The sequence below is a fragment of the Staurois parvus genome, unplaced genomic scaffold (genome assembly GCF_062004578.1).
Source record: "Staurois parvus isolate SC_StPar_1 unplaced genomic scaffold, SC_StPar_1.0 ptg002416l, whole genome shotgun sequence".
NCBI lineage: Eukaryota > Metazoa > Chordata > Amphibia > Anura > Ranidae > Staurois > Staurois parvus.
The window spans coordinates 1-60,041 of record NW_028320212.1 but is presented as its reverse complement, the minus strand read 5'-3'; the positions used below and the strand labels follow the sequence as shown (position 1 = coordinate 60,041).

Genomic DNA, 60,041 nt, shown 5'->3' with positions numbered 1-60,041 from the left:
GGAGGAAAAAAAAAAAAAAAAAGAAGACGCATGGAAAAAAAAAAAAAAGCTTGGAATAAAAAAAAAAAAAAAAGAAAAATGTGATAAAAATCTGCTTGGGAAAAAAACAAAAACAAAAAGCTTGGAAAAAAATGTAATAAGCTGCTTGTGGAAGAAAAAAAAAAAAAAAAAAAAAAAAAAAAAAAAAAAACACAAAGACACTTGGAAAAGAAAAAAAATAAAAAATGTGCTTGGGAAAAAAATCAAGCAAACAAAAAAAAAAACAAAAACAGACACTTGGAGGAAAAAACAAAAACATGTTGTTAGGCTCAGTGTGAATGGAACCTAAAAGTGGTTCCCCCTCTGTAGTGTAAGTTGCCTCCATCCACCCCTCCTCCGCACACCACTCACTTTTTTACATTTTTTCCCTGTAAGATGTTGGATTTGTAGAGCGGGAACATGAAAGCGGTTTTCCTACCTATGGGGGGGGGTAAATTCTGGGCCTCACTGAACCGGCACACATGACTTTGGTTGTGATGAAACCCTTTACCTCTTTTTACTGGGGATGACGCCGATCTGCTCGCTCTCCCCGTGGGGAGTCACCAGCCTGGCCTGCCACCATTCGTCGTCGGAGGCGTTGATCACATGCAGGATGTCCCCGTAGAAGAAGCTCAGTCCTTGACTCGGGAGGCAGCTGTCCCGGGAACGATCGTAATCGAAGAGCGCCCTGAGGAGGAGGAGATCGGCACAGAGATTCAGGAACATTCGCACACACACACTGAGCTGCGTATTTCATGGTCAAATTTCTCCCTCACTAGTTAAAAGGATGCAAAAGCTTAAAAAACAAACAAAAAAAAAAAACACACCGGGAAAAAAAACCAGAACACAAAAACAAAAAAAACAGAACGCCAGAAAAAACAAACAAAACAAAAAAAACAGAAGAAAAAGAAAAACAAAGAACACCAGAAAGAAAAGAAAAAAAAAAAAACAAACCCCTCCCCAAAAAAATACCAGAAAAAAACCCCCCAGAAACAAAAAAAAAAAAAAAAAAAAAAACACTGGAAAAAAAACCAGAACAAAAAAGACAAAAAACAAAAAAAAACAGAACACAAAAAAAAACAGAACAAAGAACACCAGAAAAAAAAAACAAAACAAACCCAGAAAAAAAAGAAAAACAAAAGAACACAAGAAAAAAAAAAAACAAAACAAACCCAGAAAAAAAAAACCCAGAAAAATAAACCAGAAAAAAAAAAAAAAAACAAAACAAAAAAAAAACCCAGAAAAAAAAAAAAAAAAAACAAGAAAAAGAAAACAAAACACCAGAAAGAAAAAAAACAAAAACGAAAAACCCCCTCCCTAAAAAAATACCAGAAAAAACAACAGAAAACAAAAAAATAGACCCCAGAAAAAAAAAAAATTAAAAAATAGAAAAAGTAAAAAAAAAAAAAAAAAAAAAAAAACACTGGAAAAAAAAACCAGAACAAAAAAAAGACAAAAACAGAAAACAAAAAAAAAAAAAAAAACAGAACAAAGAACACCAGAAAAAACAAACAAAAAAAACTGAAAAAAAAGCCACAAAAATACCAGAAAGAAAAAAAACAAAAAACAAAAAAAAACCCCAGAAAAACAAACAAAAAAAACCAGAACACAAAAAAAAAAAAAAAAAACACAGAACAAAGAACATTAGAAAAAACTAACAACAAAAATAAAGAAAAAGAAAAAACACCAGAAAGGAAAAAAAAAAAAAAAAACAAAAAAAAAAAAAACAGAGCCCCCCCCCCCAAAGATACCAGAAAAAAAAACCCAAAAAAACAGTGTAACCAGTTAAAAGCAAAACAAAAAAAAAGTAATGATAAATGTAGAGAAGTCAGGTGTCGCCTACAGAACATGCTACACGCGTGCTCCGTACGGGTCACCGCCTCCAGCATTGGGCTCCTCCTATCCATGTAGTGCGGGGTAATGTCTTTTCCTCTCTTTATGGTCTGTTCCCCTCCCCCCCCCCTCACTTTATGACGGATTTTTACTTGGAAATGCATTAAAACACCAACTTCCTGCCTCACCCTACAGAGCTCTATGCTGGCAGAGCCACGTAGCAGCCGCCCCCCCATATCACAGACTTGTATTGCAGAGAAGGGGGGTGGGGCAGGTCCGCCCACACACCAGATTTGGTGATGTCACTGCCATGCTTCTCCTTGCTGGAGAGGAAGCCGTACCTGAAGAGCCGCAGTGCAAGAACCTCCCCGCTTCCCCCATTCTGAAGACCTGTGCTCCCCCGCCTCTCTCATTACCCCCTTCGGTTATTAGATCACTGAGGTGCAAGGTGACCCGAGGAAGCAAAGCCCTGCGCTCCTCTACCAAGCAGGCCACTGCCACACGGAGACACGGTGCAGGAGAAGGCGTGGCGGGTCAGTAACGGGAAAATGTGGGAGCCCCAGGGACTACTGGTGACTATCCGTGCGTCCTGTGCTGGACTACAGGGATCAGCTCTTCTCTGCACTCCTATGACCAGGAACCAGAGCCGGTCCAGGCAGGGATCTGGACAACAATGTCGGGATCCCGCTCAGATTCCTGACAGACCGTTTCTGCCGCCACAGCCCGTCTTTTCGTTTCCGCCGCCACAGCCCCTCGTTTGCGTTTCCCGCCGCCAGAGGCCGTTTTTGCGTTTCCGCCACCACAGCCCGTTTTTTGCGTTTCCGCCGCCACAGCCTGTTTTTTGCGTTTCTGCCGCCACAGCCCCTCGTTTGCGTTTCCGCCGCCAGAGGCCGTTTCTGCCGCCAGAGGCCGTTTCTGCGTTTCCGCCGCCAGAGGCCGTATTTGCGTTTTCGCCGCCACAGCCCGTCTTTGCGTTTCCGCCGCCACAGCCCCTCGTTTGCGTTTCCGCCGCCAGAGGGCCGTTTCTGCGTTTCCGCCGCCAGAGGCCGTTTCTGCGTTTCCGCCGCCAGAGGCCGTTTCTGCGTTTCCGCCGCCAGAGGCCGTCTTTGCGTTTCCGCCGCCACAGCCCCGTCTTTGCGTTTTCGCCGCCACAGCCCGTCTTTGCGTTTTCGCCGCCACAGCCCCTTTTTGTGCTCCCGCCGCCAGAGTCTTTTTTTGCGTTTCCACCGCCAAATGCAAAAATGCCTCTGGCAGCGAAAGGGATAAAGGATAAGCCGGACACGCCCCTTCCTGACGAGCAGCCAATCGGTGCTCATTACACGGCAAGGTCTCTCCCCTCCCTGCTAGTCCTCGGGGGGCGGGGCAGCTCACAGGGCATACCCGGAACTCCACCATAAAACCCGGAAAGGTAAGGAACGTACCTGACATAGAGCGACCTCTTCTCACTGGTGCGCAAGGATCCGGATCCGGAGCTCATACTGCTGTTCATCATCTGCTCCCGCAAGTCATGGATTTTCGACTCAAACCGGCTGTACTCTACCGGAGAAAGAGAAATATATATTAGACGGACTGGCGGATTTAGATACACTAACAAACCGAAGCCAAACTCCGGATCTACTTCATAATCCGCTCCGGTTTTTGTTCCTTTCGGAGATAAAAAGGTTTTACATCAGTAAATAAAAGCTGATCGCTGTAAGCGCCCCCTGCTGGTGGGAAATGGTTTGTCCCATCCCTGTAATCGCTACATCTACAGGGCAGCTTGTTCTTTAGGGGGGGGGGGAAAACAACAGACTTACTGGCTGGATCACCAAATTTTGAAGCGCGGGCACGGCAGCCCATTGAGATGAGTGGATAGCCACGCCCACACAAATGCGAGCCGCGGCCCCAGTGTGAGCCGAGCATCAAAATCAGGGGATATTACACGGCCATCCAATGGGATACTGAGAAGCCGAGGATCCCAATACCAGGCCCAGCGAGGTCACGCGAGTACCAGGCCCAGCGAGGTCACGCGAGTACCAGGCCCAGCGAGGTCACGCGAGTACCAGGCCCAGCGAGGTCACGCGAGTACCAGGCCCAGCGAGGTCACGCGAGTACCAGGCCCAGCGAGGTCACGCGAGTACCAGGCCCAGCGAGGTCACGCGAGTACCAGGCCCAGCGAGGTCACGCGAGTACCAGGCCCAGCGAGGTCACGCGAGTACCAGGCCCAGCGAGGTCACGCGAGTACCAGGCCCAGCGAGGTCACGCGAGTACCAGGCCCAGCGAGGTCACGCGAGTACCAGGCCCAGCGAGGTCACGCGAGTACCAGGCCCAGCGAGGTCACGCGAGTACCAGGCCCAGCGAGGTCACGCGAGTACCAGGCCCAGCGAGGTCACGCGAGTACCAGGCCCAGCGAGGTCACGCGAGTACCAGGCCCAGCGAGGTCACGCGAGTACCAGGCCCAGCGAGGTCACGCGAGTACCAGGCCCAGCGAGGTCACGCGAGTACCAGGCCCAGCGAGGTCACGCGAGTACCAGGCCCAGCGAGGTCACGCGAGTACCAGGCCCAGCGAGGTCACGCGAGTACCAGGCCCAGCGAGGTCACGCGAGTACCAGGCCCAGCGAGGTCACGCGAGTACCAGGCCCAGCGAGGTCACGCGAGTACCAGGCCCAGCGAGGTCACGCGAGTACCAGGCCCAGCGAGGTCACGCGAGTACCAGGCCCAGCGAGGTCACGCGAGTACCAGGCCCAGCGAGGTCACGCGAGTACCAGGCCCAGCGAGGTCACGCGAGTACCAGGCCCAGCGAGGTCACGCGAGTACCAGGCCCAGCGAGGTCACGCGAGTACCAGGCCCAGCGAGGTCACGCGAGTACCAGGCCCAGCGAGGTCACGCGAGTACCAGGCCCAGCGAGGTCACGCGAGTACCAGGCCCAGCGAGGTCACGCGAGTACCAGGCCCAGCGAGGTCACGCGAGTACCAGGCCCAGCGAGGTCACGCGAGTACCAGGCCCAGCGAGGTCACGCGAGTACCAGGCCCAGCGAGGTCACGCGAGTACCAGGCCCAGCGAGGTCACGCGAGTACCAGGCCCAGCGAGGTCACGCGAGTACCAGGCCCAGCGAGGTCACGCGAGTACCAGGCCCAGCGAGGTCACGCGAGTACCAGGCCCAGCGAGGTCACGCGAGTACCAGGCCCAGCGAGGTCACGCGAGTACCAGGCCCAGCGAGGTCACGCGAGTACCAGGCCCAGCGAGGTCACGCGAGTACCAGGCCCAGCGAGGTCACGCGAGTACCAGGCCCAGCGAGGTCACGCGAGTACCAGGCCCAGCGAGGTCACGCGAGTACCAGGCCCAGCGAGGTCACGCGAGTACCAGGCCCAGCGAGGTCACGCGAGTACCAGGCCCAGCGAGGTCACGCGAGTACCAGGCCCAGCGAGGTCACGCGAGTACCAGGCCCAGCGAGGTCACGCGAGTACCAGGCCCAGCGAGGTCACGCGAGTACCAGGCCCAGCGAGGTCACGCGAGTACCAGGCCCAGCGAGGTCACGCGAGTACCAGGCCCAGCGAGGTCACGCGAGTACCAGGCCCAGCGAGGTCACGCGAGTACCAGGCCCAGCGAGGTCACGCGAGTACCAGGCCCAGCGAGGTCACGCGAGTACCAGGCCCAGCGAGGTCACGCGAGTACCAGGCCCAGCGAGGTCACGCGAGTACCAGGCCCAGCGAGGTCACGCGAGTACCAGGCCCAGCGAGGTCACGCGAGTACCAGGCCCAGCGAGGTCACGCGAGTACCAGGCCCAGCGAGGTCACGCGAGTACCAGGCCCAGCGAGGTCACGCGAGTACCAGGCCCAGCGAGGTCACGCGAGTACCAGGCCCAGCGAGGTCACGCGAGTACCAGGCCCAGCGAGGTCACGCGAGTACCAGGCCCAGCGAGGTCACGCGAGTACCAGGCCCAGCGAGGTCACGCGAGTACCAGGCCCAGCGAGGTCACGCGAGTACCAGGCCCAGCGAGGTCACGCGAGTACCAGGCCCAGCGAGGTCACGCGAGTACCAGGCCCAGCGAGGTCACGCGAGTACCAGGCCCAGCGAGGTCACGCGAGTACCAGGCCCAGCGAGGTCACGCGAGTACCAGGCCCAGCGAGGTCACGCGAGTACCAGGCCCAGCGAGGTCACGCGAGTACCAGGCCCAGCGAGGTCACGCGAGTACCAGGCCCAGCGAGGTCACGCGATTATGAGGGTGGGGGTGTCTCTGAGACCTGAGATCTTCACATTTGCTGTTGTGGGGCAACTGCCATTTATACACACAAACACTCTCTCAGTATATAGGAAAGTCGGTTCCCTCGCAGAGTGAACATCTGCTGCTGAGAAGAGCGATCTCCCCGACATTCCTCCTCATACAATCTACACGTCTCCTCCATAATCACCTCTTATTAATAGGCAGAACAGGCGAGGACTGTGCGGTGAGGAGGGCCCGGCCGAGCCACTCGTCTATGACCATACAAGGGCCACCATCTCCCATCTCTATATACAGCACGCAGATATTTATAGGGAGAGCCGAGGGGCCCCTAAATGTTTACATTGCTGGCAGGACGAGTGTGGGGGGGTTCAATCAAGAGGAAGCAAAACCGACGAGAGTTCCCCGAGTGCGAATATAGAGAAAATCTCTCGTACCGTCCCGCAGCCCCCCCGCCACGCGCCTCTCCCCCATACAGTCCCGCAGACCCCCCCCGCGTCTCCCCGTACCATCCCGCAGCCCCCCCGCCACGCGCCTCTCCCCCATACAGTCCCGCAGACCCCCCCGCGTCTCCCCGTACCGTCCCGCAGCCCCCCCGCCACGCGCCTCTCCCCCATACAGTCCCGCAGACCCCCCCGCGTCTCCCCGTACCGTCCCGCAGCCCCCCCGCCACGCGCCTCTCCCCCATACAGTCCCGCAGACCCCCACGCGTCTCCCCCTACAGTCCCGCAGACCCCCCCGCGTCTCCCCGCACCGTTCCACAGACCCCACCGCGTCTCCCCGTACCGTCCCACAGACCCCCCCGCGTCTCCCCGTACCGTCCCACAGACCCCCCCGCACCGATCCGCAGACCCCCACGCATCTCCCCCTACAGTCCCACAGACCCCCCCGCACCATTCCACAGACCCCCACGCGTCTCCCCCTACAGTCCCACAGACCCCCCCCCGCGTCTCCTCGTACCGTCCCACAGACCCCCCCGCGTCTCCCCGTACCGTCCCACAGACCCCCCCCCCCCGCGTCTCCCCGTACCGTCCCACAGACCCCCCCGCGTCTCCCCGTACCATCCCACAGACCCCCCCGCGTCTCCCCGTACCATCCCACAGACCCCCCCGCGTCTCCCCGTACCGTCCCACAGACCCCCCCCGCACCGTTCCGCAGACCCCCCCGCGTCTCCCTGTACCGTCCCACAGACCCCCCCGCGTCTCCTATATACCTGATGTCTCCCATACAGTCCCACAGACCCCACGTCTCCCCGTACCGTCCCACAGACCCCCCCGCACCATTCCACAGACCCCCACGCGTCTCCCCCTACAGTCCCACAGACCCCCCCGCGTCTCCCCGTACCGTCCCACAGACCCCCCCCCCCCCGCGTCTCCTCGTACCGTCCCACAGACCCCCCCCCCCACGTCTCCCCGTACCGTCCCACAGACCCCCCCGCACCATTCCACAGACCCCCACGCGTCTCCCCCTACAGTCCCACAGACCCCCCCGCGTCTCCTCGTACCGTCCCACAGACCCCCCCAACGTCTCCCCGTACCGTCCCACAGACCCCCCCCCCCGCGTCTCCCCGTACCGTCCCACAGACCCCCCCGCGTCTCCCCGTACCGTCCCACAGACCCCCCCGCGTCTCCCCGTACCGTCCCACAGACCCCCCCCCCCGCACCGTTCCGCAGACCCCCCCGCGTCTCCCTGTACCGTCCCACAGACCCCCCCCCGCGTCTCCCCGTACCGTCCCACAGACCCCCCCGCGTCTCCTATATACCTGATGTCTCCCATACAGTCCCACAGACCCCCCCCCCCGCGTCTCCCCGTACCGTCCCACAGACCCCAGGTTTCCTATATACCTGATGTCTCCCGTACAGTCCCAAAGACCCCGCGCCACCCATACAGTCCCACAGACCCCATGCCTGCCACCATGGGCAAGACCAAAGAGCTGTCAAAGGACGTCAGGGACCAGACTGTAGACCTGCACAAGGCTGGACTGGGCTACAAGCCCATCAGCCAGAAGCTTGGTGAGACGGAGACAACTGATGGAGCGATTATTCGCAAATGGAAGAAATACAAAGTGCCCATCGATCGTCCTCCTCGGTCTGGAGTTCCATGTAAGATTTCACTTCGTGGGGTGAGGATGGTCAGGAGAAAAGTGAGGGAACAGCCAAGAACTACACGGGAGGAGCTTGTGAAGGATCTCAAGGCAGTTGGGACCACAGTCACCAAACAAACCATTGGTAACAATACACCACCATGGACTGAAATCCTGCAGCTCCCGCAAGGTCCCCCTCCTCAAGAAGGTACATGTACGGGCCCGTCTGAAGTTTGCCAATGAAGAAGGATTGGGAGAAAGTTCTGTGGTCAGATGGGACCAAAATTGAGCTCTTTGGCATCAACTCGCTGTGTTTAGAGGAAGAGAAATGCTGACTATGACCCTAAGAACACCATCCCTACGGTCAAACATGGAGGTGGAAACATTCTGCTTTGGGGCTGTTTCTCCGCTGAAGGTACAGGCCGACTTTGCAGCATTGAGGGGCCAAGTATTGTAAAATCTTGGATGAGAACCTTCTTCCCTCAGCCAGAACACTGAAGATGGGTTGTGGATGGGTCTTCCAGCATGACAATGACCCAAAACACACGGCCAAGGCAACAAAGGAGTGACTCCAAAAGACATTAAGGTCCTGGAATGGCCTAGTTGGTCTCCAGACCTTAATCCTATAGAAAATGTATGGAGGGGGGTGAAACTTCGAGTTGCCAAGCAACAGCCAAGGAACCACAAGGTTTAGAGAAGATCTGTAAAGAAGAGTGGACCAAAATCCCTCCTGAGATGTGTGCAAACCTGGGAACCTCCACCAACTACAAGGAGCGTCTCACCTCTGTGCTCACCAACAAGGGTTCCTCCACCAACTACAAGGAACGTCTCACCTCTGTGCTCACCAACAAGGGTTCCTCCACCAACAAGAAACGTCTCACCTCTGTGCTCACCAACAAGGGTTCCTCCGCCAACTACAAGGAACGTCTCACCTCTGTGCTCGCCAACATGGGTTCCTCCACCAACAAGAAACGTCTCACCTCTGTGCTCACCAACAAGGTATCCTCCACCAACTACAAGGAACGTCTCACCTCTGTGCTCGCCAGCAAGGGTTCCTCCACCAACTACAAGGAACGTCTCACCTCTGTGCTCACCAAGGGTTCCTCCACCAACTACAAGACACGTCTCACCTCTGTGCTCGCCAGCAAGGGTTCCTCCACCAACTACAAGGAACGTCTCACCTCTGTGCTCACCAACAAGGTATCCTCCACCAACTACAAGACACGTCTCACCTCTGTGCTCGCCAACAAGGGTTCCTCCACCAACAAGAAACGTCTCACCTCTGTGCTCACCAACAAGGGTTCCTCCACCAACTACAAGGAACGTCTCACCTCTGTGCTTGCCAACAAGGGTTCCTCCATCAACAAGAAACGTCTGACCTCTGTGCTCACCAACAAGGGTTCCTCCACCAACTACAAGGAACGTCTCACCTCTGTGCTCACCAACAAGGTTCCTCCACCAACTACAAGGAACGTCTCACCTCTGTGCTCACCAACAAGGTATCCTCCACCAACTACAAGAAACGTCTCACCTCTGTGCTCACCAACAAGGGTTCCTCCCCCAACTACAAGGAACGTCTCACCTCTGTGCTCGCCAACAAGGGTTCCTCCACCAACTACAAGGAACATCTCACCTCTGTGCTCGCCAACAAGGGTTTCTCTACCAACAAGAAACGTCTCACCTCTGTGCTCACCAACAAGGGTTCCTCCACCAACTACAAGGAACGTCTCACCTCTGTGCTCGCCAACAAGGGTTTCTCTACCAACAAGAAACGTCTCACCTCTGTGCTCACCAACAAGGGTTCCTCCCCCAACTACAAGGAACGTCTCACCTCTGTGCTCGCCAACAAGGGTTCCTCCACCAACTACAAGGAACATCTCACCTCTGTGCTCGCCAACAAGGGTTTCTCTACCAACAAGAAACGTCTCACCTCTGTGCTCACCAACAAGGGTTCCTCCACCAACTACAAGGAACGCCTCACCTCTGTGCTCACCAACAAGGGTTCCTCCACCAACTAAAAGAAACGTCTCACCTCTATGCTCGCCAACAAGGGTTCCTCCACCAACTACAAGAAACGTCTCACCTCTGTGCTCACCAACAAGGGTTCCTCCACCAACTACAAGGAACGTCTCACCTCTGTGCTCGCCAACAAGGGTTCCTCCACCAACAAGAAACGTCTCACCTCTGTGCTCGCCAACAAGGGTTCCTCCACCAACTACAAGAAACGTCTCACCTCTGTGCTCACCAACAAGGGTTCCTCCACCAACTACAAGGAACATCTCACCTCTGTGCTCGCCAACAAGGGTTCCTCCACCAACTACAAGAAAGGTCTCACCTCTGTGCTCTCCAACAAGGGTTCCTCCACCAACTACAAGGAACGTCTCACCTCTGTGCTCACCAACAAGGGTTCCTCCACCAACTACAAGGAACGTCTGACCTCTGTGCTCGCCAACAAGGGTTCCTCCACCAACTACAAGGAACGTCTCACCTCTGTGCTCCCCAACAAGGGTTCCTCCACCAACTACAAGGAACGTCTCACCTCTGTGCTCACCAACAAGGGTTCCTCCACCAACTACAAGGAACGTCTCACCTCTGAGCTCACCAACAAGGGTTCCTCCACCAACTACAAGGAACGTCTCACCTCTGTGCTCGCCAACAAGGGTTCCTCCACCAATTACAAGGAACGTCTCACCTCTGTGCTCGCTAACAAGGGTTCCTCCACCAATTACAAGGAACGTCTCACCTCTGCGCTCGCCAACAAGGGTTCCTCCACCAACTACAAGGAACGTCTCACCTCTGTGCTCACCAACAAGGGTTCCTCTACCAACTACAAGGAACGTCTTACCTCTGTGCTCACCAACAAGGGTTCCTCCACCAACTACAAGGAACGTCTGACCTCTTTGCTCACCAACAAGGGTTCCTCCACCAACTACAAGGAACGTCTGACCTCTTTGCTCACCAACAAGGGTTCCTCCACCAACTACAAGGAACGTCTGACCTCTGTGCTCTCCAACAAGGGTTCCTCCCCCAACTACAAGGAACGTCTGACCTCTGTGCTCGCCAACAAGGGTTCCTCCACCAATTACAAGGAACGTCTCACCTCTGTGCTCTCCAACAAGTGTTCCTCCCCCAACTACAAGGAACGTCTCACCTCTGTGCTCACCAACAAGGGTTCCTCCACCAACTACAAGGAACGTCTGACCTCTTTGCTCACCAACAAGGGTTCCTCCACCAACTACAAGGAACGTCTCACCTCTGTGCTCACCAACAAGGGTTCCTCTACCAACTACAAGGAACGTCTTACCTCTGTGCTCACCAACAAGGGTTCCTCCACCAACTACAAGGAACGTCTGACCTCTGTGCTCACCAACAAGGGTTCCTCCACCAACTACAAGGAACGTCTGACCTCTGTGCTCACCAACAAGGGTTCCTCCCCAACTACAAGGAACGTCTCACCTCTGTGCTCGCCAACAAGGGTTCCTCCACCAATTACAAGGAACGTCTCACCTCTGTGCTCTCCAACAAGGGTTCCTCCCCCAACTACAAGGAACGTCTCACCTCTGTGCTCTCCAACAAGTGTTCCTCCCCCAACTACAAGGAACGTCTCACCTCTGTGCTCGCCAACAAGGGTTCCTCCACCAACTACAAGGAACATCTCACCTCTGTGCTCACCAACATGGGTTCCTCCGCCAACTACAAGGAACGTCTCACCTCTGTGCTCCCCAACAAGGGTTCCTCCACCAACAAGAAACGTCTCACCTCTGTGCTCACCAACAAGGTATCCTCCACCAACTACAAGGAACGTCTCACCTCTGTGCTCGCCAACAAGGGTTCCTCCACCAACAAGAAACGTCTCACCTCCGTGCTCACCAACAAGGGTTCCTCCACCAACTACAAGAAACGTCTCACCTCTGTGCTTCCCAACAAGGGTTCCTCCACCAACTACAAGGAACGTCTCACCTCTGTGCTCGCTAACAAGGGTTCCTCCACCAATTACAAGGAACGTCTCACCTCTGCGCTCGCCAACAAGGGTTCCTCCACCAACTACAAGGAACGTCTGACCTCTGTGCTCGCCAACAAGGGTTCCTCCACCAACTACAAGGAACGTCTGACCTCTGTGCTCGCCAACAAGGGTTCCTCCACCAACTACAAGGAACGTCTCACCTCTGTGCTCCCCAACAAGGGTTCCTCCACCAACTACAAGGAACGTCTCACCTCTGTGCTCACCAACAAGGGTTCCTCCACCAACTACAAGGAACGTCTCACCTCTGAGCTCACCAACAAGGGTTCCTCCACCAACTACAAGGAACGTCTCACCTCTGTGCTCGCTAACAAGGGTTCCTCCACCAATTACAAGGAACGTCTCACCTCTGTGCTCGCTAACAAGGGTTCCTCCACCAATTACAAGGAACGTCTCACCTCTGCGCTCGCCAACAAGGGTTCCTCCACCAACTACAAGGAACGTCTCACCTCTGTGCTCACCAACAAGGGTTCCTCTACCAACTACAAGGAACGTCTTACCTCTGTGCTCACCAACAAGGGTTCCTCCACCAACTACAAGGAACGTCTGACCTCTTTGCTCACCAACAAGGGTTCCTCCACCAACTACAAGGAACGTCTGACCTCTTTGCTCACCAACAAGGGTTCCTCCACCAACTACAAGGAACGTCTGACCTCTGTGCTCTCCAACAAGGGTTCCTCCCCCAACTACAAGGAACGTCTCACCTCTGTGCTCGCCAACAAGGGTTCCTCCACCAATTACAAGGAACGTCTCACCTCTGTGCTCTCCAACAAGTGTTCCTCCCCCAACTACAAGGAACGTCTCACCTCTGTGCTCACCAACAAGGGTTCCTCCACCAACTACAAGGAACGTCTGACCTCTTTGCTCACCAACAAGGGTTCCTCCACCAACTACAAGGAACGTCTCACCTCTGTGCTCACCAACAAGGGTTCCTCTACCAACTACAAGGAACGTCTTACCTCTGTGCTCACCAACAAGGGTTCCTCCACCAACTACAAGGAACGTCTGACCTCTTTGCTCACCAACAAGGGTTCCTCCACCAACTACAAGGAACGTCTGACCTCTGTGCTCACCAACAAGGGTTCCTCCCCCAACTACAAGGAACGTCTCACCTCTGTGCTCGCCAACAAGGGTTCCTCCACCAATTACAAGGAACGTCTCACCTCTGTGCTCTCCAACAAGGGTTCCTCCCCCAACTACAAGGAACGTCTCACCTCTGTGCTCTCCAACAAGTGTTCCTCCCCCAACTACAAGGAACGTCTCACCTCTGTGCTCGCCAACAAGGGTTCCTCCACCAACTACAAGGAACATCTCACCTCTGTGCTCACCAACATGGGTTCCTCCGCCAACTACAAGGAACGTCTCACCTCTGCGCTCCCCAACAAGGGTTCCTCCACCAACAAGAAACGTCTCACCTCTGTGCTCACCAACAAGGTATCCTCCACCAACTACAAGGAACGTCTCACCTCTGTGCTCGCCAACAAGGGTTCCTCCACCAACAAGAAACGTCTCACCTCCGTGCTCACCAACAAGGGTTCCTCCACCAACTACAAGAAACGTCTCACCTCTGTGCTTCCCAACAAGGGTTCCTCCACCAACTACAAGGAACGTCTCACCTCTGTGCTCGCTAACAAGGGTTCCTCCACCAATTACAAGGAACGTCTCACCTCTGCGCTCGCCAACAAGGGTTCCTCCACCAACTACAAGGAACGTCTGACCTCTGTGCTCTCCAACAAGGGTTCCTCCACCAACTACAAGGAACGTCTCACCTCTGTGCTCACCAACAAGGGTTCCTCTACCAACTACAAGGAACGTCTTACCTCTGTGCTCACCAACAAGGGTTCCTCCACCAACTACAAGGAACGTCTGACCTCTTTGCTCACCAACAAGGGTTCCTCCACCAACTACAAGGAACGTCTCACCTCTGTGCTCACCAACAAGGGTTCCTCTACCAACTACAAGGAACGTCTTACCTCTGTGCTCACCAACAAGGGTTCCTCCACCAACTACAAGGAACGTCTGACCTCTTTGCTCACCAACAAGGGTTCCTCCACCAACTACAAGGAACATCTCACCTCTGTGCTCACCAACAAGGGTTCCTCCACCAACTACAAGGAACGTCTGACCTCTGTGCTCTCCAACAAGGGTTCCTCCCCCAACTACAAGGAACGTCTCACCTCTGTGCTCGCCAACAAGGGTTCCTCCACCAATTACAAGGAACGTCTCACCTCTGTGCTCTCCAACAAGGGTTCCTCCCCTAACTACAAGGAACGTCTCACCTCTGTGCTCTCCAACAAGTGTTCCTCCCCCAACTACAAGGAACGTCTCACCTCTGTGCTCGCCAACAAGGGTTCCTCCACCAACTACAAGGAACATCTCACCTCTGTGCTCACCAACATGGGTTCCTCCGCCAACTACAAGGAACGTCTCACCTCTGTGCTCACCAACAAGGGTTCCTCCACCAACAAGAAACGTCTCACGTCTGTGCTCACCAACAAGGTATCCTCCACCAACTACAAGGAACGTCTCACCTCTGTGCTCGCCAACAAGGGTTCCTCCACCAACAAGAAACGTCTCACCTCCGTGCTCACCAACAAGGGTTCCTCCACCAACTACAAGAAACGTCTCACCTCTGTGCTTCCCAACAAGGGTTCCTCCACCAACTACAAGGAACATCTCACCTCTGTGCTCGCCAACAAGGGTTCCTCCACCAACTACAAGAAAGGTCTCACCTCTGTGCTCTCCAACAAGGGTTCCTCCACCAACTACAAGAAAGGTCTCACCTCTGTGCTCTCCAACAAGGGTTCCTCCACCAACTACAAGGAACGTCTCACCTCTGTGCTCACCAACAAGGGTTCCTCCACCAACTACAAGGAACGTCTGACCTCTGTGCTCGCCAACTAGGGTTCCTCCACCAACTACAAGGAACGTCTCACCTCTGTGCTCACCAACAAGGGTTCCTCCACCAACTACAAGGAACGTCTCACCTCTGAGCTCACCAACAAGGGTTCCTCCACCAACTACAAGAAACGTCTCACCTCTGTGCTCGCTAACAAGGGTTCCTCCACCAATTACAAGGAACGTCTCACCTCTACGCTTGCCAACAAGGGTTCCTCCACCAATTACAAGGAACGTCTCACCTCTACGCTTGCCAACAAGGGTTCCTCCACCAACTACAAGGAACGTCTGACCTCTGTGCTCTCCAACAAGGGTTCCTCCACCAACTACAAGGAACGTCTCACCTCTGTGCTCGCCAACAAGGGTTCCTCCACCAACTACAAGGAACGTCTCACCTCTGTGCTCGCCAACAAGGGTTCCTCCACCAAGCCATGTTTTGCTCGGGGATCAAATACTTATTTTACTCCCTGAACTGCAACTCCATTTATAACATTTGTATTGTTTTTTTTCTGGATTTTGGTTGATTTTCTGGATTTTGGTTGATTTTCTGTCTGTATCATTTAAATTTCACCTATGATAGAAACAATCGACCCCTCATTTCTGTGTAAGTGGGCGAACCCACACAATCTGCAGGGGGTCAAACGGGTGCGGAAATTTTTTTTTAACAAACTACTTGTCCGGGGACTAAATCAGGGTCCCAATTTACTTGTCCTGATAAAAAAAAAAAAAAAAAGTGTGTATGTTTTTTCTACATGTGCCCCCCCCCTCCGCCCACGCGTGGGTTAGCTCACCGTTTCCAACCTAAGAATAAATTAAAAAATACTTTTAAACACATAATTTTAGGGCACAAAGACGTGTCCCCCAATATAAGAGGATGAGGTTGTGCCCAGGAAGTAGCACCCAACATGTCCAGGCTGACAACTACGTGTGCCCGAGAAACGGTGACACTACCCTACATGCTCCATAGGTGGCGCTTTAAAAGCCCCTCCAAAGTCATCAGTGTAGAGGTAGTTGAGAACAATGGGGGGGGGGGGGGGGAGGGGGGGAGGTGCACACAGCAATAAAAACCTGACAGAGGGTCTTCCCCTGAGAAAAAAATAAGCTCCGCCTTCACATATCACCAAGATTTATTTTTGGATGAAGGATCTCCACCCCACCCAGCAGCCCAATCCTTCTGAGTGAAGACCAGAGTCATGCAACCCGCTTCCTGGCAGCCCAGGGAGTCAGGGACCCGCCCCCTGGAGGAGGTCATCAAGCCCCTGTACAGGTCATGTATGTCCATCTTCTAAATAACACGCAATTCACTACCGAGGAATGTCAGACGTCAGGCGAGTCCAGGAACGATCCCCGGGAGAAGATGGGAGTCATTGTCCCCACACTGGGAGAAGATGGGAGTCATTGTCCCCACACTGGGAGAAGATGGGAGTCATTGTCCCCACACTGGGAGAAGATGGGAGTCATTGTCCCCACACTGGGAGAAGATGGGAGTCATTGTCCCCACACTGGGAGAAGATGGGAGTCATTGTCCCCACACTGGGAGAAGATGGGAGTCATTGTCCCCACACTGGGAGAAGATGGGAGTCATTGTCCCCACACTGGGAGAAGATGGGAGTCATTGTCCCCACATTACATCCACATATGGAGGCAGAATCCACAACTGAACCAGATCCACCCAGAGAGCAACCCACCGCCCCTGCGCAGAGGGAGCCCCCCACGAGACACCCGCCGCCGCGCAGAGGGAGCCCCCCCGCGAGACACCCGCCGCCGCGCAGAGGGAGCCCCCCCGCGAGACACCCGCCGCCGCGCAGAGGGAGCCCCCCCGCGAGACACCCGCCGCCGCGCAGAGGGAGCCCCCCCGCGAGACACCCGCCGCCGCGCAGAGGGAGCCCCCCGCGAGACACCCGCCGCCGCGCAGAGGGAGCCCCCCCGCGAGACACCCGCCGCCGCGCAGAGGGAGCCCCCCGCGAGACACCCGCCGCCGCGCAGAGGGAGCCCCCCGCGAGACACCCGCCGCCGCGCAGAGGGAGCCCCCCGCGAGACACCCGCCGCCGCGCAGAGGGAGCCCCCCGCGAGACACCCGCCGCCGCGCAGAGGGAGCCCCCCGCGAGACACCCGCCGCCGCGCAGAGGGAGCCCCCCGCGAGACACCCGCCGCCGCGCAGAGGGAGCCCCCCGCGAGACACCCGCCGCCGCGCAGAGGAAGCCCCCCGCGAGACACCCGCCGCCGCGCAGAGGGAGCCCGCATTACCCTTCACAGACCCCCCCCGTCACCCACTGTACCCCCACATTACCCTCCACACACCCTCATCATCCACTAAACCCCCAACAGACCCTCCTATCACCATATCACTGACTCTGCTCCCCATAGACCCCCCCAGAATACCCATCAACTGTACCCCCTTAGACAACCCCCCCGTGACCCACTGTACCCCCACAATCACACCCCTCCCTTATCCTTCACAGACCCCCTGCCACCCCAAAACTGTCACCTACTTTATCCCCCACCTATTGTACCCCCCAACATACCCCCCCTCCCGTCGCCTACTGTACCCCCAACATACCCCCCCCACCATCGCCTACTGTACCCCCAACATACCCCCCCACCATCGTCTACTGTACCCCCAACATACCCCCCCACCATCGCCTACTGTACCCCCAACATACCCCCCCCACCATCGCCTACTGTACCCCCAACATACCCCCCCCCACCATCGCCTACTGTACCCCCAACATACCCCCCCACCATCGCCTACTGTACCCCCAACATACCCCCCCAGTCGCCTACTGTACCCCCAACATACCCCCCCATCACCCACTGTACCCCCTGACACCTCCAGTCACTGACTGCTACCCATTGCCCCCCCTGTACCCCCACACAGACCCATCACCAACTGTGCCCCCCCCAGACACCCACATTTCCCCCTCTGTCACCCACTGTGCCCCACCCCCGGCACTGCCCCTCCCCCCGGGTGTACCTCAGGTGGTTCTCTCAGGTACAGCCGGATAGGTGACTCCTCTGCCGCCGCCCCCCGGGATTATAGGGATCGATATGGGGGGGGTGGGGGGGGGGGAGACAGCGAAGACCCAGCCCCCGTCAGTTCTTCTCACCTTCCCGGTCGCCCTCCTCTCCCTCTGCAGACACCGAAACCTGAATAATCCCCGCCCCTTCCGGTAAAGCCTGTTCCAGCCAATCAGAGTCTTCCGAAGTCAGTCCACCACTCACAGCGCTCCCTCCCCCTGCCGGCCAATAACAAAGGCATCGTTCGTGGCCGACCAATCAGAGCGCACGGTTTTCCCGCCCACTTCTCCTTCAGGACGGCTCGAAAAAAGAAAGATAAACCGGCTGACCAATCCCCGCCGAGCGCTCTGGGTGCGAAGCCCCGCCCACTCCCCCACCGCCTCAGGTAGGGCAGAGGTGACCGGGGATACCGGTCGGTGCAGATATCGGGCGGTACAAGTCCAGACATATGAAAAGTAACAAAATATTCTCCGTGATCGCCTTATATCGGCCGTGTGATGGGGAGTCCGGAGGAGCGGAGCGGGTTTGGGCAAAATCACTTCTGACCAATAGGATGAGAAAGAAGAATCATGTGACTTCAATGGCGGCACTCTGAGCTGGGAGTACCTATGTCTGAGCTCCTCCCAAATACTGGGCTCCGCCCATATACAGAGCTCCTCCCACATACTGAACTTCTACATACTGAACTCCTCCCACATACTGAACTTTTCCATACTGAACTCCTCCCACATACTGAACTTTTCCATACTGAACTCCTCCCACATACTGAACTTTTCCATACAGAGCTCCTCCCACATACTGAACTTTTCCATACAGAGCTCCTCCCACATACTGAACTTTTCCATACAGAGCTCCTCCCACATACTGAACTTTTCCATACTGAACTCCTCCCACATACTGAACTTTTACATACTGAACTCCTCCCACATACTGAACTTTTACATACTGAACTCCTCCCACATACTGAACTTTTCCATACAGAGCTCCTCCCACATACTGAACTTTTCCATACAGAGCTCCTCCCACATACTGAACTTTTCCATACAGAGCTCCTCCCACATACTGAACTTTTCCATACAGAGCTCCTCCCACATACTGAACTTTTCCATACAGAGCTCCTCCCACATACTGAACTTTTCCATACAGAGCTCCTCCCACATACTGAACTTTTCCATACAGAGCTCCTCCCACGTACTGAACTTTTCCATACAGAGCTCCTCCCACGTACTGAACTTTTCCATACAGAGCTCCTCCCACATACTGAACTTTTCCATACAGAGCTCCTCCCACAGACTGAACTTTTCCATACAGAGCTCCTCCCACATACTGAACTTTTCCATACAGAGCTCCTCCCACATACTGAACTTTTCCATACAGAGCTCCTCCCACATACTGAACTTTTCCATACAGAGCTCCTCCCACAGAGCTCCTCCCACATACTGAACTCCTTCCACATACTGGGATTATCCCATTTACTGAGCTCCTCCCACATACAGAGATTCTACATACTGAACTCCTCCCACTTACTGAGCTTCTCCCACATACTGAGATTATCCCATCTACTGAGCTCCTCCTACATATAGAGTTCCTCCCACATACTGAACTCCTCCCAAATACTGGGATTATCCTACATACTGAGCTCCTCCTACATACTGATTCTCCCACATACTGAGCTCCTCCTACATACAGAGATTCTCCTATACTGATCTCCTCCCACATACTGATCTCTTTATATATACACCCATATACCGGTCTTTTTATATATTGAGCTCCTCCCACATCCTGAGCCATACTGGGCTCGTCCCATATGCAGAGCTCCTCCTACATACCGAGCTCCTCCCAAACAGAGAGATGGGGTCACCATCTACTCCCCGGACTGACATGGCGGCTCATAGAGGACACCATTGTGTATTTTGGGTTTTATTTCCATCACCCAGAGAGCGACATGAGCTGGAGGGTGTCAGAACCATCGCTGACAGGACGACAACCAACAGGAGGAAAATACAAATCTCAAGAGGAGCTAAGAATGGAGATCAACAAGATCCAACACCGAACCAGGAGCACCGGACCAGGAGCACCGGACCAGGAGCACCTGTCAGGGCAGGAGCTGAGGAACGGACAGGCAGGCCTAACAATGTAACGCACTGGCTGACGACAACCACCACCCACAGACCGAAGTCCCTCAGGGCGCGGAGTCTAAGTCCCAGGCTGCCCTTCACCAGGGCCCCTGATGGTGGGGATGGACTTGACGCAGCCAGGAACCAGGTCGCGGCCCCCGAGACACCTCAGCTGCGGTAATGGCCGCCGCCAATGGCGTGTAGCTGGTGGAAGAGACAAAAGAGTAGTCAGACAAGCCGGGGTCAACAACAACAGGACAAAACAGTACAGGACAGCAGACGAGAATCACAGGTCACGAGCCGGGTTCAGCAACAGAGGGTCAGATCAAAGGAGAATACAAAGAATAGTCAAGTCACAAGCCGAATCAGATACCAGGAGAGTCACGAGAGTCAGAACACAGTAATAGCAACACAAAGACACAAGATACAAGTGCAAAGAGCATGTGCGGGCCACAGGCTTATATGTCATCAGCCACACCCCTCTGGGGGATGGACCACAGAAACCTGAAGGCATAAAAGGGCTCCCATCATGCACAGCAGAATCCAAGATGGACACCAGCACATGAAGTAACATAACCACAGGGAAAAGGTAGGACCTTGACAGCACCGGACCAGGAGCACCGGACCAGGAGCACCGGACCAGGAGCACCGGACCAGGAGCACCGGACCAGGAGCACCAGACCAGGAGCACCAGACCAGGAACACCAGACCAGGAGCACCGTTCTAGGAGCACCAAATCAAGAACACCAGACCAGGAATAGCAAGCACCCCCAGACCAGGTACACCAAGACAAGAACACCAGACTAGGAATACTAGACCAAGAACCACAGAACTGGTACATCAGACCAGGAAGACTTTCCCAGGACCAGGAATACCATTTCAAAAACAGACCAGGAATACCAGACCAGGAACGCCAGACCAGGAACGCCAGACCAGGAATGCCAGATGAGGAAAACCAGACCAGGAATGCCAGATGAGGAACACCAGACCAGGAATGCCAGACCAGGAATGCCAGATGAGGAACACCAGACCAGGAATGCCAGACCAGGAATGCCAGACCAGGAATGCCAGATGAGGAAAACCAGACCAGGAATTCCAGACCAGGAATGCCAGATGAGGAAAACCAGACCAGGAATGCCAGATGAGGAAAACCAGACCAGGAATGCCAGATGAGGAAAACCAGACCAGGAATGCCAGATGAGGAACACCAGACCAGGAATGCCAGACCAGGAATGCCAGACCAGGAATGCCAGACCAGGAATGCCAGATGTGGAACACCAGACCAGGAATGCCAGACCAGGAATAGCATATCAAAAACACAGACAAGGAATACCAAAAAAACCCCAGACCAGGTACACCAAGACAAGAACACCAGACTAGGAATACTAGACCAAGAACCACAGAACTAGTACATCAGACCAGGAAGACTTTCCCAGGACCAGGAATACCATTTCAAAAACATAGACCAGGAACACCAGACCAGGAATACCAGGCCAACAACAACCCATGAAGAACACAGATTAGAGACACCAGACCAGGAACACTGTACTAGGAACACCAAATCAAAAACACAGACTGGAAACACCAGAAAACCAACAAACAAGGAATACAGGACCAGGTACACCGAACCAAAAACACAGACCAGGTACGCCCAGACCAGAAACACTGTACCTGAAGTACCCAACCAGGAACACCAAGTCAAGAACACTATACCAGGAGGACCAGACTGAACACCAGACGAGGAATACCAGACATGGAATACTGGAGCAGGAACAGGACTGGAGCAGGAAGCCGCAAGGCTTCGCTGCTAATTTCCCTTAGTCAAGATGGCGGCGCCAGCACCTGACAGCCGATTGAAGAATTGTCTCGGGGTGAGGACACCGCTGGATCCCTGGACAGGTAAGCGCCCTAATATTAAACGTCAGCAGCCACAATATTTACAGCTGTAGACTTTACATTTTTGGGAGGTTGGGGGGGAGGGGGCGGCGTAATGGCAAGGTTACCCCCACACTAAACAGGTCCATTATGGGAATGAAAAACTGGGGAGATTTCCCTCCACTTCCTGTCCCATAGCCGCAACAGGAAGTGAGATCATCTCTACAAATTAAAATAACTTCCTTGGGGTCCCCCCAGGTGTCCGGGACGAATGTCCCCATTGGAAGGATTTCCCTTCGATCACTTTTCTGGGGTCAACCCAAAATTTGGGGTTATCTTTCACTTTCAGCAATGGTAAACAGGATAGATTACGGGAGGGGGGGAGGGGATCTCCCTAGCGGGGGCGCAGGCAGCAAAGAAAACTGTTGGGGGGTCTCATCCCTCCCCACTATGTCCAACACTAAAAAAAAAAAAGTTGCCTTGAGATGAAAAAAGAAATGTTCGGAGCCCCTTGGGTATACGTAGAGTGCCGAAGAGCCTCCACCAGGTAGGAGACGTGGTGAGGAGACGTGTGAGCTCTGACATCACCTCTTCTCCTCCAATCACGGTGTGAAGTCATGATGAACGTTTACATCTCACAGGTCAGGAATGCCATCATGTATTCCTTGGAGGCAGTTACCTGTATACATACCGCCACAGTCATCTGCAGGCAATGTTATTGTTTTATTGTCTAATGCAGATTTATGGAGGACACCCCACCCCACCCCACCCCACCCCACCATCTCCTGTCCTTCAAGATAATGAATGTGCTGGAACAGCTAACGATTTGTTAATCACGTAAGCCCAGGCCACCCTTGGAAAACGAACATTCACCCTCTATGATCAAATGTATTTGGATACCATACACCCCCCCCCCTCCCTCCAAGTGATGGAGATCAGGTGTCTCCAAGTGAAGGGTCCAGGTAATCCTCCATCATACAAAGACATTGGAGACAATTGTGCTCTTCCAGCCTGTGGTAACAGTTTGGTGAAGACCCTTTTCTGTCCCCCATGACTGTCCCCCGTGTACAAAGCCAGCTCCATAAAGACATGGATGACCAGTTTGGTGAAGACCCTTTTCTGTCCCCCCATGACTGTCCCCCGTGTACAAAGCCAGCTCCATAAAGACATGGATGACCAGTTTGGTGAAGACCCTTTTCTGTCCCCCCATGACTGTCCCCCAGGTACAAAGCCAGCTCCAAAAAGACATGGTTTGGTGTGGAGGAACTCCAGTGTCCTGTACAGAGCCCTGACCTCAACCCTACTTTTGGTATAAGGTCTTCTCACCCAACATCAGTACCTGCCCTCAACCCTACGGCACACGTCTGGCATGAGGTCTCCTCACCCCATTGGTGTTCAGTAGGGGTGAGGTCATGGAGGAACTCCAGTGTCCCGCACAGAGCCCTGACCTCTCCTTACTGAACACCTTTGGGGTGGAGTGTGGATGGTGAGCCAGGTCTTCTAACCCAACATCATCCCTGACCTCAACCCTATGGAACACGTCTGGCATGAGGTCTCCTCACAACAATGGTGTTCAGTAGGTTTGAGGTCAAGGAGGAACTCCAGTGTCCTGCACAGAGCCCTGATCTCAACCCTACTTTTGGTATAAGGTCTTCTCACCCAACATCAGTCCCTGCCCTCAACCCTACGAACACGTCTGGCATGAGGTCACCTCACCCCAATGGTGTTCAGTAGGTTTGAGGTCATGGAGGAACTCAAGTGTTCTGCACAGAGACCTGACCTCTCCTTACTGACCACCTTTGGGGTGGAGTGTGGATGGTGAGCCAGGTCTTCTCACCCAACTTCGGTGCCTGCCCTCAACCCTGTGGAACTGTCAGGGATCCCATTGCCGTGCAGTGGTGCGACGGATCCCCTCGAGTCACGGCGGTGCGAGTGCGCAGGACCGGGAACGTGCGGCCGCGCATGTGCAGTAGCGCGGAAGACTCGCTCAGTAGTGCACATCACGTCTGGCAGGCTATTTAAACCTACTTCATAGGGAAATCACTGCCTTCTGGTCTAAATATGTTCCTGCACACATTTCCTGATTCTGATACCTGTATTCTGTATACCCACCTAAGAAAGAACTCCGCCTGCACAGACCCTGGCTATCTCTGACCATTCTTCTGCCTGCTCCTCTTGTACTTATCTGCCCGCTTGTTACCGACCCGACCTGCCTGACTCTGCTGTATTACTCTGCCTGCACCTGACCTGCGTCCTGTCAGCTACCATATTCACCTACCGCTGCACCCACGGCTCTGCATCTGGCCTACATCCGGACCACCGCCATACCCGTCAGCCACCGCATCCACGCACTGGTGCTCGGTCCCAAGACCCTGACTGCCGCCACACCTGCTTGCTGCTTCACCTACGTCCCTGCACCCGCACCTGGCTTGTGTCCGGACCTCCTGGGTCCCCAGCTACCTGCTGACAGCCGCAAGATCTACACGGCACTCCTGCCCCTCTTGGCTCTGCACCCGTTCCCACTTTCAGGGGTTTCGAGCGGGAGTTGCAAGAGGACACCCTCTCTCCACAACCAGGTACGTGACAGGAACACGTCTGGCATGAGGTCTCCTCACCCCAATGGTGTTCAGTAGGTTTGAGGTTATGGAGGAACTCAAGTGTCCTGCACAGAGCCCTGACCTCAACTCTACTTACATAGTTATAATCCTCCACCCACAGTTGATCCAGAGGAAGGCAAAAAACCCAGCAAAGCACGATCCAATTTGCTCCTGCAGGGGAAAAAATCCTTCCTGATCCCCCGAGAGGCAATTGGATATTCCCTGGATCAGCTTTACCTATAAATGTTAGTATCCAGTTATATTCTGTGTGTCGAAGAAAGAATCCAGGACTTTCCTACAGCAATCCACTGAGCTGGCCACAACCAACTCTTGAGGGAGTCTATTCCACATTCCCACACCTCTTGCTGTGAAGAAACCTATTAGAAGACCTTTGGTATAAGGCCCTCTCACCAAACATCAGTACCTGCCCTTAACCCTACGGAACACCTTTGGTATGAGGTGTTCTCACCCCAAAAGTGCTCACTAGGTTTGAGGTCAGGGAGGAACTTGAGTGTCCAGTACAGAGCCCTGACCTCAACGCTGCTGAACATCTTTGGAATGAACTGGCACACCGATGGTGAGCCAGGTCTATTCATCCAACATTAGTACCTGTCTTTCACCCTATGAATGAAAAGACCTAGTCCCAAAGGAACTCCAGTGTCCTGTACAGAGCCCTGACCTCAACCCTACTGAGCACTTTTGGGCGAAATTAGAACCCTAATTGTAAGCAGCAGCTTTTTTTGTGGGGCCCAACATCTGAGTCAGGTCTTCTCATCCAACATCAGTACCTGACCTCACAGATTCCCACAGAAACCCTCCAAAATCTTGTGGGAAGCCTTCCCCGAAGAGTGGAGGATGGTATAGCCCCAAAGAAGGGGTCAACTCCATATCTTGTAGAAAGTCTTCCCAGAAAAGTGGAGCCAGCTCAATCCCTCTCTCTCTATCTATTCAGTCGTATCCGACCCTTGGCGATTGCATGGACTCTCACTCGTAAGCGACTTTTTCCATGAATTCTCTTAGCAATTATTTTACAGGGTAGGTTGCCAGGTCTTTCTCCAACCCCTACCATGCAGGAGATCCCGCGTGGCCAGGGATGAAACTAAGACAATTTAGAGCTCAAAGACTTGGTTTGACCAGTTTGGTTTGGAGGAACTGGAGTGTCCTGTACAGAACCCTGACCTCAACCCTACTGAACACCTTTAAGAAGAACTGGAAAGTTGACTGCAAGCCAGGTTTTTTCTTTGGTACCCAACGTGAGGCCCGCTCTTCTCATCCAACATCAGTACCTGACCTCACAAATGGACACAAATTCCCACAAACACCCTCCAAAATCTTGTGGAAACTCTTCCTAGAAGAGTGCAGGATTTAAAAGCCATGAAGTGGTCAACTAGATAGTGATGGCCATGGGGGTGGCAACTACATAATGGCCATGGTTTTAGAATAGATGTCCAACAAGCACATTTAGGTGCAATGGGTGGAGGAACTCCGGTGTCCATCACAGAGCCGTGACCTCAACCCTACTGAACACCTTTGGGATGTAATGCCAATGGTGAGGTAGGTCTTCTCATCCAACAAAAGTACAAATGGGCACAAATTCTCACAGATACCCTCCAAATACTTGTGAAGAGTCTTCCCAGAAGAATGGAGGATGGTAGGGCCAACTCCATAAAGACATGGTTTGACCAGTTTGATGTGGAGGAACCTGAGTGTCCTGCACAGAGCCCTGACCTCAACCCTATTTTTGGAAGACCTTTGGTAGGGTCAAGGGTAGGTACTGATGAGAAGACCTTATACCAAATGCCTTTCGGATGAGGTCTTCTTAGTCCAAAGGTGTGTAGTAGGTGTGTAGTTGGTGTGAGGTCATAGAGGAACCTGAGTGTCCTGCACAGAGCCCTGACCTCAACCCTACTGAACACCTTTGGGATGTAACGCCAATAGTGAGGTAGGTCTTCTCATCCAACATAATGGGCACAAATTCCCACAAATACCCTCCGAATACTTGTGGAGAGTCTTCCCAGAAGAGTGAAGGATAGTGGGGCCAACTCCATAAAGACTTGGTTGATGTGGAGGAACTTGAGTGTCCTGACCTCAACCCTATTTTTGGAAGACCTTTGGTATAAGGTCTTCTCATCACCACCTGCCCAACCAAATGCCTTTCAGATGAGGTCTTCTTGGCCCAAAGGTGTGTAGTAGGTGTGAGGTCATGGAGGAACCTGAGTGTCCTGCACACAGCCCTGACCTCAACCCTATTTTTGGAAGACCTTTGGTAGGGTCAAGGGTAGGTACTGATGAGAAGACCTTATACCAAATGCCTTTCAGATTAGGTCTTCTTAGCCCAAAAGGTGTCTAGTAGGTGTGAGGTCATGGAGGAACCTGAGTGTCCTGCACAGAGCCCTGACCTCAACCCTACTGAAAACCTTTGGGATGTAACACCAATAGTGAGGTAGGTCTTCTCATCCAACAAAAGTACAAATGGGCACAAATTCTCACAGATACCCTCCAAATACTTGTGAAGAGTCTTCCCAGAAGAGTGGAGGATGGTAGGGCCAACTCCATAAAGACATGGTTTGATCAGTTTGATGTGGAGGAAATTGAGTGTCCTGCACAGAGCCCTGACCTCAACCCTACTGAACACCTGTGGGATGTAACACCAATAGTGAGGAAGGTCTTCTCATCCAACATAATGGGCACAAATTCCCACAAATACTCTCCGAATACTTGTGGAGAGTCTTCCCAGAAGACTGAAGGATAGTGGGGCCAACTCCATAAAGACATGGTTTGATGTGGAGGAACTTGAGTGTCCTGACCTCAACCCTATTTTTGGAAGACCTTTGGTATAAGGTCTTCTCATCACCACCTGCCCAACCAAATGCCTTTCGGATGAGGTCTTCTTGGCCCAAAGGTGTGTAGTAGGTGTGAGGTCATGGAGGAACCTGAGTGTCCTGCACACAGCCCTGACCTCAACACTACTGAACACATTTAGGATGAATTGAATTACCAATTGCAAGCCAAGGTCATCTTGTGACCTTGATGACCTCAACTTGAATGCTCTTTTGGTGAATGAGCACATTCCTTGACCCTGGGTTTTCTTTCACTCTCAGTGATAATGGTAAACAGGACAAATGGAGAGGATGAATCTCCCAAACGGGGACACAGGCAGCAATAAAAACCTGACATTGGTTCTAATCCCTCTCCACCCCATTCAACACGAAGAAAAAAAAAAAAAAAAGTTTGGCCTTTATTTACACTTTAACGACTCTATAATATTCAGCTGTAACTGTGACGTAAACCAGCCATTCTGGATGTAAAATTGGCCTGATGGTCAACTGAATGATCTGCTGGGTTTTGCCTCATACCCAAAAAAAAGTAAAGACTTAAAGGGTAACTCCACTTTCGTGGTAAAAAAGTAGCAAACACAAGTCAAACTGTGATTGAATGCAATGAAAAAACGACCTTTTCTTTTCAATCTGCAGCCGCTGCGACTTTCTGTAAAATGCAATATGGCCGCCTGGAGGCATTGTGTACACACAGATGGTATATGGACCGCCACCCAGAAATGTCATTTCCTGCTTCTGTGATTGGCTCCCTGATTTTCCCAGAAGTCTGCACTAAGATACAAGCCAGATTTTGAGCATGCCCTGCAACATAAATTTCATTTTTTGGTGAGATCCTCCTAAAGGGGAATCAGGTCTAAAGGGATGCAGACCCTGACACTTTCCTCAGAGCCCTGCAGTGCCCGTCACTCCCGTTCACCTTCACTCTGCGCATGGACATAGGGAAACAAACAGCTATTTCTTCAGAATAATAGAAGGTAGGAATCTGCAACAAAGTTTGTTACAATCCCTGCAATGTGGATAGATCACCCTGGGGGGAGGGTTATTTTCTCAGCAAAAGCAGAATTACTCTGGGATGGGAGTGAGACGTAGAAATACCTTCTACTTTCCAAGGCTCTACTAGCCTGTCTTGGGTTTGATTCCTGCATGCTGTAAAGTAACACTATGGCTATGGGGGTGGCAACTCCATAATGGCCATGGTTTTGGAATAGATGTCCAACAAGCTCATGTAGGTGAAATGGGTGGAGGAACTCCAGTGTCCATCAGAGAGCCCTGACCTCAACCCTACTGAACATTTTGGGATGTAATGCCAATGGTGAGGTACGTCTTCTCTTCTCATCCAACTTACTGTAAGTACAAATCGGCACAAAATTCCCACACACACCCTCCAAATACTTGTGGAGAGTCTTCCCAGACGAATGGAGGATGTTACAGCCAAAGGGTAGGGGCATCTCCATAAAGACATGGTTTGCCCAGTTTGGTGTGGAGGAACTTGAGTGTCCTGCACAGAGTCCTGACCTCAACCCTACTGGAAACCTATGGGATGTAACACCAAGTACAAATGGGCACAAATTTCCACAGATACCCTCCAAATACTTGTGGAGAGTCTTCCCAGAAGAGTGGAGGGTGTTACAGCTAAAGGGTAGGGGCAACTCCATAAAAACATGGTTTGCTCAACCCTACTGGACACCTTTGGGATGTAACACCAATGGTGAGGTAGGTCTTCTCCTCCGGACATACTGTAAGTATAGAGGAACTCCAGTGTCCATCACAGAGCCCTGACCTCAACCCTTCTGAACACCTTTGGGATGTAACGCCAATGGTGAGGTAGGTCTTCTCTTCCAACATAAGTACAAATCGGCACAAATTTCCACAGATACCCTCCAAATACTTGTGCAGAGTCTTCCCAGAAGAGTGGAGGGTGTTACAGCCAAAGGGTAGGGGCAACTCCATAAAGACATGGTTTGCTCAACCCTACTGGACACTTTTGGGATGTAACACCAATGGTGAGGTAGGTCTTCTCCTCCGAACATACTGTAAGTATAGAGGAACTCCGGTGTCCATCACAGAGCTCTGACCTCAACCCTTCTGAACACCTTTGGGATGTAACGCCAATGGTGAGGTAGGTCTTCTCATCCAACAAAAGTACAAATGGGCACAAATTCTCACAGATACCCTCCAAATACTTGTGAAGAGTCTTCCCAGAAGAGTGGAGGATGGTAGGGCCAACTTCATAAAGACATGGTTTGACCAGTTTGATGTGGAGGAACTTGAGTGTCCTGCACAGAGCCCTGAACACAACCCTATTTTTGGAAGACCTTTGGTAGGGTCAAGGGTAGGTACTGATGAGAAGACCTTATACCAAATGCCTTTCGGGTGAGGTCTTCTTAGCCCAAAAGGTGTGTAGTAGGTGTGAGGTCATGGAGGAACCTCAGTGTCCTGCACAGAGCCCTGACCTCAACCCTACTGGACACCTTTGGGATGTAACACCAATGGTGAGGTAGGTCTTCTCCTCCGAACATACTGTAAGTATAGAGGAACTCCGGTGTCCATCACAGAGCTCTGACCTCAACCCTTCTGAACACCTTTGGGATGTAACGCCAATGGTGAGGTAGGTCTTCTCTTCCAACATAAGTACAAATCGGCACAAATTTCCACAGATACCCTCCAAATACTTGTGGAGAGTCTTCCCAGAAGAGTGGAGGGTGTTACAGCCAAAGGGTAGGGGCAACTCCATAAAGACATGGTTTGCTCAACCCTACTGGACACCTTTGGGATGTAACACCAATGGTGAGGTAGGTCTTCTCATCCAACAAAAGTACAAATGGGCACAAATTCTCACAGATACCCTCCAAATACTTGTGAAGAGTCTTCCCAGAAGAGTGGAGGATGGTAGGGCCAACTTCATAAAGACATGGTTTGACCAGTTTGATGTGGAGGAACTTGAGTGTCCTGCACAGAGCCCTGAACACAACCCTATTTTTGGAAGACCTTTGGTAGGGTCAAGGGTAGGTACTGATGAGAAGACCTTATACCAAATGCCTTTCGGATGAGGTCTTCTTAGCCCAAAAGGTGTGTAGTAGGTGTGAGGTCATGGAGGAACCTGAGTGTCCTGCACAGAGCCCTGACCTCAACCCTACTGGACACCTTTGGGATGTAACACCAATGGTGAGGTAGGTCTTCTCCTCCGAACATACTGTAAGTATAGAGGAACTCCAGTGTCCATCACAGAGCCCTGACCTAAACCCTTCTGAACACCTTTGGGATGTAACGCCAATGGTGAGGTAGGTCTTCTCATCCAACATAAGTACAAATCGGCACAAATTGCCACAGATACCCTCCAAATACTTGTGGAGAGTCTTCCCAGAAGACAGCCAAAGGGTAGGGGAAACTCCATAAAGACATGGTGTGCTCAGTTTGGTGTGCCCACTTGAGTGTCCTGCACACAGTCCTGACCTCAACCCAACTGGAAACCTTTGGGATGTAATGCCAAGAACAAATCAGCACAAATTCCCACAGATACCCTCCAAATGCTTGTGGAGAGTCTTCCCAGAAGAGTGGAGGGTGTTACAGCCAAAGGGTAGGGGCAACTCCATAAAGACATGGTTTGCCCAGTTTGTGCAGGAAACTCAAGTTCCTCCACACCAGAGTCCTGACCTCAACCCTACTGGACACCTTTGGGATGAACCGAATTACCAATTGCAAGTCAAGGTCATCTTATTCAATACCGTGACCTCAACTTGAATGTTCTTTTGCACAGAGGCCTGACCCGAACCCTTCTAAACACCTTTGGAATGAATTGGAACACCGATGGTGAGCCAGGTCTCAACATCAGCACCTGACCTTAGAAATGGGCACAGATTCCCACAGACACCCTCCAAAATCTTGGAAGCCTTCCCCAAAGAGTGGAGGATGGTATAGCAACAAAGAAGGGGGCAACTCCATATCAATGGCCATGGGATGTCCAACAAGCTCCTACTGATATGATGGTCAGGGGTAACCTATGACTATAAATCATACCTTCTGATTAAAGGCTCTACTAAGCATCACGCTGGTTAAGTGGGGGGAACGACTCTTTAATTTTTTGGATTTGTGATGGAAGCGAATCGTGGAAATACCTTCCGCTTTCCGAGGTTCTACTGCCCTGTCTTGGGTTTGATTCCTTCACGCTGTAAGGTAACACCATCCTGCAATACACTCTATTTACAGGGAGATCTGCAAACAACCGAACCAACTATGAGCACCATCGATGAAAGCCCCGATCTCATGGGAATTGTCGAGGTATATTTGCAATGCATTAGCAAACAGCGCCGTGTCCAAACAAGATGGTATTTATACAGGAGGCCATTGTCTATAATAATCAGGTGTGGATACATTCTAGTCGACTTCCGGAACTGGGTGACTCCTACCCGAATGCTGGCTGCCCTTATAAACCGAATTATAGGCCTTCCCTACCTGCCCACAACGTACAATAAATGTGCATATTCAGCATTCTTCCTCTAAAATGAGGCCAGTTTATATTTTACAGGAGGTGGAAAAACAGGTCAACGGCTCCCAGCAAACAATCCGAAAGTATAATTGAACCCTACGTAGAAATGTCGCTTGTCCGTACTTTTCTGAATCAGAGGCTGCACCCCGTGTTTTTTCCTGTAGCGCTACCCCCCGTAGGAGCTGCTTCAATTAAAAGGTCCCCCCCCCAACAGTGCATGGGCAGCCAGGCACACAGCGATCATCCATTGATTCCAACTCATTGAACAGTCCAGGGGGTTGTCTTTTTGAAGTTCATTTGCTAGTAGAAGCAAATGGGAGGGGCTTGGGGGGGGGGTGATGCGGGATACTCCAAAATGGAACGTATTGCTAGTAGATGATACTTCTTGCTGATTAGTTGTAGCACTAGCAGGGGCGGACTAACAACTCATGGGGCCCCCAGGCAATAGGGGATCATGGGGCCCCTATGTCCTCGCCCAAACTCAAAAAAGCCTATGAAAAAGGTACCAGGGGCATCTCATGAGGCCCCCTACTGACCCCGGGCCCTCGGGCAGTGCCCAAGTTTCCAAATGGTCAGTCTGTCCCTGAGCACTAGTAGAGCTAGACAGGAACAGTCCATAGTTCACAGCTGGGGACCATGGAGTAGTATGAGCACAGGTGAAGGCAGGATGGGAATAGTCCATAGTTCACAGCTGGGGACCATGGAGTGGTATGAGCACAAGTGAAGTCAGACTGGAACGGTCCACGGTTCACAGCTGGGGACCATGGAGTAGTATGAGCACAGGTGAAGGCAGACAGAAACAGTCCATGGTTCATGGTTGGAGACCATGAAGTACTATGAGCACAGGTGGAGGCAGACTGAAAAACAGTCCACAGTTCATGGTTGTGGAGCATGGAGTAGTATGAGCACAGGTGGAGGCAGACTGGAGCAGTCCACGGTTCAGAGCTAGGGACCATGGAGTGGTATGAGCACAGGTCGAGGCAGACTGGAACCGTCCATGGTTCACGGCTGGGGACCATGAGGTAGTATGAACACAGGTGGAGGCAGACTGGAACAGTCCACGGTTCATGGTTGGAGACCATGAAGTAGTACAAGCACAGGTGGAGGCAGACTGGAACAGTCCACGGTTCATGGTTGGAGACCATGAAGTAGTACAAGCACAGGTGGAGGCAGACTGGAACAGTCCACGGTTCACAGCTAGGGACCATGAAGTAGTACGAGCACAAGGAAATTTACCTAGCAGCCGAACTAGGAGAGTGCCACATCTCTAGGTCTCTCCTTTGACCCAGAGTCAGGTTATAGCTGGCTATAGCCCACTGTCAGCTGATGAGGCAGGGGTGCTCCAAGCTCTGGAATGATCCCGACAATATTGTTGAGATTCACCCAGCTGCCTGATTGACAGCTGGCTCCGTCTGTGCAGCCGCAGCACCCCCTCATCTCCTCCTCCCCTGGTCTCAGCATTCAGCAGACTCCAGCAGCTGACTCAGCCCTCCTCTGGTCCTCCTCCAGACCCTGCACATTCTGCCCCCAGCTTCTTCCCATCAGCAGCACAAAGTAAGGGGGGGGCACACTGTGATGTAAGGGAGGGTGGGTGACTTTTGACTTCTGATGGTGGGGTGCTCTGGACATCTAATCTAACAGATACAACTGGACCTTTTAGAGCAACCATAATGCTGATGCGACCCACGGTGAAATTGAGTTTGATTTCCCTTCATCCTACTCTGATCTGCAGACTGGAAAAGCTACAACTGTATAATGTTGGGTTGATCCAGGGGTGTAGCTACAGGGGTCACAGGGGTTGCAATTGCAACTCCCCCCCACAACATGCTGCAGGGGGGCCCTGCTGCTCCCCTGCAGGGTTACCAATCATCACAGTTTTAAACTTTTTACTTAATCCATTACTGAAAAAAACTACTGACATCAGTGGTGGAACTACCAGGGTCACAAAGGTCGCACTTGCAGCTGCCACCAGGCATTCAGGGGGTCAGGGGGCCCCTTCATGGTTTCTTGCACCAGGGCCCTGAAGGTTCTAGTTATGCCTCCGGGTTGATCATTCAGCTGGCTGTTGTGAGTCAGCTGACATATTGCGCCTAACGATGACGAGATTGATAGCTACACGTGAGGTTTCAAACATTTCTTCAGACTGAAGGTCACAATAAAAAAAATATTCAACCAAGAGATACCAGCAACACTTTCTGAGATATGAAAGTTAACCTTTTTCAAAGTTCACAGTTCTACCGCGTGCCGGCTTAAAGGAACTCTTCCCTTTGACCGTGTATACAGAAACCGCTGCCAAATATCAACATGTAAACAACACATGACAAGATCAATGAGTACAAACCCTCCCCCAAGATCCAGTTACTCCTCCTACTGAGCAGCGCCATCTTCCTTCTCGGGAAGTGTGGAGAAGAGGGAGCCTGGCCACCAATCATCTTAAATACGCCTCTGCTGTACCCGGGACAGTCACTTGACACCGATATTGGGGGAGGGGGGGGGTTGTTAGAGATAGAGAGGAGCACCTAGTGGTTGACTTTTTACAAAAAGTCAACATTTGCATATCATTGACAGCAGAAAAGAAGGAAAAAAAAGGAGTGCTTTTTGAAACAACATTATGAAGGTAGGACTATGCTTACACAATATGGCCAAAGATTTGAGGATACCTGAGCTCAGGTTGTCTCAGGTGGGCCGAGTTCAGGTGTCTCCGGTGAAGGTTTATGGAGAACACCCCACCCCACCCCATCTCCTGTCCTTCAAGATAATGAATGTGCTGGAACAGCTAACGATTTGTTAATAATAATAAGCCAAGGTCACCCTTAGAAAACAAGCATTCACCCTCTGTGACCAAATGTATTTGGACACCATACACCCCCCCTCCCTCCAAGTGATGGAGTTCAGGTGTCTCCAGTGAAGGGTCCTGGTAATCCTCCATCATACAAAGACATTGGAGACAATTGTGCTCTTCCTGCCTTGTGGTAACAGTTTGGTGAAGACCCTTTTCTGTCCCCCCCATGACTGTCCCCCGTGTACAAAGCCAGTGACATAAAGACATGGATGACCAGTTTGGTGAAGACCCTTTTCTGTTCCACCATGACTGTCCCCCGTGTACAAAGCCAGCTCCATAAAGACATGGAGGACCAGTTTGGTGAAGACCCTTTTCTGTCCCCCCATGACTGATCCCCGTGTACAAAGCCAGCTCCATAAAGACATGGATGACCAGTTTGGTGTGGAGGAACTCAAAGTGTCCTGTACAGAGCCCTGACCTCCACTCTGGGTGAGAAGGCCTTATACCAAAGGTCTTCCAAAAGTAATGGCAGTACCTGCCCTTAACCCTACAGAAAACCTCTGGTATGAGGTCTTCTCACCCCAAAAGCGCTCAGTAGGTTTGAGGTCATGGAGGAACTCTAGTATTCTGCTCGGAGCCCTGACCTCAACCCTACTGAATGCCTTTGGAATGAATTGGAACATGGTGAGCCAGGTCTTTTAATCCAACATCAGTACCTGCTCTTCACCCTACGAATGAGAAGACCTAATCCCAAAAGGTGTTGAGAAGGTTTGAGGCCCTGGAGGAACTCGGGTGTTCTGCATAGAGCCCTGACCTCAACCCTACTGAGCACCTTTGGGATTAATCGAAAAATCGATGGTGAGCTAGGTCTTCTCATCCAACATCAGTACCTGACCTCACAAAAGGGATACAAATTCCCACAGACACCCTCCAAAATCTTGTGGAAAGTCTTCCCAGAAGAGCGGAAGGTGGTATAGTCACACATTAAACAACTGGAAATGGTTTTGGAATAGTATATCCAACAAGATCATATAGGTGTGATGGCAAGGAGTCCACAAACGTTTAGCCATGGGGCACTTACTGCATATAATGGGTAGCAACGCTATAACATGGATGAGAAATTTTCCACAGCATCGTGGCACCTATTCCTCCTGAGCCCTGGATCCAAACGGAAAAATAATATAGACACACCGCCATTTACATGGCAGCATGAACAGTTCCAAAAACAGAAGAAAGAAGTGCTGGGGATTTAATTTTTTAAACTTTTGGAAGTATAGGGAAGGTTCAGAACCCTTGTCAGCAGCAAACTGGTCAACACCGTATTATTAGCCATGGTTCTGGAATGGGATGTTCAACAAGCTCATCTAGGCCCGATGGTCAACTCCATATTATTAGCCATGGTTCTGGAATGGGATGTTCAACAAGCTCATCTAGGCCTGATGGTCAACTCATTATTATTAGCCATGGTTCTAGAATGGGATGTCCAAAAAGCTCATCTAGGCCTGATGGTCAACTCCATATTATTAGCCATGGTTCTAGAATGGGATGTCCAACAAGCTCATCTAGGCCTGATGGTCAACTCCATATTATTAGCCATGGTTCTAGAATGGGATGTCCAACAAGCTCATCTAGGCCTGATGGTCAACTCATTATTATTAGCCATGGTTCTAGAATGGGATGTCCAACAAGCTCATCTAGGCCTGATGGTCAACTCATTATTATTAGCCATGGTTCTAGAATGGGATGTCCAAAAAGCTCATCTAGGCCTGATGGTCAACTCCATATTATTAGCCATGGTTCTAGAATGGGATGTCCAACAAGCTCATCTAGGCCTGATGGTCAACTCCATATTATTAGCCATGGTTCTAGAATGGGATGTCCAACAAGCTCATCTAGGCCTGATGGTCAACTCATTATTATTAGCCATGGTTCTAGAATGGGATGTCCAAAAAGCTTATCTAGGCCTGATGGTCAGGTCTCCACAATCTTCTGGACGTATAGTGGGGAATGGAAAGGTTTGCTATTTAATGTTTTTCCTCTTCAAATTATTATTTTTCAGCCAACACGCACATGCAGAGGACAACGCACAACATTTGACTTGTCCAGGGAACGGTATGTGCAATGCGACAATTGAATTTGTCTCATTACTATACTAAGACTTTACTGACGGCACAAGAAGTCAACATTATTTTCTTAGACCTCAACAAGTTTCTCAAAAAGATACCAGCTTAGTGAAGATAAATTCCAAGCCTCCAAACCAGCAGATGGTTCATGATCTTACCTTCAGGTCGATACTGTGCTACAATAGTCACTGTCTGTCCAGCCCGTTTCAACGCTGCTGCAGCTTGCTCATGTGTTGCACTTCGTAGATTTACTCCATTGACCTACAAAAGGTGATAAAGTCCAACATTACACAACGAAAGAGACATTTTTACAGCTGTAATCTCCATAAACACGTAAGGAAAATGGAATATTCATGGGAGGGTTATAGAATCTACAGTATATCTAGGAGGGTTAGAAACTGCTTCATCTTCAGCTTTCATCAGCATAATCACAGTTTTACGGGGCTTCCAGAATCCCTGCTAGGACATCCAAAATCCCTGTCAGTACTTCTAAAAAGGTACTACCTGAATCCCTGTCGTACTTGCAGAAATCCTGCCTGGGACTTCCAGCATCCCTGCCAGTACTTCCAATGGTACTCACGGAATCCCTGCCAGAGTTCCTTGGAAAGACATTGGGTATATCCTCTGATCAAAAGGGTATATAAAATCCAGCCTTTGAAGTAGCTGGTGATGTGTCTCATCAACAGATACTCCCTGCTGCAAGGGTTATAATACCTATATGTGACATTGCCTGACTGTTGCTGACCTGGATTGACCCCGAATACTCTTCTGTCTGCCGAGACCCCTACCTGGAGCCTGGACTTGACTACTTTTCTGTCTGACCACTACCTGGTCCTGACTAGTCTTCTACTTGCCACCTGCCAAGACCCCAGCCTGGAAGTGAATACTCTTCTACCTGTAGCCTCTTCTGTCTGTCACCTTCCAAGTCCTGTGCCTAGGCCTGACTACTCTTCTGCCTGCCACCTTCTAAGTCCCATGGCTGAGCCTGAATATTCTTCTGCCTGCCACCATCTAAGTCCCATGCCTGGGCCTGAATACTCTTCTACCTGTCACCTTCCAAGACCAATGCCTGGGCCTGATTACTCTTCTGCCTGCCACCTGCCAAGACCCCAGCCTGGAAGCGAATACTTTTCTATCTGTCACCTTCCAAGACCACTGCCTGATCCCGACTACTCCTCTTCCTGCCACTTTCCATGACCTCTGCCTAGACCTGCCTACTCTTCTGCCTGTCACCTTCCAAGTTCCCTGCTTGGACCTGACTACTCTTCTGTATACCAGCTTCCAAGACCACTGTCTTATCTTGACTACTCTTCTGTTTACCACCTTCCAAGACCTCTTCCTAGGCCTGCCTACTCTTCTACCTGTCACCTTCCAAGTTCCTTGCTTGGGCCTGACTACTCTTCTGTATACCACCTTCCAAGACCACTGTCTTATCCCGACTACTCTTCTGTTTACCACCTTCCAAGACCTCTGCCTAGGCCTGACTACTCTTCTGCCTGCTAACTTCCAAGACCTCTGCCTAGGCCTGCCTACTCTTCTACCTGTCACCTTCCAAGTTCCCTGCTTGGACCTGACTACTCTTCTGTTTACCACCTTCCAAGACCTCTGCCTAGGCCTGCCTACTCTTCTACCTGTCACATTCCAAGTTCCTTGCTTTGGCCTGACTACTCTTCTGTATACCACCTTCCAAGACCTCTGCCTAGGCCTGACTACTCTTCTGTCTGCCACCAACATGGTCTTTAGCCCATCCCCATCTACAGGAGCTCTGGAGACACTATCACTTAGACCCCATACCTTGGGTAGGCATAGGCCACCTGCTACAGGGCCCCAATAACACATTTGTGATCTCCCAGGTGATCATCTGATGATCTCCAGAATACCCTCAACAAGATTGGGGTTCTGAGGAACATCCTCATTTTTAGTATTCAGTAATAGTACCATGAAATTAATAAAATGAGTGGTAGGAAAAAAAAAAAAAGCAAATAGGTTTTGTGGGTTCAGACATTCTCCCTTTCATCATAACTACCATGCAAGTTGAAAAGTATAAAAAGTTCATACAACATAATAAGATACAGGTTGTGGATTCCTAATTTACCATCTCTAAAACTTATTTTGTTTTTAAACTGGATTCATCATAACGCGTTTGAATTTTTTTTCCCCACCAATTATTCAATGAAAAACCTTACTGGACTCTATGAACATTATTGTGGCCCCATTACTGCGTTCTACAAATTGCAGTTCTTTTGCCATCTGTGTCCCCGCTAGGGAGAGTCACTCTACATTAGTCCTGGTGGCCCTGGTCAACGGGACTCAAAGTGATGAAAGAATCCAACATTTGTCAACCGGGGCAGACTGACCATTTGGAAACTCGGGCACTGCCCGAGGGCCCGGGGTCAGTAGGGGGCCCCATGAGATGCCCCTGGTACCTTTTTCATAAGCTTTTTTGAGTTTGGGCAAGGACACAGGGGCCCCATGATCCCCTATTGCCCGGGGGCCCCATGAGTTGTCAGTCCGCCCCTGTTGTCAACTAAACAGGAATAGAGGAGAACGCTTCCAATGAGTGACAACTCAAGTCTCATTGGAGAGACTTCCTTTTACTTCTTGTTGCGCAGACATGGCGGGAAGTAAAAGGAAATCCCCCCCCCCCCAATGGGGCACAGATGGCAAAATAACCTTCCCTGCTCTCTCCAAAATTTTAAAACTCTAAAACTGAGGGTCAGCATCATAAATGGTGAAAGTCCTACTCACAGACAGGATGCGGTCTCCGCGACGTAACTCTCCACTAAGGTCAGCCGGTCCTCCAGCCAGAATAAAAGACACAAAGATTCCTTCTCCATCTTCCCCACCGACAATGTTAAAACCAAGTCCTGTAGATCCTTTGTGTAAAATGATCTTCCTCGGTTCCCTGGGGACACGACGAAAAGACATGTCTAGCACTTAGACGCAGGTATTTAAAAAAAAAAAAAAAAACCACCGCAGACAATGACAACAGAGGATGTAAATGAACAGTGAAAAGAGAATATGAGAAAAAGGTGTAAAAGCAAAACAGGATGTGCCTCTGTCAGCTGGAGAATACAATCCAGGAAAAAAAAAGATGACATCAGCAGAAAGGATGAACTCTGTTCAGCATCAACGGCGGGAATTAGATGGAATATGGTGACAGCGTAGCCGGTCTGACTGGTACTATCCAATGAAATCACCTTTTAATGAAACCCTATGAATAGTTTCAGGGCAGGAACCGCTGCTGATTGCGACACAAGGTTAACTCATATCACAAGAATCTGCTCTCCAAAGATCTGCTGCTCTCACCGTCACAACACGAGACATGCATTTCCCTGTCCATTCCTACACGAGACATGCATTTCCCTGTCCATTCCTACACGAGACATGCATTTCCCTGTCCATTCCTACACGAGACATGCATTTCCCTGTCCATTCCTACACGAGACATGCATTTCCCTGTCCATTCCTACACGAGACATGCATTTCCCTGTCCATTCCTACACGAGACATGCATTTCCCTGTCCATTCCTACACGAGACATGCATTTCCCTGTCCATTCCTACACGAGACATGCATTTCCCTGTCCATTCCTACACGAGACATGCATTTCCCTGTCCATTCCTACACGAGACATGCATTTCCCTGTCCATTCCTACACGAGACATGCATTTCCCTGTCCATTCCTACTCACGTCTGGGATCTACCATAACCTGTAGGTCGCCTGCAACTTTTTGACTTTTCCTGTGCTGCCTCTGAGCATCTCCTGTTCTCCAGAACAACTTGCTTTGTTCTTGTTAGAGAGATAAAAATGTAGTCACGGCCTAACCGAATATATTTGGAAGTGTGAGCTCTCCTTCTCGAGGCATGGTTTGTTGAGGAGAGCATGCCTGAAGAAGGAAAAAGAGGGGTTTCCAAAGCTTGCACATTTTTTGAGGATAAACCTTTGACAATCTACGCCTTACTTCTAGGTTCAAGCTGTGGATGTAGATGAATTTGGTGGACCCCTGAAAGAAAGATGAAGAATTTGGTGAACTTTTCAGGATATGCCTTCGAGATCTACCTCCTACTTCTAGGTTCAAGATGTGGATGTAGAAGAATTTTGATAGACCCCCAAAAGATTTCCCTAAAGCATGAACTGTACAGATTCTTGTCTAACCCAGTCTCTCTCATCCAGGGTGCCCAGGCAAGCTATATTTTTAGGTGTGACCTTTGAAAAACAATTTAGTTCTTGCGGCATGGCTTCACGATGAGAGCATGCTTGAAGAAGGAAAAAGAGGGGTTTCCAAAGCTTGCACATTTTTTATGGATAAACCTTTGACGATCTACGCCTTACTTCTAGGTTCAAGCTGTGGATGTAGAAGAATTTTGGTAGACCCCCGAACAGGGGTGGACTGACCATTTGGAAACTCGGGCACTGCCCGAGGGCCTGGGGTCAGTAGGAAGCCCCATGAGATGCCCCTAGTACCTTTTTCATAGGCTTTTTTGAGTTTGAGCAAGGACACGGGCCCCATGATCCCTTATTGCCCGGGGGCCCCATTAGTTGTTAGCCCGCTCCTGCCCCCGAAGGATATCCCTAAAGCATTAACTGTACAGATTCTTGTTGTCTAACCCAGTCTCTCTCATCCAGGGTGCCCAGGCAAGCTATATTTTGAGGTGTGACCTTTTAAAAACAATTTAGTTCTTGAGGCATGGCTTCACGAGGAGAGCATGCTTGAAGAAGGAAAAAGAGAGGTTTCCAAAAGCTTGCACCTCAAAACATTTTTGAAGCAATCCGTTACTCATTCAGGATAAATCTTTGATGATCTACACCTTGCTCCTAAGTTCAAGCAATGGATGTAGATGAATTTGGTGGACCCCTGAAAGAAAGATGAAGAATTTGGTGAACTTTTCAGGATATGCCTTCGAGATCTACCTCCTACTTCTAGGTTCAAGATGTGGATGTAGAAGAATTTTGGTAGACCCCCGAAAGATTTCCCTAAAGCATGAACTGTACAGATTCTTGTTGTCTAACCCAGTCTCTCTCATCCAGGGTGCCCAGGCAAGCTATATTTTGAGGTGTGACCTTTTAAAAACAAATTTAGTTCTTGAGGCATGGCTTCACGATGAGAGCATGCTTGAAGAAGGTAAAAGAGGGGTTTCCAAAGCTTGCACATTTTTTTCAGGATAAACCTTTGACGATCTACGCCTTACTTCTAGGTTCAAGCTGTGGATGTAGAAGAATTTCGGTAGACCCCCGAAGGATTTCCCTAAAGCATGAACTGTACAGATTCTTGTTGTCTAACCCAGTCTCTCTCATCCAGGGTGCCCAGGCAAGCTATATTTTGAGGTGTGACCTTTTAAAAACAATTTAGTTCTTGAGGCATGGCTTCACGATGAGAGCATGCTTGAAGAAGGAAAGAGAGGGGTTTCCAAAAGCTTGCACCTCAAAACATTTTTGAAGCAATCCGTTACTCATTCAGGATAAATCTTTGATGATCTACACCTTGCTCCTAAGTTCAAGCAACAGATGTAGATGAATTTGGTGGACCCCTGAAAGAAAGATGAAGAATTTGGTGAACTTTTCAGGATATGCCTTCGAGATCTACCTCCTACTTCTAGGTTCAAGGTGTGGATGTAGAAGAATTTGGAAGACCCCTGAAAGAGTGTCCTAAAACACGAACTGTACAGATTCCTGCCATATCCTAATCGAAATTAGTTTGAAGTATGAGCTTTCAAAAACAGTTTCCTTCAAAATGGACATAGGTCAAGGAATTGGAATATATTTTGAGGCATATGGCTTCTTGATGAGAGCACGCTTGAAGGAACAAAAAGGGTCTCCAAAGCTTGCAACTCAAAACATTTTGCAAGTATTCAGTTAATTTTTCAGGATAAACCTTCGAAGATCTACATCCACATCTTGAACCTAGAAGTAGGAGGTAGAAGAATTTGGAAGACCCCTGAAAGATTGTCCTAAAACACGAACTGTACAGATTCCTGCCATATCCTAATCGAAATTAGTTTGAAGTATGAGCTTTCAAATACAGTTTCCTTCTTGAGGCATGGCTTCATGACAAGAGCACGCTTGAAGAAGGAACAAAAAGGGGTCTCCAAAGCTTGCACCTCAAAACATTTTGCAAGTATTCAGTTCATTTTTCAGGATAAGCCTTCGAAGATCTACCTCTTATTTTTAGGTTCGAACAGTGGATGTAGAAGATTTTTGAAGACCCCTAAAAGATTGTCCTAAAATACAAAGTGTACAGATTCCTGCCATAGCCTAACTGTTTTTGAAAGCTCACACCTCAAAAAAATTTCAGTTAGGCTATGGCGGGAATCTGTACACTTTGTATTTTAGGACAATCTTTTAGGGGTCTTCAAAAATCTTCTACATCCACTGCTCGAACCTAGAAATAAGAGGTAGATCTTCGAAGGCTTATCCTGAAAAATGTTTTGAGGTGCAAGCTTTGGAGACCCCTTTTGTTCCTTCTTCAAGCGTGCTCTCATCATGAAGCCATGCCTCAAGAAGGAAACTGTTTTTGAAAGCTCACACCTCAAAATAATTTCAGTTTCCTTCTGGAGGCATGGCTTCATGATGAGAGCACGCTTGAAGAAGGAACAAAAGGGGTCTCCAAAGCTTGCACCTCAAAACATTTTTGAAGCAATCCGTTACTCATTCAGGATAAATCTTTGACGCTCTACACCTTGCTCCTAAGTTCAAGCAATGGATGTAGACGAATTTGGTGGACCCCTGAAAGAATGTCCTAAACCAAGAATTGTACAGACTCTTGTCATTGCCTAACCGAATATATATTTTGAGGTAGACATGTGCTTTTTGTTTCATTATGATTGTTTTTTTCGGAGATTCGTATGTATCCAAATTTCCAAATGGACATAGTAACACAGGTCAAGGAATCTGAAAAATGCGATAATGAAATTCACAAATGCATTTGTTTCATTCGGATGACGTCACGACGCAATAGTAGTTCTGGCCCATGAGGAAATCAATTCAATTTTCAAATTAATTTGATCATTCGGATAACGAACGGATCTGAATTTCGTTCTGTTCATTAATTCGCATGCACATGATGCCAGTCATTATTGTCCAATTAGCTCATGTCATTTCTCTTGGTGGATTGGACTAGGGTCCGAAAATATTTAATTCTTCTGAATAGTTTAGATAATATATCAAATATATAGCAATCTTCTGAAAAACATGCAACATTTTTCAAATCCACCTGGACCAAAGAATATACGAAACAAATGCTACAGATACAAAACGAAATCCAAAAAAAAAGGGTTCGACATAACAAAAATTCTTCAATGAATGAATATATCCAAAACAAAATGAAACACAAATTTCTGGCAAAAACGGTTTCCTTCTTGAGGCATGGCTTCACACTTGAAGGAAACTGAGGTGTTTTCAAAGCTTGCACCTCAAAACAGTTTATGTATTCGGTTACTTTTTTAGGGCATGCCTTCGAATATCTACCTCTTAGTTCAAGGTTTGAGCTGTGGATGTAAAAGAATACAGTGGACCCCGGAACAAGGGCGGACTGACAACTCATGGGGCCCCCAGGAAATAGGGGATCATGGGGCCCCTGTGTCCTTGCCCAAACTCAAAAAAGCCTATGAAAAAGGTACCAGGGGCATCTCATGGGGCCCCCTACTGACCCCGGGCCCTCAGGCAGTGCCTGAGTTTCCAAATGGTCAGTCCGCCCCTGCCCCGGAAGGACTGTCCTAAAACATGAACTGAACAGATTCAAAAAAAGGTGTCATGTACAGCGCTCAAAAATAAATTGCTAATCAAAAGGCATCGCCTACATTTTTGCTTTCCTACTCGGTCCACCGCTCCACCACTCTTCTTGTTTTCCTCCTACCTCTCTCAGTTTGTCCTTGGTGCCAATTGCCACTTTGGATGCCCAATGCTTGTCATTGCCTAACTGAATATATTTTGAGGTGTGACCTTTTAAAAACAGTTTTGTACTTGAGGCGTGGCTTCATGATGAGAGCACGCTTGAAGGAGACAAAGGGGTTTCCAAAAGCTTGCACCTCAAAACAGATGAAGGTTTGGTTAACTTTTCAGGATATGCCTTCGAGATCTATCTCCTACTTCTAGGTTCAAGATGTGGATGTAGAAGAATTTGGTAGTCCCCCGAAGGATTGTCCTAAAGCATGAACTGTACAGATCCTTGCCATAGCCAAACCGAATATATTTTGAGATGTGAGCTTTCAAAACCAATTTCCTTCTTGAGGCATGGCTACATGAGAGCACTCTTTAAGAAGGAACAAAGGCATTTCCAAAGCTTGCACCTCAAAACATTTTGTAAGTATTCAGTTAATTTTCAGGATAAGCCTTCAAAAAGATCTACCTCCTACTTTGAGGTTCAAGCAGTGGATGTAGAAGAATTTGGAAGACCCCTGAAAGATTGTCCTAAAACACGAACTGTACAGATTCCAGCAATATCCTAATCGAAGTTATTTTGAGGTGTGAGCTTTCAAAAACAGTTTCCTTCTTGAGGCATGGCTTCGTGAGAGCAGGCTTGAAGAAGGAACAAAGGGGTCTCCAAAGCTTGCACCTCAAAAAATTTTGTATGGGGTCAGTTAATTTTTCAGGATAAGCCTTCAAAAGATCTACCTCCTACTTCGAGGTTCAAGCAGTGGATGTAGAAGAATTTGGAAGACCCCTGAAGGTTTGTCCTAAAGCATGAACTGAACAGATTCAAAAAGGTGTCATGTACAGCGCTCAAAAATAAATTGCTAACCGAAGGCATCGCCTACATTTTTGCTTTACTACATCTAACACCACCGCTCCACCGGTCTTCTTGTTTTCCTCCTACCTCTCTCACTTTGTCCATGGTGCCAATTGCCACTTTGGATGCCCAACTGAATATATTTTGAGGCGTATGGCTTCATGATGAGAGCACGCTTGAAGAAGGAACGAAGGCATTTCCAAAGCTTGCACCTCAAAAAAAATTTGTAAGTAGTCAATCTTTCAGGATAAGCCTTCAAAAGATCTACCTCCTACTTCGAGGTTCAAGCAGTGGATGTAGAAGAATTTGGAAGACCCCTGAAGGATTGTCCTAAAGCATGAACTGAACAGATTCAAAAAGGTGTCATGTACAGCGCTCAAAAATAAATTGCTAACTGAAGGCATCGCCTACATTTTTGCTTTACTACATCTAACACCACCGCTCCACCGGTCTTCTTGTTTTCCTCCTACCTCTCTCAGTTTGTCCATGGTGCCAATTGCCACTTTGGATGCCCAATGCTTGTCATTGCCTAACTGAATATATTTTGAGGCGTATGGCTTCATGATGAGAGCACGCTTGAAGAAGGAACGAAGGCATTTCCAAAGCTTGCACCTCAAAACATTTTGTAAGTAGTCAATCTTTCAGGATAAGCCGTCAAAGATCTACCTCCTACTTCGAGGTTCTGTGGATGTAGAAGAATTTGGTAGACCCCTGAAAGGTTGTCCTAAAGCACGAACTGAACAGATTCAAAAAGGTGTCATGTACAGCGCTCAAAAATAAATTGCTAACCGAAGGCATCGCCTACATTTTTGCTTTCCTACATCTAACATGGTCCACCGCTCCACCATCCTTCTCGTTTTTCTCCTACCTCTCTCGGTTTTTCCTGAGTGCCCATTGCCACTTTGGATGCCCAATGCTGGGTGCCCTCCGATATGACATAGATGAAGAGACATTCACCGTGAACATGAAGGCGGTTCCCAGGATTTACGACCTTTTCCTATCTATGTTCCTCTGCGCTTTGCTGACACAAGCCTTTCTCTTGGGACTTTTGCACCTTGCTGGTCCCTCACGGTTCTCCTTTCGCTGTGTCCCGCAGTCACGGCTTCAGCTGGACCTTCTCTTATCTACCTCCAGCCCCTCGTTCTATATAGCTCTTCTTCTCCTCCGCCTTTGGTTCCTGTCTGAACATTTCTTTGCTTTCCCTTTCCCACTAACACATTCTTTCTCACAAAACACGCGGGGTGTTGCTGACACCTTTTTTTTTTTTGCTTTGTGTCTCACTGGTTTTAACCTTTTCTTGGGAGCTTTCGTGTTTTAACAACCAGCAAAATCCACCGGGGCCTTTCTTAATCCTTGCCGCCCTATAAAAATGACAGCGGTGACTTGAACAGGCCCATTAAATTTTAGGTGCTTTGTCAGGGGCCAAGTGACTTCTCCAGAGCGGCACACTTGGAATACCTGTGTTACAAGGTTCTGCTGGATAGTTGGGATTCCGGTCATTCCGAGGGAGCTGATTGTCATCTAGTTACAGGCTGGGATTGCTGGTGACACCAACCCACACGAGGAACCTGGCTCTTCCATACAAGCTGCTGTTTTATGAAGGGCAGGAATGACAGCTGACTAATTTGTCACTTGCAGCTCTCGCAGCACCTCCCTAGGTAATTAAACTCCATGTCATGCTTCCTCCAAGCAGCTTTGGTTTCTTTACTTTAGGAGTTCAACTTCGTCCTTCAGACCCAAAGTATTTACTTTCGTCTCTGGCTCCATTCTCTTCCCATTGTACGCCTGCTCTCCATGTTCCTCACACGCTCCACCTCCCCTCCCGTTCTTCCCATGGTGAGTCAGACTGCAGATAGTTCCATTTATCGGAGCCCAGTAACCCATCTGAGAGATTTCATACACGTTCCTCTAATTACGGGTTATGCAGCTGTTGATTACGACTTCTATATCTGCTGGACTTCATTCAGATCACAGGTGTCAAACACAAGGCCCGAGGGCCAAATGAGGCCCTCCAGGACATTTCGTGTGGCCCTTAGACCTCCCCTGCAGCTGTGGCACCCACCCTCATCTCCATCTTGTCTCAGCAGTTGGCAGAAGGGAGGAGGACAGAACTCCTTCGCCAAATCCTGCACTTCTCCATGTACCCGTGAGAAGCTAGTCTCTGCAACCCTCCACCCCTGGTCCCCATAGTTGGCAGAAGGGAGGAGGACAGAACTCCTTCGCCAAATCCTGCACTTCTCCATGTACCCGTGAGAAGCTAGTCTCTGCAACCCTCCACCCCTGGTCCCCATAGTTGGCAGAAGGGAGGAGGACAGAACTCCTTCGCCAAATCCTGCACTTCTCCATGTACCCGTGAGAAGCTAGTCTCTGCAACCCTCCACCCCTGGTCCCCGTAGTTGGCAGAAGGGAGGAGGACAGAACTCCTCCGCCAAATCCTGCACTTCTCCATGCACCCGTGAGAGGCTCGTCTCTACAACCCTCCACCCCTGGTCCCCGTAGTTGGCAGAAGGAAGGACGACAGAACTCCTCCACCAAATCCTGCACTTCTCCATGCAAGCGTTACAGGCTCGTCTCTGCAACCCTCCACCCCTGGTCCCCGTCGTTGGCAGAAGGGAGGAGGACAGAACTCCTCCGCCAAATCCTGCACTTCTCCATGCACCCGTGAGAGGCTCATCTCTGCAACCCTCCACCCCTGGTCCCAGTAGTTGGCAGAAGGGAAGAGGACAGAACTCCTCCACCAAATCCTGCACCCGTGAGAGGCTCGTCTCTGCAACCCTCCACCCCTGGTCCCCGTAGTTGGCAGAAGGGAGAAGGACAGAACTCCTCCGCCAAATCCTGCACTTTTCCATGCACCCGTGAGAAGCTCGTCTCTGCAACCCTCCACCCCTGGTCCCCGTAGTTGGCAGAAGGGAGGAGGACAAAACTCCTCCCTCAAATCCTGCACTTCTCCATGCACCCGTGAGAGGCTCGTCTCTGCAACCCTCCACCCCTGGTCCCCATAGTTAGCAGAAGGGAGGAGAACAGAACTCCTCCGCCAAATCCTGCACTTCTCCATGCACCCGTGAGAAGCTCGTCTCTGCAACCCTCCACCCCTGGTCCCAGCAGAGAGGAGGACAGAACTCCTCCTACAGATCCTGTGCTTCTCTGTGCAGCCACAGCACTCCCTCATCTCTAACTCCCCTGGTCTAGGCATTCATCCGACTCCAGCCCTCTGGTCCTCCTCCAGACCCTGCACCTCCTGCTTCCCAGTTCCTCCTCCAAATTCTTCCCGGCAGCAGCAGGTATGGGGGGGGTGTACTGTGATGTATGGGAGGAAGGGGTGTTCGGGACATCTAGTCTTACAGGTACAACTGGCCCTTTGAGGGCAACTATAATGCTGATGCAGCCCACCATGAAATTGAGTTTGGCACCCCTGATTTCGATAGTAATGTAAGTTTAAACCCGAACTGGATGGCATTTAGTCCCGGGCACTTTGCATTATGAATAACTGCTTGAATAAAAGCCGGTTGCAGGTCTCCTTCAGCCTGTTTGCCGCCACTTCCTGACTACATACACTTGTCAGTTAGCTTCCTCCCTCCCACGCGGCCAGGCTCCTACTCTTGCTTGGCCGGGTTCCTCCTGTCAATGACGTCATAGGCGCGCTTCTGAGCCCCTTTCCTGTGCACTTGTGTTCCTACTTTGGCTGCCCATTTGGAACCACTTGTCTGCCACCTGCCCCCGGCACTGGTCTGTATTCTGATTATCATTCATCCCCTCTATGTTTGTGGTCCACAGTCCCACTACCTAGTCTGATCTACTGTTCGTTCATCCAATACACTTCTACGTTGGGGTTCAAGGTCCTGCTGCTTGGTCCAGTTCCCGGTTTATCCAGAACACAACTGTGCTAGCGGTCCAAAGTCTGGCTGCCTGAGTTTGTTGCACTGCATCCTCCTGTTCCATGTTTCAAGCTGCTCTGGTGTGCTTCGCAGTCCTAAATCCCTCTCTGCAGTACCATTCCTGTCTACCCTGCTCTTGCCTAGAATTCACATATTATAGCAAGGAGAACCATGGGGTTGGGACCTGGAGTCAGCACAAAGCTATGTCCACACCTTCATGAAGGAGTTCCCGACCCACACCTTCATGAAGGAGTCCCTGGTGGAACACTGGACCTATACCCCCACTGCGATCCTATCTCACAGGCTCAACTGTAGGTTCACTTCCTGTCTATCCTGCTCTTGCCTAGAATCCACACGTTATAGCAAGGAGAACCATGGGGTTGGGACCTGGAGTCAGCACAAAGCTATGTCCACACCTTCATGAAGGAGTTCCCGACCCACACCTTCATGAAGGAGTCCCTGGTGGAACACCAGACCTATACCCCCACTGCGATCCTATCTCACCGGCTCAACTGTAGGTTCACTTCCTGTCTATCCTGCTCTTGCCTAGAATTCAGACGTTATAGCAAGGAGAACCATGGGGTTGGGACCTGGAGTCAGCATAAAGCTATGTCCACACCTTCATGAAGGAGTCCCTGGTGTTACACCGGACCTATACCCCTGGGAGATCCTTCCACTGGCTCAACTGTAGGTTCACTTCCTGTCTACCCTGCTCTTGCCTAGAATCCACACGTTCTAGCAAGGAGAACCATGGGGTTGGGACCTGGAGTCAGCACAAAGCTATGTCCACACCTTCATGAAGGAGTTCCCGACCCACACCTTCATGAAGGAGTCCCTGGTGGAACACCGGACCTATACCCCCGGGCAATCCTATCTCACTGGCTCAACTGTAGGTTCACTTCCTGTCTATCCTGATCTTGCCTAGAATCCACACGTTATAGCAAGGAGAACCATGGGGTTGGGACCTGGAGTCAGCACAAACCTATGTCCACACCTTCATGAAGGAGTTCCCGACCCACACCTTCATGAAGGAGTCCCTGGTGGAACACCGGACCTATACCCCCGGGCGATCCTATCTCACAGGCTCAACTGTAGGTTCACTTCCTGTCTATCCTGCTCTTGCCTAGAATCCACACGTTATAGCAAGGAGAACCATGGGGTTGGGACCTGGAGTCAGCACAGTTCACACCTTCATGAAGGAGTTCCCGACCCACACCTTCATGAAGGAGTCCCTGGTGGAACACCAGACCTATACCCCCACTGCGATCCTATCTCACCGGCTCAACTGTAGGTTCACTTCCTGTCTATCCTGCTCTTGCCTAGAATTCAGACGTTATAGCAAGGAGAACCATGGGGTTGGGACCTGGAGTCAGCATAAAGCTATGTCCACACCTTCATGAAGGAGTCCCTGGTGTTACACCGGACCTATACCCCTGGGAGATCCTTCCACTGGCTCAACTGTAGGTTCACTTCCTGTCTACCCTGCTCTTGCCTAGAATCCACACGTTCTAGCAAGGAGAACCATGGGGTTGGGACCTGGAGTCAGCACAAAGCTATGTCCACACCTTCATGAAGGAGTTCCCGACCCACACCTTCATGAAGGAGTCCCTGGTGGAACACCGGACCTATACCCCCGGGCGATCCTATCTCACAGGCTCAACTGTAGGTTCACTTCCTGTCTATCCTGATCTTGCCTAGAATCCACACGTTATAGCAAGGAGAACCATGGGGTTGGGACCTGGAGTCAGCACAGTCCACACCTTCATGAAGGAGTTCCTGGTGGAACACCGGACCTACCCCTGGGAGATCCTATCTCCCTGGCTCAACTGTAGGTTCACCTCATGCACTTCCATGACAGCTTTCAAGTGAAAGGCTGCATGGCATTGCTCAGGTCGGGTTTCCCGATGGTGACAGCCATGGACTATATCTGTGCAATGTGTGCCAAAATGCTCAATTGTAGTCCCCATTGGAAGCCCATGTGACAGGGCAGAAGCACAGTCCCTGAGATATAGATGCTTGTGGTCAGGGGCAGACTGACAACTCATAGGGCCCCCTGGCAATAGGAGATCATGGGGTCCCTGTGTCCTTGCCCAAACTCAAAAAAGCCTATGAAAAAAAAAAAAAGGTACCAGGGGCCTCCTACTGACCCCAGGCCCTCGGGCAGTGCCAGAGTTTCCAAATGGTCAGTCCGCTCCTGCTTGTGGTTTAAATCCCCAAGACCCACCAAAGCTGCACAAAATTGTCACCAATTATGTAAAATAATCCAGATTTTATCAAGGATGCTATAATTGTTGGTTAGGATGAGGATTTAAGACATAATTCTAAAGCAAAGGCCACAATGTTATCACAAATTTTGGAAAAGACACTACAATTTGTATTGCATCCATTGACCATGCAATCTTGTACATACAGAACAGTGGATTCACTGCTGTCAATACTTGTATAGTGAGGAACCTATACTGCCAAACTGTAGGTGTCTCCAGTGAAGGGTCCCGGAAATCCTCCATCATACAAAGACATTGGAGACAATTGTGCTCTTCCAGCCTTGTGGTAACAGTTTGGTGAAGACCCTTTTCTGTTCCACCATGACTGTGCCCTGTGTACAAAGCCAGCTCCATAAAGACATGGATGACCAGTTTGGTGTGGAGGAACTTGAGTGTCCAGCACAGAGCCCTGACCTCAACCCTACTTTTGGTATAAGATCTTCTCACCCAACATCAGTACCTGCCCTCAACCCTAAGGAACACGTCTGTCATGAGGTCTCCTCACCCCAATGGTGTTCATTAGGGGTGAGGTCATGGAGGAACTCGAGTGTCCTGCACAGAGCCCTGACCTCTCCCTACTGAACTTTGAGATACATTGAAACCCCAACTGTGACCAAGGAATTCTTTTTGGCACCCAACATGGGGCCCGATATATGAGCTATATCTTCTCATCCATCATCAGTACCTGACCTCACAAATGGGCACAAATTTCCCCAGGAACCCTCCAAAATCTTGTGGAAAGCCTTCCCCAATGAGTGGAGCCATAAAGGGGGGGGGGGGGGGGGGCAACTCCATATTAATGTATATGGTTTTCCAGTGGCATGCTCAGCAAGCTCATGTAGGTATGGTGGGTGTTGGAACTCCAGTGCCCTGCACAGAGCCTTGACCTCAATCCTGCTGAACACCGTTGGTAGGAACTGGAACACCAATGGTGAGCCAGGTCTTCTCATCCAACATTAGTACCTGATCTCAAAAACGGGCACAAATTCCCACAGGCACCCTCTAAAATCTTGTGGAAAGCCTTCCAAGAAGAGTGGAGGAGGTTATAGCCATAAAGCAGGACACTACATATTTATGGCCATAGAGGAGGCGAGGGGAGGGGGGGCAACTCCATATTAACGGCCATGGTTTCCTAAAGGGATATTCAAGCTCATATAGGTTTGATGGTCAGGTGTCTACAGACCACAGTGTATATAATAGCTCCAGAATACTGCATAAATACCACTAATACAATAACGAGCAGTGGGATCTTTGTTAGAAGATGGTAATTATTGTTTTTTTCCGCAGCAAGTCTGATATTACATTCCCAGAGATAACCTTACTCTGTATCTAGGAGTTTGTGAAACAGGTTTGACCAGAACTGGTCATATTATCTGTATAGCTTATAAAACCTCCTAACAAAGCCATTCTTCATGTTCAGTGAGCCATTTTAATTGTACCCACAGCTACAGTCATACACTGAAGTTTTGTCTTCTCATTTTCAATTAGAGAGACCATGAAACAAAGATACCACGAATGTCATCATGTAACCAGGTTTCTTTGGATATGTATACAAATACAGATGTACACTATGGCCCAGTGTACAAAGCCAGGACCATAAAGACATGGTTTGATCAATTTGGTGTGGAGGAACACGAGTGTACTGCACAGAGCATTGACCTCAACCCTGCTTTTGGAAGACCTTTGGTATGAGGACATCTCACCAGACATCAGTACCTACTCTTAACCCTACAGAACATCTGTGGTATGAGATCTTCTCACCCAACATCAGTACCTCCCCTTAACCCTACACAACAGCTTTGGTATAAGGTCTTCTCATCCCAAAGGTGTTCAGTAGGTTTGAGGTCATAGAGGAACTCAAGTGTAATGCACAGAGCCCTGACCTCAACCCTACTGAACACCTTTGGGGAGAACTGGCACACCAATGGTGAGCCAGGTCTTTTCATCCAACATCAGTACCTGCCCTTCACCCTATGAATGAAAAGACCTAGTTCCAAAAGGAACTCCAGTGTCCCGCAGAGAGCCCTGACCTCACCCCTACTGAACACCTTTGGGAAGAACTGGCACACCAATGGTGAGCCAGGTCTTTTCATCCAACATCAGTACCTTCCCTTCACCCTATGAATGAAAAGACCTAGTCCCAAAGGAACTCCAGTGTCCTGTACAGAGCCCTGACCTCACCCCTACTGAACACCTTTGGGAAGAACTGGCACACCAATGGTGAGCCAGGTCTTTTCATCCAACATCAGTACCATCCCTTCACCCTATGAATGAAAAGACCTAGTCCCAAAAGGAACTCCAGTGTCCCGCAGAGAGCCCTGACCTCACCCCTACTGAACACCTTTGGGAAGAACTGGCACACCAATGGTGAGCCAGGTCTTTTCATCCAACATCAGTACCATCCCTTCACCCTATGAATGAAAAGACCTAGTCCCAAAGAAACTCCAGTGTCCTGTACAGAGCCCTGACCTCAACCCTACTGAGCACCTTTGGGCGAGATTAGAACCCCAATTGTGAGCAAGGGCTTTTTTTGTGGGGCCCAATATTTGATCCAGGTCTTCTCATCCAACATCAGTACCTGACCTCACAAATGAGCACACCTTTCCACAGACACCCTCCAAAATCTTGTGGGAAGCCTTCCCAGAAGTGTGGAGGATGTTATAGAAGCAAAGTGGGGCCATATTAATGGCCATGATTTTGGAATTTGATATCCAACAAGCTCAGAGCCCTAACTTCAAACCCACTGAACACTTTTGGGATGAATTTGAAAGATAATTGTGAGCCAGGACTTTTTATATTGGTGCCCAACGTGGGGCTTGATGCGTGAGCCAGGTCTTCTCATCCAACATCAGTATCTGACCTTACAAATAGGTACAAATTCCCAGACACCTTACAAAATCTTGTGGAAAGCTCTCTCAGAAGAGTGGAGATTGGTGTAGCAACAAAAAGGGACCAGGATTTCAGTATGGGATGCCCAACTCAAGTGTCAAGCATAGATCCCTGACCTCGACCCAAATGAACACATTTGGGATGAACTGGAATCTTGTGGAAAGCCTTCCCAGAAGAGTGGAGGATGTTGTAGCCACAAAGAGAGGCTACTCTATATTAATGGCCATGGAGAGGGGCAACTTCATATTAATGGCCATGGAGAGGGGCAACTTCATAATAATGGCCATGGAGAGGGGCAACTTCATATTAATGGCCATGGAGAGGGGCAACTTCATATTAATGGCCATGGTTTTGGAATAGGATGTCAACCAAGATCATATAGGTGTGATGGCAAGGCCTCCTCAAATGTTTGGCTGTATAGGGTACCTTTATACCTTTTGATCCTGCCAGTAACAGTGATCTTAGGGAACTTCCTGCATATCTGTGGCAACACTATAACATGGATGGGAAATTATCCACCTATTCCTCTTGAGCCTCAGCTCCAAACTACAAAATAATGTAGCCACGCCTTTCACTCTAGTGGTAGCAGGAACAGCCCCAGCAACAGCAGAAAGGAGTACCGGGGACTGATTTTTTACACTTTTTCCTAGTGACCATAGCCACAGAAAGTGGTGGGAAATCCAACATGTGACTGTTGATACCGCAACAAGAGCTGAAGGGATATCTTCCAATGGGTGACACCTGTCTTGTTGGGGATGTCCCTCATACTGGGGCGATTTCCTGTCAAGATCATGTCCACGGCAGAGGTTCCAGAAGATGTGACATTCCTGCCAGTACCTTGCATGGCCGCAGAAGAGCGTGTTGGCGAAGATCCATGCGCGTTGGCGCACGGACGCGAGCCGGACCATGGCACATAGTTGCGCACGCATTGGGCTCAGTTTGGCACCAGACGGCCTTTATAAGGAGGCTCACCACTTCCTCAAGTTGCTGGATGATCTCTAGCTCCCCAGTACCATTGTCTGCGTTGCTTGCTTACGTGACCTCCTGTTACCGACCCGGCTTGCTCTTGGACCTGTCTTCTCTGCCTGACTCGTGACTTGACCCTGGCTTGGCTATTGGATATTCTCCTCCGCTCCTCTGTGTATGACCCCGGCTATCCTATTGGCGACGTCTGCTCTAACTTCCACCTGGCACTTGACCTTGGCTTTGAACCGACTACTCTACGGGCCTCTGTTTCTCTGAAGGCCACCCTCAGGCGCCACCTATCTGCAGACTCCATTCCAGTGCATCAGCAGTGCTCCTGCGTTTGCCTCCGACCGGCACTCCTGCAGGCGACCTGTGCTACTTTGGGCCCGACTCCTGCCGTCTCACATTCAGGGGGAGTCTGGAACTCAGCCGCAAGGGAAGCCCTCTCTCCATTGGCCTCTATCACCAGGTACGTGATATTTCCTCTCACTTCCTATTGGGTCTTCAAGACAAGAAGTGAAGGAAAATCTCCCCAACGGGACACAGACAGAAAATGGCCGGGGTTGCGACATTTTATTGACTTAGCATTCGTCTTTAGTGTAGGTGCACATGGACTGAAATGGCCATTTTTGAATGCCTAGCATAAACCTCTCAACACTTTCCTGCACCCAGGGCCGTATGTGCCGTGTACAGCCTGCCACAGACGTGGATGACTGTACGTGGCCTTACTCTTGTAAACACTTATGCTTCTGCGTATCGACATTTACCAGCGCATACACGTCCAAAATATTTTCACGTTAAAGAAGCATCAACGTTCACCAGAGATTGGCCACATACAGCCATTCATTTGTATTGCAGAATGTACACGGCCCAGGAAAGTGCCGGGAAATTATGAAAGGCATCTAAACATACCTGCAACCAGGGGCGGACTGAGCATTCGGGTACTCGGGCACTGCCCAAGGGCCTAGGGTCAGTAGGGGGCACCATCAGATGCCCCAGGTACCTTTCATAGGCTTTTTTTGGGTGTGGTTTGAGTGTGGGTAAGGACACAGGGGCCCCATGATCCCCTATTGCCCGGGGGCCCCATGAGTTGTCAGTCCGCCCCTGCCTGCAACATCTTTTTGTTCATGAACCCTTACAGTTAAACGCCAAGTTAGGCCTTCAGTGCATGTGTCTCCTCTGTGAGCTGAGAGCTATGAGGAGGAAGTACGGGAACCTACAGGAAGGAGAGGAATGGAGGTGGACATCACCGGTGGGGTGGTGTCTGCCAACAAGCCGGGAGAAGGCGGGGCCATGGCACAGGTTCTGCAGACCTGCAGGCTCTAAAAGGTGTTATAACAAGGGCCTGTATTGCTGTACAAGACTGGGGTAGATGCAAAGGTTTCCGATATACAGATTTCAACCGAATATTTGCTGTTTGGCTGGAATTGCTCTACTAAAAAACATGTTCTGGGGGAACATAACTCCCTCTAGTCCAACAATCGTACAAGAAAGAGAATACTACCAAAGTGGGCTGGAAACATGTCTGCAATATTATAAAGATCTACAGAGAGGAATCAGGACCTCTTTCCTCCTGACGGGGACCCCTCTAGTGATAGGATCTATATAGAGGAATCAGGACCTCCTTCCTCCCGCCAGTGACCCCTCTAGTGATATAAAGATCTATATAGAGGAATCAGGACCTCCTTCCTCCCGCTGGTGACCCCTCTAGTGATAGGATCTATATAGAGAAATCAGGACCTCCTTCCTCCTGCCGGTGACCCCTCTAGTGATATAAAGATCTATATAGTGGAATCAGGACCTCCTTCCTCCTGCCGGTGACCCCTCTAGTGATAGGATCTATATAGAGGAATCAGGACCTCCTTCCTCCTGCCGGTGACCCCTCTAGTGATATAAAGATCTATATAGAAGAATCAGGACCTCCTTCCTCCTGCCGGAGACCCCTCTACTGATATAAAGATCTATATAGAGGAATCAGGACCTCCTTCCTCCTGCTGGTGACCCCTCTAGTGATATAAAGATCTATATAGAGGAATCAGGACCTCCTTCCTCCCGCTGGTGACCCCTCTAGTGATAGGATCTATATAGAGAAATCAGGACCTCCTTCCTCCTGCCGGTGACCCCTCTAGTGATATAAAGATCTATATAGTGGAATCAGGACCTCCTTCCTCCTGCTGGTGATCCCTCTAGTGATAGGATCTATATAGAGGAATCAGGACCTCCTTCCTCCTGCTGGTGACCCCTCTAGTGATATAATGATCAGGACCTCCTTCCGGTGAGGGATCAAGTCAGTTAAGTCCACGTATCTATCTTAAGCAGCCCTGCCACAAAAACATGCCGATATTTGTACTTGACTATGTCTGGTAGATCAATACTTTCTGTGTAGAGGCACCAATGCCGTAGCACTCAAAAGGAGGTCAAAAGAACACAATTTCCTTAGGCTGTCTATATCTGTAGTTTTATTTTAGCACCCGTCTGCAAATATATATACACACACGCTGTATGTTGAAATGCGTTTTTTATATTTTACAATATATATGAAAAATATTTTTAAATATATATATTTTTTAAATATATTCTTCAGATTTTTTTTTTTTTTTTTACATATAAAAAGACATACAGTATATTTGAAATTGTGATAAAAATATTTTTCATATATTTGGTAATATAAAAAAAAAAAAAAAAGCACTTCTACAGTATATTATATATATTAATATTATTATTATTATACAGGATTTATATTATTATTCTTAATATATTAAGAAATATATTCTTCAGAATTTTTTTTTTTTTTTTTTACATATAAAAAGACATACAGTATATTTGAAATGGTGATAAAAATATTTTTCATATATTTGGTAATATAAAAAAAAAAAAAAAAAAAACACTTCTACAGTATATTATTAATATTATTATTATTATTATACAGGATTTATATTATTATTCTTAATATATTAAGAAATATATTCTTCAGAATTTTTTTTTTTTTTTACATATAAAAAGACATACAGTATATTTGAAATGGTGATAAAAATATTTTTCATATATTTGGTAATATATTAAAAAAAAAAAAAAAAAAAAAAAAAAAAGCACTTCTACAGTATATTATATATATATTATTAATATTATTATTATTATTCAGGATTTATATTATTATTATTATTATTATTATTATTATTATACAGGATTTATGGCGCCAACAGTTTGCTCAGCACTTTACAATATAACGGGAAACAATACAGCAACAATACAAGAGGGATAGTCTATACACATACATACACGCACTGTATGTTGAAGTGCTTTTTTATATATTACCAAATATATGAAAAATATTTTTCAAATATACTGTATGTCTTTAAAAATACATTTAATCTACATTTTTGTAGAACGCATTTACAAATATAAAAAAGTAAATAACATAGATTTTTTTTTTTTACATATATGTAAAAACATAAGGAATATTTTAAAAAAATATTTATATATATTACAATATATATGAAAAATATTTTTAAAAATATATTTTAATCTACATTTTTGGAACGCATTTACAAATATAAAAAAGTCATTAACATATGTTTTTACATATATGTAAAAAAAAAAAAAATCTAAAGAATATTTAAAAAAAATATATTTTTAAAAATATTTTTCGATTTTTTTTTTTTTTACATATATGTAAAAACATATGTTAATGACTTTTTTTATATTTGTAAATGCGTTCCAAAAATGTAGATTAAATGTATTTTTAAAAGACATACAGTATATTTGAAAAATATTTTTCAGATATATTGTAATATAAAAAACACATTTCAACATACAGTATATAATATATATATATATTTTTTTCTTCAAAATATATTGACTATGGCCAAAATTGTAGTATTTTAAATACACTCCAAAGACATGCTGGGAGGTGAATTGGCTCCCGGTTAAATTGTCCCTAGTATGTGTATGTATGAATGTGAGTTAGGGACCTTAGATTGTTCGCTCCTCGGGGGCGGGGACTGAATGTACAATATATATATGTAAAGCGTTGTGTAAATTGACGGCGCTATACAAGTACCTGAAATAATAAATAATATGTCAATATATTTGGGAAGAATATTTTTAAAATATATTTTTCCTCCATGTGGGCACTGAACACTTTTGAGATGAATTGGAAAGACAATTGTGAGCCAGGTCTTTTTTTTATTGGTGCCCAACGTGGGGCTTGATGTGTGAGCCAGGTCTTCTCATCCAGCATCAGTATCTGACCTTACAAATGGGTACAAATTCCCAGACACCCTCCAAAATCTTGTGGAAAGCCTTCTCAGAAGAGTGGAAGATGTTATAGCCACAAAGGGAGGCTACTCTATATTAACGGCCATGGAGGGGGGCAACTTCATATTAACGGCCACGGAGAGGGGCAACTTCATATTAACGGCCACGGAGA

General features: G+C 49.4%; 1 protein-coding gene across 1 annotated transcript; it reads right to left on the bottom strand.

Annotated features, from left to right (window-relative positions):
- Positions 1–529: 529 nt before the first annotated feature.
- On the bottom strand, positions 530–39,817 carry LOC149430908 (disks large homolog 3-like; the record flags this gene model as incomplete). Its single annotated transcript, XM_089665931.1, has 4 exons — positions 39,638–39,817; positions 37,048–37,150; positions 3,273–3,387; positions 530–706 (listed from the first exon to the last, which is right to left on the bottom strand). Coding segments are annotated over exons 1-4 (575 nt in total), but the record flags the coding sequence as incomplete, so codon positions are not given.
- Between the last annotated feature and the right edge of the window lie 20,224 nt (positions 39,818–60,041).